Source organism: Ochotona curzoniae, unplaced genomic scaffold, assembly GCF_017591425.1.
Source record: "Ochotona curzoniae isolate NIBS_2020 unplaced genomic scaffold, NIBS_Ocur_1.0 contig_185, whole genome shotgun sequence".
Taxonomy (NCBI): domain Eukaryota; kingdom Metazoa; phylum Chordata; class Mammalia; order Lagomorpha; family Ochotonidae; genus Ochotona; species Ochotona curzoniae.
Window position 1 is genome coordinate 1 of NW_024465223.1, and position 50715 is coordinate 50715.

Below are 50715 nucleotides of genomic sequence, written 5' to 3' on the forward strand. Positions count from 1 at the left end.
CCACCAAAATTCTAACTTCACAAAGATTCTTTGTCGGTACAAACTATCTTCTGACAAAACCAACTTGTGGATGCAAAATGAAACTGCTGTGTATCCCAAGCTCACGACCCTAGGATGTACTGGGCCTTTGCCAAGGTTTTACTCCCTAGGTAGCCAAGGCTCAGAGAACCAAGAGTACTTCAATCATTTCTTTAGATGATATTAATATGTCACCAAGGAATGGAACTCTGGATGGGTAAAGAAAATATAAATGCTCCAAGGGGTTAGCTATATAAACTAGATGAAACACAATAGGCACCCTCAAGTTTTAGGGCATCAGCTGCCACTATGACTGGCAACCCCCAGTCTGCTGCTATCTCTCAGGAGCAATGAGTGAGCCACAGGATAGATTAGTCATACCTGTTTGTTACAAAGTATTTTGAAATTCAGAAAAAAAAAAAGTGTGTCATGAATACTCTGTAAATGGTTAAGTGGGGGATCTCAAGTTGAGGACATTCTAAAGAAACGAAGGCACTTATGGTAAGTAAAAAAGATGTACTAAGACTTTTGAGGCTGAATTTACTATTTTTCTTCTGTATTGGGCAGACATTTTCATCCACTCACTCCCCAACAGCCACAAGACTGAAAATAAGTCAGGAATTTCGACTGGTACCCAGCCACTGTCTGCTGCCTCCCAGCCTGGGCAGTAGCTGCACACTGCATTTGCACAGAACTGAAAGCAAGGCATTCTGATGGAGACACAGGAGTCCCAATGTCATCTTCACCAATGTCACACACACCCACACAGGGCAGTGATGCCTTCCTGTGCTGTGTCAGGTGGCCATTCACTGCTTTTCTACCACGCCTATTATTCACAGCAAACAATTCTTTTAAAGAGCTAATGCTCACTTTGTGACAGAGAGAAAAAAAAAAGAAGAAGAAAAAAAAAGAAAACTTACTGAAAAGTATCTTGGAGAAAATAGTGACTCCTGTTGTGATTTTTCAGGGCAGAGAGCAGCACTTGGCCTTGAGGCAAGAGTTCTGGACATTCAGAGACTTATTCCCTGCCTTAATGCTCTCTGCTGAACCTGACTTATTCCCTCTACAACTCATGGGGACATTGAATCCCAATTCGGAGAACTTAAGGGAATGGGTGACAACATACCAGAAGCCATCAGGATAAATCAGTAGTGCTGCCTTCACAGCTCCTTCCTCAGGTTCTTCTAGAGAAGCCCCTTTGCGTGAGTCCCCATGCACTCCCTTTGCTTGTCTACAAGGTCGCTGTGCCACCCCAGGCCTCTGCCAAGCACAGCGCCAGCACCACATGCTGCCCCTCAACCTTGCAGCAAAACTCGGAGCAAAACAAGGCTGTTTGTTCTAACTGCTGGAGTCTGTGCTGGTCTGGTGTGAGCAACAAGAAAACTGCCCCAGACCCTTAGGAGGAGCTTCACTGAGGACTGAGCTGGGGGCCTGAGACGCTGCTTCTCAACTCATCACATGCCTTTACATGAAGAAAAATCACACCCAACATGAAGGTCGAACTGTCCCTGGGCACTCCCCCTCCTCACTGCACAATGGGTTCCACTGTGAGTCCTAGTGTTCAAGGTCAGTGCTGCAGAGTGAGGACCCCAAGGTCCCCCTCCTGGCCCCCGCCCCATGGCCTCAGGAGATGCTCTCACACACTCACCCTTCCCAGCTTCTCACCAGTCGGGGGTCCTGCACAGGCTCCTGCGGGGAGGGAGCTCACAGGGCAGCACTGGCTCAGCCACCTGCGCCTCTCCACCAGCACAACCAGCAACGTGGCTATGGCGGCGCCCACAACAACCTCCTGCCTGCTGCCACAGGGCTTCCTGGGCGCGCCTGATTGGACCGCTCCCACACACCATGACTACACATGACATCACAATGCGCAGCCAATCAGAATCACAAAAGGCAGAAGGCAGGAGGTAGGATTTTGGATGGAAAGGGAATGAGGGGCGGGGCTTCACCTCAGGCAGGAAGTGGCCTCCTCTCTTGCAGCTTGAGCCTTCCAACAGCAGGGGCCGCTGTCGCCTCTCACATCAGTCCACCTCCTGGCCTCTCCTTCCCTCTCTTCTTCAGGATCCTGTTCAAGTCAGGAAACCGAAATGTAGGACAATAATCTTGAGTTACACCTCATTTAATGTTCAATAGATTCTTAGGATTTTCTTCTTTATATTTGCTTTCTGTTGTTATGTCATTTGACACCTTATAATACAGAGTAGAAAGATATTTTAAAATGTAGTATAAATTAATATTTCAGATCTCATTTCTCTTATTGATGTTATTTCCTACTCTGTATTTTTATTGTCATACTGTTCCATATCTGTTTCTTATTAGTACATAGCAGCTTGATTGTTTATATCCATCTCCTACCCAGAAATCTTGCTGATTGTCTCCCTGCCTGAGTTCGAGCGCCAGACCTGTCCACCCACCTTCACTGCCTCTAGCACTTCTGCCCTGTCCCCTGCTGCAGGGACAGACTTACTGGGAGGCCTACTAGGAGGGAGATCTCTAACCTCCTGTCTGTCTGGCCCTCTGTTCCACAGGTGGCTTGAAGGCAGACAGAATCAGCCAGCGCTCCCTGCTCACCCAGCACCTCAGGATTGTGCTCCAGGGTCAGGCCCGCATAGATGGTGCCCATGTTCTCCTAGCCCGCCTGCCCAGTGCTCCAGAGCTTCAAGGACTAGGTCAATGATCCCCGTGCCTCTAGTCCTCTCACTATGCCCGCTGCTCCAGGGTGAGACACACTCTGCTTGCAACCCACCCCACCCCACCCCAAAACAGTCACCAGCCCCACTGCTCTGCTTTCTGCAGCAGAACAGGGTAGGCTCTGCCAGCCTCCCAGTGCCCCCAGCAAGCTGCTCGCCCACCTGCCACTCCAGAACCTTGCTCTGCACAGGCAACTCAATACACCACTGTTGAAAGAACCTGCTGATTCAGCCGGCATCCCTGTGGCCCAGCCTGCCTGCTGTCCACTTCGCTCACAATGCAACTTCCAACTCCTTGTTCCCGGCTTGCCTGCAAGCCACTCCAGGGTCATGAGGACTCAGCCGACACCTCACATGCCTCTAGACCTTCATCTGCCACTGTCCCCTCAAGCTGCTATAGCTCGAGGCCTCTTTAGAGGTTGCTTCATGGGCACCAGCGCACACCCCATGCACTCTAGAGTCATGTCATCCAACCTCCCCTAGGCGAGTGCATCCTACACAGCACCCCTAGCTCACAGGCTGTGTGGCCCCAGTCCAGGGACCAGGGGTCATGACAATGAGCCAAGAACAAGAGGATCACACAGGCTGCTTTTTCAGGGCCAGGTCAGAGAAGCTGGTGTACTCTACACCCACTGTTTCCTCCAGGGTTAAGTAGTTCAGCCAGCATCACACACCCAGCACCCTTCTGCAGGCCTGGGCCCTATCAGACAGCAAGCCACGTGCCCCCATTCCTCCCACCATGCCAGCTGCTCACTTTGACCACACTCTGAGAGAGCCCATTTTGCCCAGGGGCCATGGCCAGGCGCTACCTGTCCTCAGAGTCTGTCTGCAGGAAGCTGGAGAACATCCAGGTTCTGGAGAGACCAAGCGTCAGAGTGCCACAGCAATGGAAGTGTGTGACTAAGAGAGTGAGTCCTACCTATTAGGGGCCATTGCAAGGGGCTTGTGAAGGGCATGGTAACACAACAACGCATTACCATCCCCTCTCAGGTTCCAGGGGATGATAGGTGAGAGTCACAGGTGGGTAGAAGGGAATGCCTAGGAAGTGGGGTGGGGTCTGTCGTCCAAGCTGGTGACCCTGAAACACCTGCCACAAGTCACCATTTTATTTCTGGACTGGGTGGCAGACATTATTGCCCATTGGGAAGAAGTTTCCCTCTCTCTGCCCTTGGGGTGACTCATGTGAACCCCTCCCTGAGATCATGCATAATGGACACAATTTCCACCATTTCCTCAGGTCTTTCCTCCCTTGGAGCCCCTCCTGCTGCTAGGGCAGGCCACCTTCCTTCCGCTTCTTAAATAAACCCTATTTTGCAAACTACAGTTGCATACATGAACATTTTTTCATGAGACAGGAAATAAGTTGTTGCAGTGTTTCGTGTTGATTTCCCTACCGCAATAGCCCTCTTTGCCCTGCAGCAGCGGGAAGGCTATGGCGGTGGGCAGGCAGGCTAGAAATGAGTGTTGTGGGACCAAGCCCTTCTGGTCCTAGATGAGATTCCAGTCAGGCTAGGGGCATTGGAGATGACACTGGAGGGTCAGCTGATGTGGCAGAGTGGGCATGTTGTGTGGCAGGGGACTCAAGGTGTGCAGGCTGGGGCTGCAGGGACACTGGCAGAAGGGGCCCAGCCCTGGAGCACACTGCCTACTGAGGGAGCAGGATCACTGGCTGAGCCCGACTGGCTCTCAAGCTGCAGACAGTGGACGGTGAGGCAGTGCTCCCGGGCTAGAGCCTCACTGGTGCTAGCTATCTGAGCCTGCGCCTGGATGGGCACATGGGGCAACTGAAGGCATGTTAAGAGCATGCCCTTCTTTCTCCTCTCGCCATGCAATTCAGTCTGTCCCTGAAATGGATGACTACAGTGCTCTAGGAACAGGGATAGTGGCCAGGATGACTTGGCTATGAAACAAACGGCAGCAGAAATGGGGTGTACAGTGTACCCGCTTGTCGATCTTGTCCCTGGAATAGTGGCCAGTGGGCTCCTTGGGCTCTGGCCTTACTGCCATGACCCATTGGCTCTGGAATGCACGGAGTGTGTACTGGGGGCTCATGGGGATACCAACCAAGTAGTATGTGGGGCTGAGTGGCCTGTGAGCTAGGGCTGAGGGGTGCACTGGCCTAGGCAGCTTGGGCGACGTGGCCCTGGAGCAGACGAAGTGCATGCTCAGGGCTGTGAAGTGCTGTCTGAACAGGCCTGACTCTAGATCACCAGGAATGGGTTAGAGGTGTGGAGCACCAGCTGAGCCCACCTGACCCTGGAGTCGCTTGCAGGCAAGCTAGGAATGGGGGGCAGGGTTAAGGGTAGCAGGGTTGTAAGCGGAATGGATATTATGTCAGTCTGGGAGCATGAGGGATGCCAACTATATGTGTAGCAGTGGTGCATGAGCTGCCTGACAGGGCAAGCCTATCTTTCCCTGGAGTGGCAGGTGGGCAAGCAGCCTGTTGAGGGTGCCAGGTGACTGGCAGAGGTCACCTGGTTCTACAGCAGCAAGTGGAGCAGCTGGGCAGGTGTGCTGGGGTCTTGGGAAGAGTGGGCATAGCCCTGGAATAGTGGGAGGCCTAGAGGTATAGGGGTCATCAGACTGGTCCATTTGGCTCTGGAACAGGTGGCAAGCAGGCAAAGGAGCAGGGGCACCATCCAAGCTGGCCAGGTCCTGGAGTGGCCATCCTGGGGTGTGTTAGAAGTGTCAGAGAGGTGGCAAGCACTGCATGATTCTACCTGCTCTTGAGATACCTGTGGCAAGGAGGGTCAGGTGGGCTAGAGATAAGGTGTCTCTCTCCAAGCAAGCCTGTCCCTGCAACAGGGGACAAGGCAGGAATGCTAGGGGAAGTGTAGGTGCTGGGTGAGGGGGTCTGGTGTTGGAAAGCAGGCAGAGTGTGGTGCATGAAGGCTGGGGTCCATGTACTCTGCCCCAGGAGGCCTGGCTCCATCCTGGACAACAGGTCATTGTGTCGGGTGGGGTGTGGGTGCAGGGGAGGCAGAGACCAGCCCAGGCTCCCAAGAATGGCAGCAGCTGGTGGGCAAGAGGCTGTCTGAAGAACTAGGTGGCCAAACTGGTTGGCCATAAAGCTGTGGACTGGGTGGGTGTGCTACAGGCTCACTGGGGATGAAGGCAGGGGGTGGTCGCAGCCTAACAGCCTGGGCCTGGATCCAGTGCCATCACGCAAGCAGGGTGTACCTGCTATGGGGCAGATTGCTGTGGCAAAGACAACCTAGGCCTAGAGCAGCCTGTGGGGTGACAGGGTAGGCTGAGAAGTGGCACAGGGCATACCAGCAGAGCTGTCTTTGAGCAAGTGAGGGCAGCTATGAGCACATGGGGAGCTGGCTGAGAACACCTGGCCCTGGTGCAGTGGGCTTGTGGGAAAGGGCATTCTAGAGACTCACTGTGGGCCAGCATAGCACAGCTGGGCCTGGAAAGGTTAGCATGTAGGTGAGGGTTGCTGGGGACGCCAGCAGAACCTCAAGAGCCTGGAGTGGCATGCGGGGAGGGCTGGCTACAGATGCGACTAGCAGCGGATCAGCCTTGAAGTGAACAAACTAGAAATCAAAGCACCAGGACATGACAGAGAATGAGCTCTGGGAAGCAACCTGCTCACATTTCACAGGGAGACCCACACTCAACAGCTTTGCCACATTGCCAGACTTCTGCCCCCTTTAAAATGCTATCTAGGATGCCCATGTCAGTATTCTAGCAGCAAAAATCCTCTTCTTGCATGGGCCAGGATCCCATGTAGATGCCGGTTTTCATCACGATGACCCTGCTTCTCATCCAACTACCTACTTCTGGCCTGGCAAAGCAGTGAAGGACACCTGAAAACCTTGGGAACCTGCATCCATGTCAGAGACCCAGAAGAGGATCTAGGCTCCGAGTTTTAGATCGGTGCAGCTCATGTCTTTGCAGTCACATGGCGACTGAATCAATGAACAGAAGATGTTCCTCTCTGTCTCTCTCTGTGTATCTGCTTTCCAAATAAAAATAAAATGAAATTTTAAAAAGGACACTTATCCCAGACATTGAGCACAAATAATACTTTTTATTAAATAAGTCAAATACTCAAAACTTTTTGCACCCTTTAGCCACCAGAATTAGACCACTGCAAACATTCCCTAAAATAACTTATGAAAACAGTCACAAACACACTCACAAACTGATAAGTGCTCTAGCCCACCAATATTTTACCTTCACAATGATTCATTGTTGGTGCAAATTACCCTTTGACTAAACCAACTTGTGGATGCAAAATGAAACTGGTGTGTATCCCAAGCTCATGACCCTAGGTTGTACCTGAACCTTTGGCAAGGTTTTACTCCCTAGGTAGCCAAGGCTCAGAGAACCTAGAGTACTTCAATCATTTCTTTAGATGATATTAATATGTCACCAAGGAATGGAGCTCTGAAAGGGTAAAGAAAATATTAATGCTCCAAGGGGTTAGCTATATAAACAAGATGAAACATCAAGGATGCCCTCAAGTTTTAGGGCATCAGCTGCCACTTTCAATGGTAACCCCCACCCAATCTACTGCTATCTTTCAGGGAGAATGAGTGAGAAAGAGGATAAGACAGCCACACTTGTTTGTTACAAGTGTTTTGAAACTCAGGAAAACAAAAAGTGTACCGAAGATGATGAAAATGTATGAATGGGGGAACAAATGTTGAAGAATGTCTAACAGATACTTTAGTATTGTTCTTATTTACAGGCAGACTTGTTCATCCACTCTCTCATGTCCCAAATGCCTGCAACAGTCACAACACCAAAAATAATTCAAATAATTTGCACACTAGTACCCAAGCCACTGTCTGCTGCCTCCCAGCCTGGGCAGTAGCTACAGACAGCATATCCACAGAAAGGAAACCCAGGCATTCTGATGGAGACGCAGGAGTCCCAATGTCATCTTCACCACTGTCACACACACCCACTCAGGGCAGTGATGCCTTCCTGTGCTGTGTCAGGTGGCCATTCACTGCTTTTCTACCACACCTATTATTCACAGCAAACAGTTCTTTTACAAAGCTAAGGCTTATTTTATGAAATAGAAAGAAACAAAAGGCAACACATTGAATTGTGTCTTGGAGGAAATAGTGACTCCTGTTGTGATTTTCAGGGCAGAGAGCAGCACTTGGCATTGAGGCAAGAGTTCTGGACATTCAGAGATTTATTCCCTGCCTTAATGCTCTCTGCTCAACCTGACTTATTCCCTCTACAACTCATGGGGACATTGAATCCCAATTGGGAGAACTTAAGGGAATGGGTGACAATATACCAGAAGCCATCAGGATAAATCAGTAGTGCTGCCTTCACAGCTCCTTCCTCAGGTTCTTCTAGAGAAATCCCTCTGCGTGATTCCCCTGCATTTCCTTTGCTTCTCTACAAGGTCACTGTGCCACCCCAGGCCTCTGCCAAGCACAGCGCCAGCACCACATGCTGCCCCTTAACCTTGCAGCAAAACTCTGAGCAAAACAAGGCTGTTTGTTCTAACTGCTGGAGTCTGTGCTGGTCTGGTGTGAGCAACAAGAAAACTGCCCCAGACCCTTAGGAGGACCTTCACTGAGGACTGAGCTGGGGGCTCGAGATGCTGCTTCTCAACTCAGGAAAATCAAGCCAATTAAAATTTACATTGATATAAAATAAAAAGAGAGAGCAAATCCTGCTAAATATGATGGTCGAACTGTCCCTGGGCACTCCCCCTCCTCACTGCACAATGGGTTCCACTGTGAGTCCTAGTGTTCAAGGTCAGTGCTGCAGAGTGAGGACCCCAAGGTCCCCCTCCTGGCCCCCGCCCGCCCCGCGGCCTCAGGAGATGCTCTCACACACTCACCCTTCCCAGCTTCTCACCAGTCGGGTGTCCTGCACAGGCTCCTGCGGGGAGGGAGCTCACAGGGCAGCACTGGCTCAGCCACCTGCGCCTCTCCACCAGCACAACCAGCAATGCGCCTATGGCGGCGCCCACAACAACCTCCTGCCTGCTGCCACAGGGCTTCCTGGGAGCGCCTGATTGGACCACTCCCACAGACCTGAGCACGTCACAATACGCAGCCAATCAGAATCATAAAATGCAGGAGGCAGTGAGCTAGGATTCTGGAGGGAGGGGGAGTGAGGGGCGGGGCTTCACCTCAGGCTGGAAGTGGCCTCCTCTCTTGCAGCTTGAGCCTTCCAACAGCAGGGGCCGCTGTCGCCTCTCACATCAGTCCACCTCCTGGCCTCTCCTTCCCTCTCTGCTTCAGGTTCAATCTAGAAATTCAGAAATGTAGGACAAGAGTCAGCGGATACATGTCACTGAATGTTCAACAGAATCTCGGACTTTTATTTATGCTTTTTTTTTTCCCCTATTAGTTCATTTCACTTTGTAAAATACAGATCTGACCCAGCGAGTTGGTCTAGTGGCTTAAGTCCTTGCCTTGAACACAACAGGATCCAGTATGGATTCCAGCTCTAATCCTGGCATCCCCACAGCCTGCATATCCAGCTCCCTGCCTGTGTCCTGGGAAAGCAGTGGAGGACAGCTGAAAGCCTTGGATCTGGAGGTATTTTCTGGCTCCTGGCTTTGGATTGGTGCAGCTCCAGCTGATTTGGTCACTTGGGGAGTGAATAAAAGGACATAGCATATTCTTCTCTGTCTCCCCTCCACTCTGTATATCTTATCTTGCAATAAAAATAAGTAAATTTTAAAAAATCTATAACTGAAAACTATTTGACAATTGATAAAAAAATGAATCTTGTCAGTTTCATTTTTCCATTGTTCATTTCCCTGTATTTTTGTTTTCATATTGTTGCATATCTGTTTCTTATTAATACACAGTAACTTCATGATATCTCACGATCTCCTGCTCAGAAATGTTGCTTGATCCTCTTATTACTTTAAGTTTGGTATTCCACAAAAGCGCCATTAGTGTATATTGATAATTTTATTGCTTAAAACATGACCATTCTGCTACAATTTCCGTTCTGTGGTTAATTTTCTGATTACACATTCACAACAAAGTATAACAGACAAAGCGAAGAGGGCTTTTCCTGACTCGATCAAGCAAAAGAAAACTTGCAGTGACATATGTAATTCATATTATATTTCCTATGTTATGTGATGTATTTTTGTGACTTAGTTTCCACAATTTATGGTTTTTGGTTGCTGTTTTAAAACAAATTTTTAGGGGTGTTTTAAAAAATTTTGTTGGAATGTCAGATATACCAAGAGGATGAGAGACAGGAAGATCTTCCATCCGCTGATTCACTCCCCAAGCGATCACAAAGGCCAGTGCTGTGCCAGTCTGAAGCCAGGAGCTCAGAGCCTCCTCCAGGTCTCCCATAGCGGTAGAGGAGTCCAAGGCTTTGGACTGTCCTCAACTGCTCTTCCAGTCCACAAGCAGGGAACTGCATGGGAAGTAGGGCTGCTGGGATTAGAACTGGTGCCCAAATGCAATCCCAGCACGTACAAGGCAAGGACTAAAGCCATTAGGCTTTTACCCAGGCCCCTATTTTAATACATCTTACTCCTAAGTATTTCAGAAAAACCTCTCATAATCTGGTGAATGATTACAAGTTTTATGAAGGATGATGTTTAAATCCCAGAAATTGATTATTTGTAAGGCATTTCTTTCTTAGTGATTTTACTATTTTTTTATTGTGATATTTATTTATTTATATATTTGTTGGAAAGACAGATTTACATAAAGGAGAGACAGAAAAAATCTTGCATCTGCTGGTTCCCTTCACAAGTGGATACAACAGTGAGAACCGAGTAGATCAGATGTCAAAATCCTCATCCAGGTATTGTATGTGTGCGCGGTCCCAAGGCTAGGTACCACCCTTGACTGCTTTCCCAGGCAACAGGCAGGGAGCTGGATGAGAAGTGGAGCTGCTGGGTATGAACAGGCACCAATATGGGATCCCAGCACATATACAAGCCGAGGATTTACCACTGAGCCATCATGCCAGACCCCTATTATTTGTTAATTTTGTTAATGGATTGCCACAATGGCTGGTTTTCACTAAATGTGACACAAACTTGAGACTATAAATGGATTCCCACCTACTGTGCTGGTTTATGTGACATGTTTTGTATTTCTTCCTGTCTGTCTCCTCATGCATTGAGCCCTATATGCCTGTAGCTAGGCCTGGACTTGTATATCTCTGATCTTGTTCCAGTGATTATGCAGTTTCAACACCTGAAATGAATGCGACCTATATTCATCCTCACAGTTTGTCATTATAAAAATGTATCATTTGGGCCTGGCACGGAAACCTAGTTGCTAAAACCTAGCCTTACATGAGCCGGGATTCCATTTAGGCACTGATTTCTGTCCTGGTGGCCCCACTTCCCAACCAGCTCCCTGCCTGTGGCCTGGGAAAGAAGTGGTGGATGGTACAAAACCTTGGAAATCTTACCTGTGTGGGAAACCTGGAAGAAGTTCCTGGCTTCTGAGTTAGGATCAGCTCAGCTCTGGCTTTTGCAGCCAGTTGAGTATTCCTTGTTCCTACAGCATAAGCCAACTGCCTGTACAGTGGTATTATTTACTCTGACCAATAATTAGTAATCACACTGTGCTCCACCTACTTCTCACATCTCACTCCTTCCTTCACCCTCCTCTGTCTGAAGTTCCCTAGCTAGCTTTCCTCACTGAGAATCTGAGCGGCCACAACCACTTCTCCCCCTCCTCCTCCCTCTTACTCTGCTTGAAACTGCAGTTTTTCAAAGGTTTAAGCTTTTTCCTTTCTCTTTGTATGATTCACCGACTACTACCCCTAATCCAGAGGCATGCATATATAGGACAAGCTAAGTAACATCAACTGGAAAACAAAACAAAACAAAACAAAACAAAACGTTACTTGCCAAACATGTACAGTAACTTGCTATAATAACAGAGCCCTCCAAAAGCAATGAATATTCAACCAGAGATTTCTACACCTGAAATTTTGATTTAGGGCCTGATGTGTTGGCCTAGTAGCTAAAGTTCTCGCCTTGAATGCGAGTTGAATCCAGGCAGCCCTGCTTCCCATCCAGATCCCTGCTTGTGGCCTGGGAAAGCAGTCAAGGATGGCCCAAAGCATTGTGACCCACCACCTTCCACCCTACGCCCACTGCTCCATGGTGGAACTAGTCTATCCCAGCCCTCCTGCATAGCACTCTGCCTGAGTTCCATGGCCAGAACCACCCACCGGCCTACACTGCCTCCAGCATTCCTGCCCTGTCCCTTCCTGCAGGCACAGGTCTACTTGGAAGGAGACCCCTAACATTCAGTCCAACTGGATCTCTGCTCCATAGGTGGCTTAAAGGCAGACAAAATCAACCAGCACTCTTTCCTCACCCTGCACCTCTAGCGCCCATCAGGATGGCACCCCTGGGTCAAGCCAGCATAGATGGAGCCACATCTTGCTAGCCTGCCTGCTGAGTGCTCCAGAGCCTCAAGGACTAGGTCGATGATCTCCATGCCTCTAGCCCTCCCACTATGCCTGCTGCTCCAGGGTCAGTCACACTCTGCCTGCAATCCACCCCCTCCCAACAAACACACACACGCACACCACACACACACACACACACACACACACACACACACACACAGCTGGATAATCTGCTTGATGCAACAGAACCAGGTAGTCTCTGCCAGCCATCCAGTGTCCCCAACAGGCTGCTTTCCCACCTGCCACTTCACAAGCTTGCCCTGCACAGGCAGCTCACACACCACTGCTGAAAGGACCTGCTGTGTCAGCAGGTGTCCCCCATTCCCAGCCTGCCTGCTGTCCATTTTGCTAAAAACCTATCTTCCAACCCCTTGTTCCCGCTAGCACGCAAGTCACTCCAAGTCCAAGTGAGCTCAGCTGGTGCCTCATGCCCCTCTATGCCTTCCTCCTCTACAGCCCCCTCCTGAGGTTAAAGGGCTAGGCCTCTTCAAAGGGCTACAGCACGCACGCCATCCCCTCTAGGGCCATGCCATCCAAGACACCTAGGCTAATGCATCCTGCACAGCACCCTTAGCTCGCAGGCCATACAGCCTCACACACTGTTTGCTCCAAGGTTAGGCAGGTTCAGCTAGTGTCGCACACCCCGCACCCCCACTCTGGGCCTGGACCCTATTAGACAGCATGCTAGGCATATGAGTCATCTCACTGTGCCAGCTGTTTTCTTGGTCCACAACCCGTGAGTGCCCGGATTGCCCAACATCCACTGCCTCTTCCAGGGCCATGCTACCCTGATTGTCATAGCAAAACTGGGACAAGGATGGGCGCCATCAGATGCAACCTGCCTGCCAGGCACTCCAGGTCAGGTGTGCTTGAACAGCGACTCCACCCTGCCCACTGTCCACTCCTGCACCAAGAGGCTTAGCTGGTACCCCCATGTGTGCCAGGCATGCACACTGTGGGCTCCTAGGACAGGGGTTATGACAGCAAGCCAAGGACCAAAGACGATGACCAGCAGCTTGTTCCAGGGCCAGACTAGACAAGCTGGTGCACTCTACGCCTGCTGTCCTCTCACCATCTACTTCAGAGCCAAGTCATCTTGACCAGTGTCCCTGCTCCCACAGCACTGTAATCATCTACTTCAGGGCCAAAATATGCTGGGGGAAGTTTGCACCTCCAACACACTCCCTCCATTTCACCACTTGCCCATCTAGGGCCAGGTTTGGTGAGCCAGAGCCAGTGCACCTATAGCCCAAGTGCAATGTCACACTGTCCACCATCTGCTGCTGAGAGCAAGTTGGGCTCTGCCACTTACCTCAGTGCTGGGTCCCAACTGCCGTCCACCCTTCCCCTACTCCTGCCAAACCCAGCCTGCATGCCTGAGTCTCCTGCCCCACAACATGCCCACCCTGTCACCTTACTTGTCCTTCCAGTGGCATGTTCCACATCCATAGCCCTTTTTGAGGCTCCTATGGGCCTGCCCAGAAGGGTAGCCCCTACACTCAACTCCAGCCTGTCTACCCACAAGGAATTCCCACTGCCCCAAGGCAAGGTGTAATAGAACTGCAAGGAATTTGAAGCAAAATACCACAGCAACAATCTTGTTTCTTGTCTCACATGACACAATTTTCATGCAGACAACTCTAGTTTGCAAAGCAGGATTTATTTCATAAGAGGAAGGAGAACAGTCCCTGTCCTAGTGGCAAGACAGGGCTCCAGTGGAGGAAAGGCCCAAGAAAATGGTGGAAATAGTGCCTTTTATGTACTATCTCAGAGAGGGGTTCACAGGAGTCACCCCAAAGGCAGAGAGAAAGAAACTTATTCACAGTAATGGGCAGTAATGTCAAACTTTGCCAGAAATAAATGAGTGACAATTGTGGCTTCCTTCTCCCAAAGTTGTGGGGTAGGAGCTAGTTCAGGGTCACCAGCTTAAAAGACCCACCCCCATCCACCACCTACATGGTCCCTTCTGCCCACCTATGATGCTCACCTATCATCACCTGGAACCTGAGAGGAGGAGGTATTGCATTGTTGTGTAACCATGCCCTTCACAAGGCCCCACAATGGCCCGTGATACGTAGGAATTGCTCTCTTGGTCACATTCTTCCATCGCTCTGGCACTCTGACTCTTGGTCTCCCCAGCACCTGCTTTCTGGCTTCCTGCAGACAGACTCTGAGGACAGGTAGCCCCTGTGCATGGCCCCAGTATGTCTGTATTCCTCACCTTCTGTTCAGTTTGAGCATGACAGTAAAGATGTTCATTCTAAGGTGTTTTGTATTACCAGCTTGTGTATTTTTAAGAGTTCCAGGAGAGATGAGGCCTAGCAGGAATGGAATGTGGGCAGAGAAGGCAGGGATTTGTGAATGTCTGCAGCCTTGTAAGTGTGTCCTGGCTGTTTGCTGTATGTCTCTTAGGATAACTTATATTGCTGGGGAAGCTGGGATATACGTCTTCAGATTAACACACAGACTTCAGGGTAATGACCATTTCTTCCTCTCAGGGTTTCCATTCACACTGGATTGCCACATGGACTTGGCATTTGTTCTGCTGTTGCAGAACCAGATCAACTTGGATGGCAACCCCAGGCCCCAGCACACCTGCCAGCCTCTCCAGGTACAGGTGTGCTCAGCCAGGCACGGTCCTCACCACCACCACTGCCCCAGCACTCAACACCATCTCCTGCCCCACCAGGCCCTCAAAACCCGGCACGCCCAGCATAATTAGCCAGCCTGACCTGCCTAACAGCAATTGCCCCAGGGCCAGGCACACTCGCTCAGCCACCCACATACTCAGCACATCATTGACCCACCTGCTGCTTCCCCTGTGCTAGTCTCACATCTAGCACTCCCACCATGCCAATTCCTACAAGGACAGGCTGGCTGAGGTGCCCACCCCAGGACTCTAGTCAGCACAGCCCTGTCACTGGCCACTGTTACAGGACAAAGGCAGTGTGGACAGTGACCCCTCTGCCCTTGATTGAGCACCAGCCACCCACTCCAGGGCCAGGCCAGATCACTAACACCAATAAATCCCCCATCCCTCTCCACCCCACATCCCCAGCCAGCCTGCAAGCCACTCCAGGACCAGGCTGACTTAGCTGGACACAAGCTTGCTGCTCCAGGGCCAGACCTCTTCCATGGTTATCCACCAGCCCCCAGACACACACCTTTCACTCCAAGACTGGAGCCATCGCTGTGGTCCCCTCACGTGTAGCCTGCCCACTGCCCAGCCTCATGCTGCAGGACAGGCTGATTTGGACAGTGATACAGTCTCTGCTTCACACCACCCACATGACTGCCACTCCTGAGACAGCTCTGTTCACCCTGTGCCTACCATGCACCTCTCACGTTCACCACACCTGCTACTCCAGGGCCAAGTTGGGGACTAGGCTCTTCTGCGGTAGATCCTGCTTCCACCCCCTACTCTGGGATTAGGGGCTGGAGTCTTCCAAGGCCCATGTTATTCCCTCCATCCTCTCTCCCTCCTATTCCCTATGATCTTCTAGCGGGGGGTCCAGATTCCCTATGGGTAGTTTCCTCTGCTTGTGCTCCATCGCAAATGCCTTTGTTGTCTCTAAGCGTGGCTGCATGTGGAGACTCATCACCCTTACTCTGTTGCTCCTTGCAAGTTGAATTCCTGGTGCCATTTCTGCGTGATTTCACCACAAAGCTGCATGTGATTCAGCTCAGGGTTTGACCCAGGACCAGCTGCACACTCTTCTCTGCCTATCTCAGGCCATGTTGTTGGGCACCTGCAACTTCCTGGAGGTCACAGTACAGGGAACAAGGGACCCTCCACTGAAGGCATGGCAGACTGATTGAATTGAAAGGCATGGTAACAGAGGGAGAGAGATCTTCCATCAGCTGGTTTATGAATGGTTTCAAAAACTCAGCAGTATTATAGCGAAGCATTGAGGCCATTAACATCAACAAAGAGAGTGGTTGCAAAATGTCTTAGATAAGAAAGAGATCAAGTGATATGTTAAGATTACAAGGAATCTTGGGGAATCCCAGTGCCTATAAAACATAATACAATTTTTTTTTTATTTTAAAGATTTATTTTTATTCTTTTCTCATTGGAAAGGTGGATATACAGAGAGGAGAGACAGAGAGGAAGATCTTCCGTCCGATAATTCACTCCCCAAGTGAGCGCAACGGGTCGATAGTATGCCGATCCGAAGCCAGGAGCCTCTTTCCGGGTCTCCCACGCGGGTGCAGGTTCCCAAAGCTTTGGGCCGTCCTCGACTGCTTTCCCAGGCCACAGGCAGGGAGTTGGAAGGGAAGCGGGGCTGCTGGGATTAGAACCGGAGCCCATATGGGATCCCGGGCGTGCAGGGCGAGGACCTTTAACCACTTGCGCCACCGCGCCGGGTCCCACATAATACAATGTTAATAACAACTAAACAAATAAATAAAACTTACAAAAAAAGATTACCAGGAATCTTAACGGTGAAATAAACATATCAAACTGATTGACAGTAAAGACCTTGAATCAAAGACACCAACTTGGTCCCAGCACAACAGCCTAGTGGCTAAATCCTAGCCTGGCAGGCCTGGGATCCAATATGGGTTCCGATTTGTATGTCAGCAGCTCTACATACCTTTCAGCTACCTGGTTGTGGCCTGAGAAAATGGTAGTGTTTGGGCAATAGCTTTGAAACTCTGCACGCATGCGGGTGACCTAAATGAGGCTCCTGGATCCTGGTTCCTAGCTTCTGATTGGGACACTGCACCAACAAGGGAGTAGAAGAAAAGGCTCCTGGCTTTTCTTTTTCATTGTGGTCACTTGGAGAGGGAACCAGGAGACAGAGGATCTTCTTCTCAGATATAGAGAGAGGAGGAGAAACGGAGAATAAGATCTTCTGTCTGCTGGTTCACTCCACAATTGACCACAATGGCTGGAGCAGAGCTGATCTGAACCCATGAGCCAATTTTTGCTGGCAAGTGAGATATTCAGAGAGGAAGAGAGAAAGAGAGAGAGAGAGAAGGAGAGTAAAGAATCTTCCACTGACTGGTTCACTCCTCGGGTAGCTGCAGTGACCGAAGCTGAGCTGATCCAAAGACAGCAGCCAGAAACTGTTTCCTAGTCTACATAGGGGTTCAACATCGCAAGGCTTTCTGCCATCTTTGACTGCTTCCCAAGGCCATAATTGGGGAACTGGATGTGAAATCCAGCATCCAAACCCTGCACTGACACCCATATAGAATCCTGGCACATGCAAGTCGAGTACTTTAGCCACTAAGCTACCATGCTGAGTCCTAAACAGTAATCTTGCAGGAAAATGAAAATGATTTGAGGAAGCACACAAGGAAATGGTCCACTAACAGAGTCAGAGAGTGTCCTGAATGCACTGGGGGAGAGCTCAGCTCCATCTGCCCACCCAGATAGAGACCAGAAGATTTTACTCCAGTAGTTCTCAAAATTTCCCTTACACTGAAAAAAAAAAAATCCCTACTTCTTTTCAGATTATCAAGATCTGATATGTGATTCTGACAGTTTTAGAAAGTATAAGAACAAAGGATAAAGAAAATAGCACTCATGTTCCCTCCTCTCAGAAATTATCCTGGAAATCTGCTACCCTGGCTCAAGCTGATGCCTACAACATCAACGTCCCACATCAGTGCACTGGTTTGAGTCCTGGCTGCTCCACTTCCCATTCCAGCTCTGATAATGCTCCTTGGATATGTCCCTGCACCCATGTAGAACACCTGCATGAAACACCTGGGTGCTAGCTTTAGCCTAGCCTATGACTGTCTTGGTCAACCAGGGAGTAAAACCAGCTGATGGAAGATCTCTTTCCCTCTGTTACCATGCCTTTCAAATCAATCAATCTGCCATGCCTTCAGTGGAGGGTCATTTGTTGCCTGTACTATGACCTCCAGGAAAATGCAGGTGACCCACCAGCATGACCAGAGGAGGCCCTGGGTCAAACCCTGCACTGGGTCACATCAGGAAGTCATGCAGGAACTGGCACCAGGTGGCCATTTGCAATCACCACTAGAATAAGGGTGATGAGTCACTACATCCAGCCATGGACAGAGATAGCAAAGGCAGGGGCCACACAACACAAAAAGGACACTACCCACAGGGAAGCAGGACCCACTTTTTAAGATTATAGCTCTGATGTGCATTTCTTAGGATAGAGAGGAAGGGGAGGTTAGGGAGGGAAACAGCATGGACCCTGGAATGCTCCAGACCCTGACCTAGTGTGGGTTAGGGGTAGATGGAAGCAGGATGTACTCCTGGCATTACCCTGTCCCCAAATTGGCCCTGGAACAGCGGGAGCAGTAGGGTTGTGAGAGATGCATGGTAGGTGCATGGAAAACACACCTGGCTCTGGGGCTGCAGGTAGGCGAGCAGCCTGATACAGACACCATGTCACTGGCCAAGCCTGCCTGCTCCTGGAGCAGCTGGCAAGGTACTGGGAGAACTACAGTTGCAGGGACCCTGGCTGTGCCCCCAATCCTGAAGCAGATATAGTGGGTACTGAGGGTTCGTGAAGCATGCAAGGAACAGGTCTGGCCATAGAAAAGAGGCCTGGGCACCAGCTAAGTCCACCTGGCCCTGCAGTCACTTACAGGTTAGGCGGGGTACTTGGGGTGGGGAGAGATGGGGGATTTATTTGTGTTAGTGAGCTGGCCTGGCCTGGGTGGGGAGGGATGGGGGATTTATTGGTGTTAGTGAGCTGGCCTGGCCCTGAAGTGCATGGCTGGCAGTTGAGAGCAGAAGAGGCACCGCCCAAATCAGCCTGGTTCTGGAACAGCTGCCATGTCGGTGGATCAGGAAGGCTAGAGTCCCGCAGTCAACAGTGCATCTGGCCTGTCATTGTAGCAATGGTGGGGTGGGCATGCTAGATCTACAGCTGGCACAGAGAAAGTGGCAGGTGTGCCAGAGCCCAAGCTCGCCTGACCCTGGGGCAGCGAGAAGGGAGGAAGTGCTGAATGACTAGATCTCGAGGGGTGCCGGGCTTGGGACCCTGGAGGTACATCAGATGGTGTTGTGTGCTGGGGGAAAAAGGCTGGCTGAGCACACCTGGCCCTGGAGTGCATGGTAGGCAGATGGGGCCCAGGGATGCCATCTAAATTGGCCTAGTTCAGCAGCAACGAATAGGCCAGCATGGTAGTTGTTTTGGATGTGTGGGGATTCTTGAATAGCTACCATGGTTCTGGAAAAAGTGGTGGAGGTCAGCCAGGACAGGGGTGCTGGGGAGCTGGCCTGGCCATGGAGGGGAATCATGGGGGCTTGCTAGAGGCACTGAAAGGAGTGCTGGTTGCACGGTGGGCACAAGGCAAGAAGGGATCATAGTAGAGCATGGTCCCTGGGGAATGGGGTGCTTGTACACTGGCTAAGCTGACCTGTCCTGGCACTGGAGCAGTGGGCATGGTGGCAGGGCTGACAGTTAGAAGCGCAGGATGCAAAGAAAGAAGTAGCATAGTGTTCCTGGTTCGAAAGCAGCTGGTGGATCAATGACTGTTGCAGGGAGCGGGTTGTTGGCTGAGCCATCCTGCCCCTCAAGTTGTGGATGGCGCAAACAGGACAGGCATGTGCGGGTTTCATGGAATGGTAAATAAGCCTCTCAAACCCTGGAGGGTTCGATAAGCAGGCTGAGGCACGGGAAGTTCCGCCTGGGACCATCTACCTCTCATTGGCAAAGCAGAGCAGTGAAGTAGTTGTGTTGTGGCACATGTTGCTCTGGCCAAGCTGGTCCATCCCTGGAGAGACAGGCAGAGCACCTGGAGGAGCCTGAGGCATGACAGGCAGGCTACAAGCATAGGCTTTGCCAGCTCTGAAGATCTGTGTTTGCTGCAGCAGCCAAGGCGGGAATACAAGAGGTGCTGAGGACCCAGGGAGAGTAAGCCTATTACAGGAGCAAGGTGGAGAGCAGGGATGGAAAGATCTCTGGCAGAACCAGCCTAGAGCTGGCACCTCCTGCAGTGTTATAGCCAACCCTTAGTCCACCCATTGCAAACATGGCAGCCTCCTGTGGCTATCCTACTCACCTCATTCCTGTAGCTATATAACTCACTCTTCCCACAAAAATAAATCTAACTTTCACATTGATGTTACTCTCTGAAAGACAGAAGAGCTGAGCCAGGCTGGTTGCTCTGTTTATCTGCCTCCTGCATAAACTTTGCTGTTTAGCAAACAGAGTAGGGTCACAGGGTCACGGTCAAAAGGGGCATGGCTCTGGGCTGCTCTTCTTGAAAAGAGGCTCCAGCTGCAGACATTCACATTTCCCTGGATCCTCTGCCCACATACCGTTACAGCTAGGCCTCACCTTTGCTGGAAACCCTGAAAGTAGAAATCAGAAATACAGGGTATGGGGCCCGGCGCGGTGGTGCAGTGGGTAAGGTCCTGGCCTTGCATGCCCGGGATCCCATGTGGGCGCCGGTTCTAATCCCGGCAGCCCCGCTTCCCTTCCAGCTCCCTGCCTGTGGCCCTGGAAAGCAGTCGAGGACGGCCCAAAGCTTTGGAACCCTGCATCCGCGTGGGAGACCTGGAAGAGGCTCCTGGCTTCGGATCGGCATAGCATCGACCCGTTGCGCTCACTTGGGGAGTGAATCATTGGACGGAAGATCTTCCTCTCTGTCTCTCCTCTCTGTATATCCGCCTTTCCAATAAAAAAATAATAAAAATAAATCTTTTAAAAGAAAGAAAGAAAAGAAACACAGGGTATGCTAGGATTAGCATCCTCACTGTCCCACCCAAACTGAGAACAGAGGGTGAGGAATACATACAGGGGCCATGCACAGGGGCTGCCTGTCCTCAGAGTCTGTCCGCAGGAAGCCAGAAAGCAGATACTGGGGAGACCAAGAGTCAGAGTGCCAAAGAGATGGAAGCACTTGACCAAGAGTCCTACCTATCAGGGGCCATTGTGGGGGCTTGTGAAGGGCATGGTTACACAACAATGCAATACCTCCCCCTCTTAGGATCCAGGTGATGATAGGTGAGCATCATAGCTGAAAAGAAGGGAAGGTCTATTTGGTGTTGGGGTGGTGGGCTGGGGTGAGGAGTCCAAGCTGGTGACCCTGAACTAGCTGACTACCCTACAACATTGCGAGAAAGAAGACATAAGCCTCACTGTTTTATTTCTGGTGAAGTGGTAGACATTACTGATCATTACTGTGAATAAGTTTCTTTCTGCCCTTGGGGTGACTCATGTGAACCCCTCCTTGAGTTGGTGCTGAATGGACACAATTTCCACCATTAAATCAGGTCTTTCCTCCCTTGGAGCCCCTCCTGCTGCTAGGGTAGGCTACCTTCTCTCTGCTTCTTAAATAAACTCTGCTTTGCTAACTAGAGCTGTCTACACAAATATTTTTTCATGAGACAAGAAATAGGTTGTTGCAGTGTTTCATGTTAATTTCCCTACCACACTAACCAGCTTTGCCTAATTTTCCTACCACACTAACAAGCTTTGCCCTGAAGCAGCGGCAAGGCTATGTGTGTGGGCAGGCTAGAAATAGTGTTGGGGGGCCCAAGACCTTCTGGCCCTGGATGAGCTTCCATGCAGGCCAGGGGTGTGGAAGATGACACTGGAGGGTCAGGTGAGTTGGCAGAGTGGGCATATTTTGGGGCAGGGGACTCAAGGCGTGCAGGCTGGGGCTGCAGGGACACTGGCAGAAGGGCTCTAGCCCTGGAGCGGCTGGCAAGCACACTGCATACTGACGGAGCAGGATCACTGGCTGCCCTTCTTTCCTTTCTCCTCCGTGCAATTAGGTCTGGCCCTAAAATGGAGGACTACAGTGCTTCATGAACAGGGACACCTACCAGGATGTCTTGGCTATGAAACAGATGGCAGGCAGAGAGGGGGCCCATAGTGCACCTGCCTGTCCAGCTTGTCCCTGGAATTATCTCCAGTGGGCTTCTTAGGCTCTGGCCATACGGCCATGGCCATATGTGGACCCATTTGCTCTGGAATGCATGGTGTGTGTACTGGTGGCACATGCAAACACCAACCAAGCATCATGTGGGGCTGAGCGAACTGTGAGCTAGGGCTGAGGGGTGCACTGGCCTAGGTGGCTTCCATGATGTGGCCTGGAGCAGATGGAATGCATGTTCAGGGCTGTGAAGTGCTGTCTGAACAGGCCTGGCCCTAGATCAGCAGTAGGGGGCAATGGTGAGGCAGGGTTAGATGTGTGTGGAGCACCACTTGAGCCGACCTGATCCTGGAGTGGCTTGCAGGCAAGCTAGGAAAGAGGGGTGTGGTTAAGGGGAGCAGGGTTGTAAGTGTAGTACACATATGTCAAACTGGGAACACGGGGATGCAGCTAAACGTGCAGCAGTGGTCTATGGGCTGCCTAGCAGAGCAAACCTACCTTACCATGGGCTGGCAGATGGGCAAGCAGCCTGTTGAGGTGCCAAGTGACTGGCAGAGCCCACCTGGTTCTACAGCAGCAAGTGGAGCAGCTGGGCAGGTCTTGGGCAGAGTGAGCCTGGACCTGGAGTAGTGGAAAGAATATAGATACAGGGGTCATCAAACTGGTCCTTTTGGCTCTGGAGAACGTGCCAAGCTGGCAAAGGGAGCGGGGGCACCGTTCATGCAGGGCAGGCCCTGGAATAGCCAACCTGGGTCATGTCAGAGGTGCAAAAGAGGTGGCAAGCACTGGCTGATTCTACCTGCTCTTGAGCCTGGACAGTAGCTGCACACTGCATTTGCACAGCACTGAAAACCAGGCATTCTGATGGAGACACAGGAGACCCAATGTCATGTTAACCACTGTCACACACACCCACACAGGGCAGTGATGCCTTCCTGTGCTGTGTCAGGTGGCCATTCACTGCTTTTCTCCCATGCCTATTGTTCACAGCAAACAGTTCTTCTAAAGACTTAATGCTTATTTTGTGACACAGAAAAAAAAAAAGGCAAGAAAAGATGACATAGTGAATTGTATCTTGGAGGAAATAGTGACTCCTGTTGTGATTTTTCAGGCCAGAGAGCAGCACTTGGCATTGAGGCAAGAGCTCTGGACATTCAGAGATTTATTCCCTGCCTTCATGCTCTCTGCTGAACCTGACTTATTCCCTCGACAACTCATGGGGACATTTAATCCCAATTGGGAGAACTTAAGGGAGTGGGGGACAACATACCAGAAGCCATCAGGATAAATCAATAGTGCTGCCTTCACAGCTCCTTCCTCAGGTTCTTCTAGAGAAGCCCCTTTGTGTGAGTCCCCGTGCACTGCCTTGGCTTGTCTACAAGGTCGCTGTGCCACCCCAGGCCTCTGCCAAGCACAACGCCAGCACCACATGCTGCCCCTCAACCTTGCAGCAAAACTCGGAGGAAACAAGTCTGTTTGTTCTACCTGCTGGAGCCAGGAGCCAGGAACTTCCTCCAGGTCTCCCATGCAGGTGCCAGGTCCCAAGGCTTTGGGCCATCCTCGAATGCTTTCCCAGGCCACAAGCAGGGAGCTGGATGGGAAGTGAGCTGCCAGGATTAGAACCTGTACCCATATGAGATCCTGGTGCATTCAAGCTGAGGACCCTAGCTAATAGGCCACTGCACAGAGCCCAAAATAACAACTTTTATACAATCCCTCTGAGCCTTTACTAATCCTCCAACAGCCTCACAACCACAATCTGATGCCCACCCAGCAGCGGCGAGTTCTGTGGTTTGAGGGCTATGGATGGCTGCCTATGTACCTCCATACTCACTGTGCTTCTGGGATGTGAATCAGTCCTGAAGACTCCCAGCAGAGTAAACTTTTCATTTGAAGGTAAGCAAGGGTACTGAGACCTGGTCATTTTGGGAAGAGGGACTAGATCATCTTCATAGGTCAGACTGATATACCAGCCGCCTTTGACACCTGTGTAGAACTTGTGATCACTCAACAATGCTGACCACCTTACACCAGTCCATGCAAAAGCTAAGGCTGGGAGCTTGTCTATTAAGACCAGATCCTAGTACCTGACAGATTCATGGATCAGGAGACAGGTCACATTAGGCAAGGCCATGACATGAACCAGCACATGAGAGAACCATGTCCAGGAGTATTTTGTAGAGCATGTGTAGGTCAAACCCCATGGAAATACTAGTCCCACTGGTTAGCTCAAGAATTGGGGAGATGATGTACCAAGCTAGGTGTGACAAAGGAGCCTGCCATCACTCAAGGGTAAATGAACCGACAACAGTCTGGGCTGGTAAAGCCAACAGCACCCAAATGTGCATCCCAAATAGGGTGTGCGGTGTGCTGGGCTGCAATGATCTCCAGCTCATGCAAGGCCAAATGAAAGGCCAGACTATGCCCGACACTGGCCTAACACCCAATCATATGTATGAGAACTGGGTCTGGGAGTGGGTCAAGTGGAGGAACTTGGGAAACTCTCCTGGCGGGTCATAGCTCCTGCTGCTGAACACATGGTCCAGGCATGGGGGTCGGACAAGCTGGGCAAAGTAGCTCCAATGGCTGGATAATGTGTGGGTTGGTAATGGAACAGGGTAGACTGGGCAGGGCCGAGCAAACCTTAGCTCACAAGCAAAAATAGAAATCAAGATGAAGCACAAATCATGCTGAGCTAGGCTCTTACACCTACTGATCTGCATGAGCCAGGGATGCTAGGACACCACATTAAAGGCAAAGGCCAAGACAGGTGAGAGGCTGAGCCAAGCTGAGTCAGAGCAACCACTGGCATCCACACAATTTATGGCTTGGAACTGGCCTGGTTGGGGAGCTAAGGGTCCACCCTAGCTGAATTGGGGTTAACACTGAGGAGTGCAGAGGCTGTAGTGGAAATGGATTCTGGTCTGGATACAACTGCAGTCTCCCTTGGCACAAGTGTGGACTGGGACTGGACACACCAAGCCAGGCCAGACTCCAACACCATCTGATGTTCTGGAGGACCAGGGTAGATGTGGGATGGACTAAGCTTGGTCTCAATCCCTACTGAGCCATGTGTGAGCTGTGTTTGGGTATGGATAAGCCTTGGCTGCACTGAAACATCCAACAATAAGCAGAATGTGTTGAAGGCCAGTCTGGAAAGATCACTGTTTCTGCTAGGACAGGAGGTGGACTGAGAAGAGCTGGCTCATGAACCCACCAGTATATGCAAAATCTGGCATTGGGAGAGGTTCTGATGGAGAAGCCTGGGCAACTCCTCTGTCAGGACAAAACCCTGCAGGTAAGCACTATAAGCACAAAAGGAATAACCCATACCAGGCCAGAGAAAGGTACGCATCAGCACACATTTGGCACAAGTAGGGGTGAACCAGGCTGAACCAGTTCACATCACTGCCGACGAATCTGAGCAACAGAACAGTGTGGGTTGAACCAGTTGTGGACACAACACATATCAGCACACATTACAGCTGGAATTGGGGGTGGGCTGGGCCGGGCAGGCTACAGCACCCACTAGCAAATGCCAAGGTGAGGAGGGCCATGCCAGATTGGGCTGCAGTGCTAGTAGGAACCAGGGAGGGAGGGAGGGGGTAAAGCTGGTAGGGAGAATGCAGAGGGCACCCTTGGTGGAACACCTCATCCACCACACAGCATGAGTTGATACCAGGCAGGGCTATAACATCTGTGGGCCTCATGCAAGCCAGATCAGGGAAGAGCCATGCTTGATTGACTGTCCCTACTGGGGCAAACATAAAGCAGAATGGGTGAGGGTTGATTGGGCTTTACAACAGCATCAGATAGCAGATGCTGGCACCAGTGGCTAATCTGTCAAGTTATACTACAGAACCACCTGCAGAGTACATGATCCGGGGGTGAGAGTGATTTAGGAGGGAAATAGTGGCGCTTCCCTCTTGGATTGCCACTCCCACTGGAGAGCATAAAAACCAGCACTGGGGCCAGGGTGGCTGGACAGAACAACACCCACCACCATTTGTGTGGCCTGGATAGTGGAGCTGGTTAGGTTAAACTAGGCTTTAATGCCCACCGGCATGTATGAGAGCTGAATGGGATGGGGGACGGACTGAACTAGTCTGCTGCACATACTGGCAAGCATGGGAACTAGCACAGGGGGCAGGACTGATGGGAGTTATTGTGGGGGGCTCCAACTAGACTGCTGCTCCCAGTGGTTTATGTGAGAGCGAAGTGTGTGCTGGGCAGCATCAGACTGGACTGCAACATCCATTGGTTCCAGTGGAAGACAGGGTTGGAAATAGAACAAAACTAGCAATTGCAACCACCAGCTGATTGTGGCAATGGACAGTACCTGGCCCTGTACTTGCAAGTACACACAAGAATCTTGTCCAGAATCACCTCAAAGTTTCTTTGGGGATTTCACCAAACTGCCAGACTCAGAACCCTACCCATGAAGAGAAGTGCAGGTTCCATGGTACGCCCTGGAGTGTAAGTGCCAGAGCCTAGCCTCCTCAGTGGCTCAGACGGAGCAGTGGAGAGCACAACCAGGTACACATGGAGGATATGGCAGTCTATGGGAACCTGCAGAGGATACCTTGCACCACAACAGAGGGCAAATCAAATAAATCAGCTACCCCAGCCATATGTTGGCAGTGAAAAACTGGGCAAATGGAGACGCTAAGATGGACTATGTCAATCAGTGGATTCTGCAGCGACTTCATTGTGCTTAGAATGGAGAGATTGGGGCGTGGCGCCATGGCCTAGTGGGTAAGGTCCTCGCCTTGAGCGCTCCGGGATCCCATATGGTCACCGGTTCTAATCCAGGCAGCCCCCTTCCCATCCAGCTCCCTGCTTGTGGCCTGGGAAAGCAGTCGAGGACTGCCCAAAGTATTGGGACCCTACACCCATGTGGGAGACCCAGAAGAACTCCTGGCTCCTGGCATCAGATTGGTGCAGTACCAGCCATTGCGGTCACTTAGGGAGTGAATCATTTGACAGAAGATCTTCCTCTTTGTCTCTCCTCCTCTCTGTATAACTAGCTTTCCAACAAAAAATAAATAAAATAATAAATAAATAAATAAATATTTAAAAAAGAAAAGAAAAAGAATGCCTTGATTGCCAGCAATTCATAACTGTTGAACTATCAAAACCACTTGAGCAAGACCCTTGGAGCATATTCCATGTTGGAAACCTGGGATAGGTGGGAGGCCGGGTGGGGCTTCTCCTTTTATCTTCCCCTTTACCCCAGACACACAAAAAGAGAGAATGTGGAAATAATACTCTTACCCACTTCCTGGAGCCCTTGAACCTTTATGCCCTAATTAACCATGTAAAGATTACAAAAAACAAAAAATTATGAGACGCATATACTATAAGATATTCAGTTGAAATGACGCCATTGCACAACCGAGGGGTACTCCCCTGCGGCCAGGGCCTGAGGCGCAGCCCGAGAGGCCGCCATGCGATCAGGCAGTGCGCTGATCTGCCCGGCTGCCCGGCCCCATCTGGGTCCTCCCTTTGCAGCCCGTGCGGGGCCGTCCAAGAGATCCCACGCCAATGGCTGCTCAAACTTCAGGCTGGCCCCCAAACGGACACTCTCAGATTCCCCAGCCGGGGGCCCTGCGTAGACCTGGAGCAGACACCCGTTCCCTCCCTTCATGATTCGATTGTAGCACAGAGACGATGGATGATGAGGACGGGAGATGCTTATTGGACGTGATTTGTGACCCCTAGGCCCTCCATGACTTCCTGCATGGATCCAAGAAGCTCGATAGTGATGACCTCCTGGACAATGCTGGCAAGGCCCAGGGTGCCTTCTATGAAAGCCCAGGACTGCAAGTCCAGGAAGTTTCCGGTAACCATCTGAACCCAGAGCCCAGCCAGCCAGCCCCCAGCATGGACCTGGACTTCCTGGAAGATGACATCCTGGGCTCGCCAGCCACCAGAGGCAGGGCAGCAGACAGTGGGGGCACCAACCCTGTGACATCCTCCAGCAAAGCTTGCTGGAGCCACGCTCACCATCCCTCCCACCACAGCCCAAGGCACCGCAGAACCTGACTTTCATGGCAGCTGACAAGGCTGGCCAGAACGTGGTGTTGTCAGGCTTCCCCATGCCCAGCCTGCAGGCCAGCCTTTTCAAGCAGCCACTGACCACTGCAACTGGGGCGGTGCCACCGCAGCCTCCGGGTGCCCTGAGCAAGCCCATGAGTGTGCACCTGCTGAACCAGGGCAGCTGTATCGTTATCCCTGCCCAGCACAATCTGCCTGGCCAGAACCAGTTCCTGCTGTCCGGCGTCCCCACCGTCCAGGTCCCGCAACCACTCTCCGACCTGCCAGCCAATGTGGGTGGCCAGATCCTGGCTGCCGAGGCCCCTCACACAAGCAGACAGCTCATCGCCAACCCCATCCTCACAAACCAGAACTTGGCGACCCCGATGAGCCTGGGCCCTGTGCTGGCCCCGCCCTCGGATGCACACAGCGCTGCCACACACATCCTCTCTGCTGCACCCATCCAGTGGGCCAGCCCACGCTCTTCCAGATGCCTGTGTTGCTGGTGGCGGGCAGCCTGCCTGCACAGAGCCAGCCTCCAGGCCGAGGTCCACACCGCCACAACCACAGTCCCGCAGTGCATCACCCTGCCTCCCAGCACCGTGGCCATGCTCAATGCCCCATGGGCTGGTGCAGCCAGCAGCTCTTCCCGCTGCTGCGGCGGCTGCCTTCTCCACCACTACCACCAGGGGGCCACCCCCGTGCTCACCATGCAACCCACCCCATCAGCACCCCCTGCAGCCAGCATGCCACTGCCCCTGGACCTCCAATAGGCATAGGTACATCTCCCCATTTGCCGGCAGCCTCCCAAACCTAAGTGTGACCAAGGACCCTGTATCTCAACTACAGCTGAAGAAGGCCCCACCCACCACTCACAAAGCCCCGGGCCTGCACCAACCAGGCCGCGCCTGCCACTATGCAAGAGCTATCCAGAGCATGCGGCCACCAGCATCACACCCCTGCCTGCCAAGGTGGACAAGGCCACAAGCAGCCTCATCCGCGAGCTGGTGGCCATGGAGGACAAACTGTAGCAGCGGCTAGTTAAGGGCACAGCCCACCCAGCCGCCCAACCCCGGGTGGGGATGCCGGCTGGGAGGCCCCCACAATGCCACCTGCCAAGCAGTGCAAGTCCGAGTGCCCAGACATGGACAAGGTAGGCTTCTCGAGCCACAGTCCACAGGACAATAGTCTCACAGAGCAATTGGAAAGTGCCATCGACAGCATCCTGAACCTGTAGCAGGTGCCGGGCCGGCCACATGGTGCGCTAGCACCTGCCACCTCCTCACAACACTTGCACCAGCCCTACGCCTACCCATCCTCCAGTTCCAAAGGTGGACTGGGCCACCAGGACATTGAACAGAAAACAGCAGACAGCCGGGACTGCCCATCCAATGACTGAGTTATTGCAGTCACCAGGGCCGTCTGGCGGACATGCAGGAGTGGGGTGCGCACCTGGGGAGGGGACAGAGGGTAACGGCCCCTCCTTCCCGCCCTCCCCGCAGCCCCCAGTGCCCATGCCCACCACAGCTTACACTAGCGAGGGGCCAGCAGGAGGGCACCCACAGCAGGGAGGGTCAGCCCTGACCACACAGCAGCCCTAGAGGAAACCAGAGGTTGGTGGGGATCGAGCAGGGTCCCCACTTCCCCCAACCTCCCACTGTGTCCTCTCCGCAACCCGCACAGCCGCCCCTCACCCCTCTGCTGGGATCCTAGTGCAGCCACCAGAAACTGGGGTACTCCCAGCCCCCAAAACACATGCGCACCTGCACCACCAGTCTTCCTCTGCCTTCAACCACCCACTCCACGTTTTAAAGTCCCAGAGGCAGAACTAATTGTGTAAGATATTTTTTTTGTACTGTATTTATTGTGTAACGATTTTTTGAAAGGAGAATCCTGTACATTTAGAACTCTTGTAAATTAAAAGCCGATCCTTTAAAAAAACTGAAATAAAATTAAAAAAAAAATAAAATGAGGAGATGTGGGCATCTAATAGAGTGGATGAGAAACTGCTTAGGAGACGCTCACCCTACACTGGACTGTCTGTGTTTGTGTTATCGCTCCACAACAAAGTCCATCTCGCTGCTAACGCACTCCCTGGAAGCAGGCAGGGAATTTCTCAAGTACGTGAGTCATTGCACCTGCTGTCATGGACACGGATTTAGTTCCTGGCTCCAGTTTTTGACCTGACCTTGTCACAATCTTGAACACTTTAAGGAGTTAAAGGACTTTAAGGAGTTAACCAGATGGTACATCCCTCTGTCTCAATGACTTATACAAATAAAATAAATTAATAAGAGAAAAATCGTTTTTAAAGGTTTATTTATTTTTATTGCAAAGTCAGATACATAAAGATTAGGAGAGACAGAGAGGAAGATCTTCCGTCCATTGATTCACTTCCCAAGTGACCACAATGGCCTGCATTGTTTCAAACTGAAGTCAGGAGCCAGGAACTTCCTCCAGGTCTCCCACACAGGTGCAGAGTCCCAAGACTTTGGACTGTCCTCGACTGCTTTCCCAGGCTGCAAGCAGGGAGCTGGACTGGAAGTGGTACTGCCGGGACTAGAACCTGAGAACATATGGGATCCTGGTGCATTCAAGGCAAGGACTTTAGCCACTGTGCCAGGCCCGAGAAAAGTAATTTAAAAACAAGAAGTGGCATGGCTGTTTACTGCAGCTTTTCACACACAAGTTTGAGGACCACATGATTCTTCCCAGTGATTCTAAATACAGTAGCATATTATGTGAAAGAAAATCTCATAGAACAGCAAGGGAAGGTACACACCGACTGGCAGTAATCAGGACAAGTTAATGCTACAGTATCAGTGCCCAGCCAGTGGGAACTGCTACTTAGCAATGTGATCAGAGATCTCAGTTAACACTACATGGAAACAATAAAATCTAATAAGTCCCAGAGAAACACAAAATAAATAAGTGCACATGGAACAAATCTTAGACTCAACCCTTCTACCTTAACAATACTTCACACACCATCAGAATTTATCCACAATTTCTAACCTAAGAATATTGACCCATATGGAAAACACTTGACATAAGTAGCATATGAGAAATAAAAAGCAAGAAAAATATTGTCACCAGTGTCAAAAGCTAAAGCAGGGCCCAGCCCAGTAGCCTAGCAGCTAAAGTCCTCTCCTTGAACATGCCATGGTCCCATAAGGGTGCCAGATCTCATCCTGGCAGCCCTATTTCTTTTCCAGCTCCCTTCTTGTAGCCTGGGAAAGTAGTCCAGGATGGACCAAAGCCTTGGGAACCTGCACCCACAAGGGAGACCTGGAAGAGGCTCCTGGCTCCTGCTTTGAATTGGTATGGCTCCAGCTATTACATTCACTTGGGGAGTGAATCATCAGACAGAAGATCGCCCTCTCTGTCTTTTCTCTATATATCTCTGACTTTGCAATGAAAATAAATAATTTAAAAAATGAGTGCTTCTATAAAAAACAAACAAACAAAAAACCCTAAATTGAAGGCCAGCATTGGGGTATAATGTGTAAAGCTGCCAACTGCAACACCAGCATCCCATATGGAATCAGCTGTTCCACTTCCAGCCCAGCTCTCTGTGAATCTCCTGGGAAAAGCAGTGGAAGATCATCCAAGTGCCTGGGCCCTGATCACCCACATGCAAGACCTGGAGGAAGCTGCAGGCTCCAGGACTCAGCTTGGTCCAGCACTGGTTATTTTAGCCACCTGTGTAGTGAGCCAGTGGGTAGAAGATCTTTGTGTCTTATTTTTTTAAAAGATTGATTTATTTTTATTGCAAAGTCAGAAATATATATAGAGAGAAAGTAGAACAGACAGAAACATCTGCTGTCTGCTGATTCACTCCACAAGTGGCTGCAACTGCCAGCACTGTGCTGATCCAAAATTAGGAGCCAGGGCTCTTCTGGGTCTCCCAGAGGGGTGCAGAGTCCCAAGGCCTTGGGCCCATGAGTACTTTCCAGGCCACAAGCAGAGCTGGATGGAACGGGCTGCCGATAGGCGGGCCCATATGGGATCCCAGGGCTCAAGGGGAGGACTTTAACTACTAGGCCAAAGTGCCTGGCCTTTTCTCTTACTTAAACTCTTTTTCAACATAAACAAATAAAACATAAAAAAAAGAAAAAAATAAAGACATTTTTAAGATCTATGTACCATACCATATCACTTACAAAGTTCAATTTAAGAACTCACAAGCATCAATTATCAGACAGTACTAGGATTTAGTCACCTTTGGGAATGGAAGGATCAAAGAGACCAAGACTTAAATTGACAAAGGATTTTTTCAAATAGCTTGTCTGCAAAGTCGCTGTGCCACCCCAGGCCTCTGCCAAGCACAACGCCAGCACCACATGCTGCCCCTCAACCTTGCAGCAAAACTCTGAGGAAAACAAGGCTGTTTGTTCTAACTGCTGGAGTCTGTGCTGGTCTGGTGTGAGCAACAAGAAAACTGCCCCAGACCCTTAGGAGGAGCTTCACTGAGGACTGAGCTGGGGGCTCCAGACGCTGTTGCTCAACTCAAAACATACCTTTAAAGATTTATTTTTATTATTTTTTTTTTATCGGAAAGGCGGATATACAGAGAGGAGAGACAGAGAGGAATATCTTCCATCCGATGATTCACTCCCCAAGTGAGCACAACTGAAGCCAGGATCCAGGAACCTCTTCCGGGTCTCCCACAAGGGTGCAGGGTCCCAAAGCTTTGGGACATCCTCGACTGCTTTCCCGGGCCACAGGCAGGGAGCTGGAAGGGAACCAGGGCTGCAGGGATAGAACCGGTGCCCATATGGGATCCCGGGCGTGCAAGGCGAAGACCTTAACCACTTGCGCCACTGCGCCGGGCCCAAAACATACCTTTATATAAAGAAAAAAGATATCATGGCCAACATGAAGGTCTAACTGTCCTAGGGCACTACCCCTCCTCACTGCACAATGGGTTCCACTGTGAGTCCTAGTGTTCAAGGTCAGTGCTGCAGAGTGAGGACCCCAAGGTCCCCCTCCTGGCCCCCGCCCGCCCCGCGGCCTCAGGAGATGCTCTCACACACTCACCCTTCCCAGCTTCTCACCAGTCGGGTGTCCTGCACAGGCTCCTGCGGGGAGGGAGCTCACAGGGCAGCACTGGCTCAGCCACCTGCGCCTCTCCACCAGCACAACCAGCAACGCGGCTATGGAGGCGCCCACAACAACCTCCTGCCTGCTGCCACAGGGCTTCCTGGGCGCGCCTGATTGGACCGCTCCCACACCTTGACTACCCATGAAGTCACAATGCGCAGCCAATCAGAATCACAAAGGGAGGAGGGGCAGTGAGGTAGGATTCTGGAGGGAGGGGGAGTGAGGGGCGGGGCTTCACCTCAGGCAGGAAGTGGCCTCCTCTCTTGCAGCTTGAGCCTTCCAACAGCAGGGGCCGCTGTCGCCTCTCACATCAGTCCACCTCCTGGCCTCTCCTTCCCTCTCTGCTTCAGGTTCAATCTAGAAATTCAGAAATGTAGGACAAGAGTCAGCAGATACACGTCACTGAATGTTCAACAGAATCTGGACTTTTCTTTATGTTGGTGTTTTTTTTTTTTTTTTCCCATTAGTTCATTTGACTTTGTAAAATACAGATCTGACCCAGCGAGTTGGTCTAGTGGCTAAAGTTCTTGCTTTGAACACACCAGGATCCCATATGTGTTCCAGTTCCTAACTGGCATCCCTGCTGCCTGCCCATCCAGCTCCCTGCTTGTGTCCTGGGACAGCACTGGAGGACAGCCGAAATTCTTGGATCTGGAGGAATTTTGTGGCTCCTGGCTATGGATCGGCGCAGCTCTAGCTGATGTGGTCACTTGGGAAGTGAATCAAAGGACAGAACATATTCCTCTCTGTCTCTCCTCCACACTGTATATCTTATCTTGCAATAAAAATAAGTAAATTTAAAAAAATTATAACTGAACAATATTTGAAAATTGATATAAATGAATGTATTCTGTTTCATTTCTCCATTGTTCATTTCCCTGTTAGTATTTTTTGTTTTCATATTGTTGCATATCTGTTTCTTATTATTACACAGTAACTTGATGATATATAATGATCTCCTGCCCAGAAATCTTGCTTGATTCTCTCATTATTTTAAGTTTGGTATTCCACAAAAGCGCCATTAGTGTATATTGATAATTTTATTGCTTAAAACATGACCATTCTGCTACAATTTCCTTTCTGTGTTTAATTTTCTGATTACACATTCACAACAATGTATAACAGACAAAGCGAAGAGGGCTTTTCCTGATTCGATCAAGCAAAAGAAAACCTGCAGTGACATATGTAATTCATATTATATTTCCTATGTTATGTTATGTTATGTTATGTTATGTATTTTTGTAACTTAGTTTCCACAATTTATGGTTTTTGGTTGCTGTTTTAAAACAAATTTTTACGGGTGTTTTAAAAAATTTTGTTGGAAAGTCCGATATACAAAGAGGATGAGAGACAGGAAGATCTTCCATCTGCTGATTCACTCCCCAAGCGATCACAAAGGCCAGTGCTGTGCCAGTCTGAAGCCAGGAGCTCAGAGCCTCCTCCAGGTCTCCCATAGGGGTAGAGGGGTCCAAGGCTTTGGACTGTCCTCAACTGCTCTTCCAGTCCACAAGCAGGGAACTGCATGGGAAGTAGGGCTGCTGGGATTAGAACTGGTGCCCAAATGCAATCCCGGCACGTACAAGGCAAGGACTTAGGCCATTAGGCTATTACCCAGGCCCCTATTTTAATACATCTTACTCCTAAGTATTTCAGAAAATCCTCTCATAATCTGGTGAATGATTACAAGTTTTATGAAGGATGATGTTTATATCCCAGAAATTGATTATTTGCAAGGCATTTCTTTCTTAGTGATTTTACTATTTTTTTAATTTTGATATTTACTTATTTATATATTTGTTGGAAAGACAGATTTACATAGAGAAGGAGAGACAGAAAAAAATCTTGCATCTGCTGGTTCCCTTCACAAGTGGATACATCAGCCAGAACCGAGTAGATCTGATGTCAAAATCCTCATCCAGGTATTGTATGTGTGCGCGGTCCCAAGGCTAGGTACCATCAGACTGCTTTCCCAGGCCACAGGCAGGGAGCTGGATGAGAAGTGGAGCTGCTGGGTATGAACAGGCACCAATACGGGATCCCAGCACATATACAAGCCGAGGATTTACCACTGAGCCATCGTGCCAGACCCCTATTATTTGTTAATTTTGTTAATGGATTGCCACAATGGCTGGTTTTCACTAAATGTAACACAAACTTGAGACTATAAATGGATTCCCACCTACTGTGCTGGTTTATGTGACATGTTTTGTATTTCTTCCTGTGCTTTAGAAAATTATAAGCATGTCTGCTCTCATGTCTCGAGCCCTATATGCCTGTAGCTAGGCCTGGACTTGTATGTCTCTGATCTTGTTCCAGGGATTATGCAGTTTCAACACCTCACATGAATGCGACCTGTATTCATCCTCACAGTTTGTCATTATAGAAATCTATCATTTGGGCCTGGCACGGTAGCCTAGTGGCTAAAAGTCCTTGCCTTACATGAGCCAGGATCCCATTTAGGCACTGATTTCTGTCCTGGTGGCCCCATTTCCCATCCAGCTCCCTGCTTGTGGCCTGGAAAGCAGTGGTGGATGGTACAAAGCCTTGGAAATCTTACCTGTGTGGGAAACCTGGAAGAAGTTCCTGGCTCCTGAGTTAGGATCAGCTCAGCTCTGGCTTTTGCAGCCACTTGGATATTCCTTGTGCCTACAGCATAAGCCAGCTGCCTGTACAGCGGTATTATTTACTCTGACCAAGAATTAATAATCACACTGTGCTCCACCTACTTCTCACATCTCACTCCTTCCTTCACCCTCCTCTGTCTGAAGTTCCCTAGCTAGCTTTCCTCACTGAGAATCTGAGCGGCCACAACCACTTCTCCCCCTCCTCCTCCCTCTTCCTCTGCTTGAAACTGCAGTTTTTCAAAGGTTTAAGCTTTTTCCTTTCTCTTTGTATGCTTCACCCACCCCACCCCTAATCCAGAGGCATGCATATACAGGACAAGCTAAGTAACATCTACTGGCAAACAAAACAAAACAAAACAAAACAAAACGTTACTTGCCAAACTTGTACAGTAACTTGCTATAACAGAGCCCTCCAAAAGCAATGAATATTCAACCAGAGATTTCTACACCTTAAATTTTGATTTAGGTCCTGATGTGTTGGCCTAGCAGCTAAAGTTCTCGCCTAGAATGCGCCGGGACCCTTCTTGGGCATTAGTTCAAATCCAGGCAGCCCTGCTTCCCATCCAGATCCCTGCTTGTGGCCTGGGAAAGCAGTCAAGGATGGCCCAAAGCATTGGGACCCACCACCTTCCACCCTACGCCCACTGCTCCAGGGTGGAACCAGTCTGTCCCAGCCCTCCTGCATGGCACTCTGCCTGAGTTCCAGGGCCAGACCCACCCACCGGCCTACACTGCCTCCAGCATTCCTGCCCTGTCCCTTCCTGCAGGCACAGGTCTACTTGGAAGGAGACCCCTAACATTCAGTCCACCTGGATCTCTGCTCCACAGGTGGCTTGAAGGCAGACAAAATCAACCAGCAGTCTTTCCTCACCCTGCACCTCTAGCGCCCATCAGGATGGCACCCCTGGGTCAAGCCAGCATAGATGGAGCCACATCCCGCTAGCCTGCCTGCTGAGTGCTCCAGAGCCTCAAGGACTAGGTCGATGATCTCCATGCCTCTAGCCCTCCCACTATGCCTGCTGCTCCAGGGTCAGTCACACTCTGCCTGCAATCCACCCCCTCCCACTACACACACACACACACACACACACACACACACACACAGCTGGATACTCTGCTTGCTGCAGCAGAACCAGGTAGGCTCTGCCAGCCATCCATCACCCCCAGCAGGCTGCTTTCCCACCTGCCACTCCACAAGCTTGCCCTGCACAGGCAGCTCATACACCACTGCTGTTGAAAGGACCTGCTCTTTCAGCCAGCAGCTTCCGTTCCCAGCCTGCCTGCTGTCCATTTCGCTAAAAACCCATCCTCCAACCCTCTCTTGCCGGCTTGCATTTAATTCACTCCAGGTTCAGGTGGACTCAGCTGGTGCCTCATGCCCCTCTAGGCCTTCCTCCTCCACAGCCCCCTCCTGAGGTTCTAGGGCTAGGCCTCTTCAGAGTTGCTTCATGGGCTCCAGCACGCACGCCATCCCCTCTAGGGCCATGTCATCCAAGACACCTAGGCCAATGCATCCTGCACAGCACCCTTAGCTTGCAGGCCATACAGCCTCACACACTGTTTGCTCCAGGGTTAGGCAGGTTCAGCCAGTGTCGCACACCCCGCACCCCACTCTGGGCCTGGACCCTATCAGACAGCATGCTATGCATATGAGTCATCTCACTGTGCCAGCTATTCACTCAGACCACACCCCGTGAGTGCCCAGACTGCCCAACATCCACTGCCTCTTCCAGGGCCATGCTGCCCTGATTGTCACAGCAAAACCAGGCCAAGGAAGGACGCCATCAGCTGCAACCTGCCTGCCAGGCACTCCAGGGCGATGTGTGCTTGAACAGCGACTCCACCCTGCCCACTGTCCACTCCTGCACCAAGAGGCTTAGCTGGTACCCCCATGTGTGCCAGGCATGCACACTGTGTGTTCCAGGGACAAGGGGTCATGACAGCAAGCCAAGGACCAAAGACAACCACCGGCAGCTTGTTCCAGGGCCAGGCCAGACAAGCTGGTGTACTCTACGCCTGCTGTCCTCTCACCATCTACTTCAGAGCCAAGTCATCCTGGCCAGTGTCCCTGCTCCCACAGCACTGTAATCATCTACTTCAGGGCCAAATTATGCTGGGGGAAGGGTGCACCTCCAACACGCTCCCTCCATTGCCCCACTTGCCCATCCAGGGCCAGGCTTGGTGAGCCAGAGCCAGTGCACCTCTAGCCAAAGCGCACTGTCACACTGTCCACCATCTGCTGCTGAGAGCCAGTCGGGCTCTGCCAGTTCCCTCAGCGCTGGGTCCCAACTGCCGTCCACCCTTTGCCTGCCCCTGACAACCCCAGCCTGCATGCCCTGAGTCCCCTGCCCCACAACATGCCCACCCTGTCACCTTACTTGTCCTTCCAGTGGCATGTCCCACATCCATAGCCCTTCTGCAAGCTCCTCCAGGCCAGGCCAGAAGGGTAGCCCCTACACTCAACTCTAGCCTGTCTACCCACAAGGACTTCCCACTGCCCCAAGGCAAGGTGTGATAGAGTTGCAAGGAATTTGAAGCAAAATACCACAGCAACAACCTTGTTTCTTGTCTCACATGACACAATTTTCATGCAGACAACTCTAGTTTGCAAAGCAGGATTTATTTCATAAGAGGAAGGAGAACAGTTCCTGCCCTAGTGGCAAGACAGGGCTCCAGGGGAGGAAAGGAGCAAGAAAATGGTGGAAATTGTGCCTTTTATGTACTATCTCAGAGAGGGGTTCACATGAGTCACCCCAAGGGCAGAGAGAAAGAAACTTATTCACAGTAATGGGCAGTAATGTCTACCACTTTGCCAGAAATAAAAGAGTGAGAACTTGTGTCTTCCTTCTCCCAATGTTGTGGGGTAGGAGCTAGTTCAGGGTCACCAGCTTGAAAGACACACCCCACCCCACCACCTAGATGTTCCCTTCTGCCCACCTAGGATGCTCACCTATCATCACCTGGAACCTGAGAGGGGGAGGTATTGCATTGTTGTGTAACCACTCCCCTGACAAACCCCAATGAAGCCCATGATAGGGAGGGCTCACTCTCTTGGTCACGTGCTTCCATCGCTCTGGCACTCTGACTCTTGGTCTCCCCAGTACCTGCTTGTTCTCTGGCTTCCTGCAGACAGACTCTGAGGACAGGTAGCCCCTGAGCATGGCCCCTGTATGTCTGTATTCCTCACCTTTTGTTCAGTTTGAGCATGACAGTAAAGATGTTCATTCTAAGGTGCTTTGTATTACTAACTTGTGTACTTTTAAGAGTTCCAGGAGAGATGAGGCCTAGCAGTAATGGAATGTGGGCAGAGAAGGCAGGGAAATGTGAATGTCTGCAGCCTTGTAAGTGTGTCCTGGCTGTTTGCTGAATGTCTCTTAGGATAACTTATATTGCTGGGGAAGCTGGGACATAGGTCTTCAGATTAACAGACAGACTTCAGGGTAATGACCATTTCTTCCTCTCAGGGTTTCCATTCAGACTGGATTGTCACATGGACTTGGCATTTGTTCTGCTGTTGCAGAACCAGATCAACTTGGATGGCAACCCCAGGGCCAAGCCCACCTGCCAGCCTCTCCAGGTCCAGGTGTGCTCAGCCAGCCACGGTCCTCACCACCACCACTGCCCCAGCACTCAACACCATCTGCTGCCCCACCAGAGCCTCAAAACCCTGCACCCCCAGCACAACTAGCCAGCCTGACCTGCCTCACAGCAGCTGCCCCAGGGCCAGGCACACTCGCTCAGCCACCCGCACACTCAGCAGATCATTGACCCACCTGCTGCTTCCCCTGTGCCAGTCTCACATCTAGCACTCCCACCCTGCCCATTCCTACAAGGACAGGCTGGCTGAGGTGCCCACCCCGGGACTCTAGTCAGCACAGCCCCTGGCAGTGGCCACTGTTACAGAACAAAGGCAGTGTGGACAGTGCACCCTCTGCCCTTGACCTCCAGCCACCCACTCCAGGGCCAGGCCAGATCACTAACACCAATAAAGCCCCCATCCCTCTCCACCCCACATTCCCAGCCAGCCTGCAAGCCACTCCAGGACCAGGCTGACTTAGCTGGACTCAAGCTTGCTGCTCCAGGGCCAGACCTCTTCCATGGTTCTCCACCAGCCCCCAGACACACACCATTCACTCCAAGACTGGGGGCATGGCTGTGGTCCCCTCACGTGTAGCCTGCCCACTGCCCAGCCTCATGCTCCAGGACAGGCAGAATTGTCCAGTGACACAGTCTCTGCTTCAGACCACCCACCTGACTGCCACTCCAGAGCCAGCTCTGTTCACCCTGTGCCTACCATGCAACTCCCACGTTCACCACACCTGCTACTCCAGGGCCAAGTTGGGGACTGGGTTCTTCTGCGGTAGATCCTGCTTCCACCCCCTACTCTGGGATCAGGGGCTGGAGTCTTCCAAGGCCCATGTTACTTCCCTCCATCCTCTCCCCGTCCTATTCCCCACCAACCAGCAGTCTGGGTGTATGATCTTCTAGCGGTGGGTCCAGATTCCCTATGGGTAGTTTCCTCTGCTTGTGCTCCATCGCCCATGCCTTTGCTGTCTCTAAGCGTGGCTGGATGTGGAGACTCATCACCCTTACTCTGTTGCTCCTTGCAAGTTGGACTCCTGGTGCCATTTCTGCGTGATTTCACCCCAAAGCTGCATGTGATCCAGCATAGGGTTTGACCCAGGACCAGCTGCACACTCCTCTCTGCCTGTCTCAGGCCATGCTGGTGGGCACCTGCACCTTCCTGGAGGTCACAGTACAGGGAACAAGGGACCCTCCACTGAAGGCATGGCAGACTGATTGATTTGAAAGGCATGGTAACAGAGGGAGAGAGATCTTCCATCAGCTGATTTATGAATGGTTTCAAAAACTCGGCAGTATTACAGCAATGTATTGAGGCCATTAACATCATCAACAAGGAGAGTGGTTACCAAAGTCTTAGTGAGTTAAGAAAGAGATCAAGTGATATGTTAAGATTACAAGGAATCTCAACGGTGAAATAAACATATCAAGCTGATTGACAGTAAAGACCCTAAATCAAAGACACCAGCTTGGACCCAGCACAACAGCCTAGTGGCTAAATCCTAGCCTGGCATGCCTGGGATCCAATATGGGTGCCAATTTGTGTGTCAGCAGCTCTACATACCTTTCAGCTACCTGCTTGTGGCCTGAGAAAATGGTAGTGTTTGGGCAATAGCTTTGAAACTCTGCACACATGTGGGTGACTTGGAAGAGGCTCCTGGCTCCTGGTTCCTAGCTTCTGATCGGGACACTGCACCAACAGGGGAGTAGAAGAAAAGGCTCCTGGCTTTTCTTTTTCATTGTGGTCACTTGGAGAGGGAACCAGGGGACAGAGGATCTTTTTCTCAGATATAGAGAGAGGAGGAGACAGAGAATAAGATCTTCTGTCTGCTGGTTCACTCCACAATTGACCACAATGGCTGGAGCAGAGCTGATCTGAAGCCAAGAGCCAATTTTTAGTGGCAAGTGAGATATACAGAGAGGAAGAGAGAAAGAGAGAGATAGAGAGTGTAAAGAATCTTCCACTGACTGGTTCACTCCTCTGGCAGCTGCAATGGCCGAAGCTGAGCTGATCCAAAGCCAGCAGCCAGAAACTGTTTCCTGGTCTCCATAGGGGTTCAACATTGCAAGGCTCTGTGCCATCTTTGACTGCTTCCCAAGGCCATAATTGGGGAACTGGATGTGAAATCCAGCAGCCAAAACATAAACCAACACCCATATGGAATTATGGCACATGCAAGTCAAGTACTTTAGCCACTAAGCTACCATGCTGGGTCCTAAACAGTAATCTTGAAGGAAAGTGAAAATGATTTGAGGAAGCACACAAGGAAATGGTCCACTAAGAGTTAGAGTCAGAGAGTGCCCTGAATGCACTGGGGGAGAGCTCAGCTCCATCTGCCCACCCAGATAGAGACCAGAAGATTTTACTCCAGCAGTTCTCAAAATTTCCCTTACACTGAAAAAAAAGAAAACAATAAAAACAAAACCCCACTTCTTTTCAGATTATCAAGATCTGACATGTGATTCTGACAGTTTTAGAAACTATAAAAACAAATGATAAAGAAAATAGCACTCATTTTCCCTCCTCTCAGAAATTATCCTGGAATTCTGCTACCCTGGCTCAAGCTGATGCCTACAACATCAACGTCCCACATCAGAACACTGGTTTGAGTCCTGGTTGCTCCACTTCCCATTCCAACTCACTGGTAATGCTCCTGGGAAATGTCCCTGCACCCACGTAGGAGACATGCATAAAACACCTGGGTGCTAGCTTTAGCCTAGCCTAACCATGACTGTCCTGGTCAACCAGGGAGTAAAACCAGCTGATGGAAGATCTCTTTCCCTCTGTTACCATGCCTTTCCAATCAATCAATCTGCCATGCCTTCAGTGGAGGGTCACTTGTTGCCTGTACTGTGACCTCCAGGAAAGTGCAGATCACCCACCAGCATGACCAGAGGAGGCCCTGGGTCAAACCCTGCACTGGGTCACATCAGGAAGTCATGCAGGAACTGGCACCAGGTGTCCATTTGCAAGCACCACTAGAGTAAGGGTGATGAGTCACTACATCCAGCCATGGACAGAGATAGCAAAGGCAGGGTCCACACAACAAAAATAAGGAAACTACCCACAGGGAAGCTCGACCCACTTTTTAAATTTATAGCACTGATGTCCAGGTGTTGGGGTAGAGAGGAAGGGGAGGTTAGGGAGGGAAACAGCATGAACCCTGGAATGCTCCAGACCCTGACCTCGTGTGAGTCAGTGGGTACATGGAAGTAGGATGTACTCCTGGCATTACCCAGTCCACAACTTGGCCCTGGAATAGCACGTGCGGTAGCGATGTGGACGATGCATGGTAGGTGCATGGAAAACAGACCTGGCTCTGGGGCTGCAGGCAGGCGAGCAGCCTGATGCAGACACCATGTCACTGGCCAAGCCTGCCTGCTCCTGGAGCAGCAGGCAAGGTGCTGGGAGGACTACAGTTGCAGGGACCCTGGCTGTGCCCCCAATCCTGGAGCAGATATATTTAGTTCTGGGGGTTCTTGAAGCACGCAAGGAACAGGTCTGGCCATAGAAAAGAGGCCTGGGCACCAGCTAAGTCCACCTGGCCCTGCAGTCACTTACAGGTAGGCTGGGAACTTGGGGTGAGGAGGAAAGGGGGATTTATTGGGGTTAGTGAGCTGGCCTGGCCTGGGTGGGGAGGGATGGGGGATTTATTGGTGTTAGCTGGCCTGGCCCTGAAGTGCATGGCTGGCAGTTGAGAGCAGAAGAGGCACCGCCCAAATCAGCCTGGTTCTGGAACAGCTGCCGTGCCGGTGGATCAGGAAGGCTAGAGTCCCAGGGTCAACAGTGCATCTGGCCTGTCCTTGTAGCAATGGTGGGGTGGGCATGTTAGATCTACAGCTGGCACAGAGAAAGTGGCAGGTGTGCCAGAGCCCAAGCTCGCCTGACCCTGGGGCAGTGAGAAGGGAAGAAGTGCTGAATGACTAGATCTGTAGGGGTGCCGGGCTTGGGACCCTGGAGGTACATCAGATGGTGTTGAGTGCTGGGGGAACAAGGTTGGCTGAGCACACCTGGCCCTGGAGTGGATGGTAGGCAGATGGGGCCCAGGGATGCCATCCAAGTTGGCCTAGTTCAGCAGCAATGAGTAGGCCAGCAGGGTAGTTGTGTTGGATGTGTGGGGATTCTGGAAGAGCTACCATGGTTCTGGAGCAGGTGGTGGAGCTCAGCCAGGACAGGGGTGCTGGGGAGCTGGCCTGTCCCGGGAGGGGCATCATGGGGGCTTGCTAGAGGAACTGACAGGAGTGTTGGAGGCACGGTGGGCACAAGGCAAGCAGGGCTCATACTAGAGCATGGTCCCTGGGGAATGGGGTGCTTGTACACTGGCTAAGCTGACCTGTCCTGGCACTGGAGCAGTGGGCATGGTGGCAGGGCTGGCAGTCAGAGGTGCAGGATGCAAAGAAAGAAGTAGCATAGTGTTCCTGGTTCGAAAGCAGCTGGTGGATCAATGACTGTCAGAGGGAGCGGGTTGCTGGCTGAGCCAGCCTCCCCTCGAGTTGTGGATGGGGCAGACAGGACAGGCATGTGTGGGTTTCATGGAATGGTGGCCAAGCCTCTCAAACCCTGGAGGGTTTGATAAGCAGGCTGCGGAACGGGAAGTTCTGTCTAGGACCATCTACCTGGCATTGGCAAAGCAGAGCAGTGGGGTAGTTGTGTTGTGGCACATGTTGCTCTGGCCAAGCTGGTCCATCCCTGGAGAGACAGGCAGAGCGCCTGGAGGAGCCTGAGGGAGGCGTGACAGGCAGGCTACAAGCATAGGCTTTGCCAGCTCTGAAGATCTGTGTTTGCTGCAGCAGCCAAGGCGGGAATACAAGAGGTGCTGAGGACCCAGGGAGAGTAAGCCTATTAGAGGAGCAAGATGGAGAGCAGGAATGGCAAGATCCCTGGCAGAGCCATCTAGAGCTGGCACCTCTTGCAGTGTTACAGCCCACCCATTGTAAACATGGCACTCTCCTGTGGCTGTCCAGCTCACCTGGTTCCTAGATTTATATAACTCATTCTTTCCACAAAAATACATCTAACTTTCACATCGATGTTACTCTCTGAAAGACAGAAGAGCTGAGCCAGGCTGGTTGGTTTGTTTATCTGCCTACTTCATAAATTTTGCTGTTTAGCAAACAGGCTGATACCACAGGGTCACGGTCAGAAGGGGCCTGGCTCTTGGCTGCTCTTCTTGAACAGAGGCTCTGGCTGCAGAAATCCAGCCCTCCCTTGCTTCTCTGTCCACATTCCATTACTGCTAGGCCTCACCTTTTCTGGAGCTCTTGAAAGTACAAATTAGAAATACAGGGTATGCTAGAATTAACATCTTCACGGTCCCACCCAAACTGTGAACAGTGGGTGAGGAATACACACAGGGGCCATGCACAGGGGCTGCCTGTCCTCAGAGTCTGTCTGCAGGAAGCAAAAGAGCATCCAAGTTCACGGGAGACCACGAGTCACAGTACCAAAGAATAATGGAAGCATGTGACCAAGAGAGCGAGCCCTACCTATCACAGGCTAATGTGGGGGCTTGTTAAGGGGAGTGGTTACACAGCAATGCAATACCTCCTCCTCTCAGGTTCCAGATGATGATAGGTGAGTGTCACAGTTGGGCAGAAGTGAATGTGTAGGTAGTTGGGGGTGTGTCTTCCAAGCTGCTGAGCCTGAACTAGCTGCCTACCCCACAACACTGGGAGGAGTAAGCTACAAGTCACACCATTTTAATTCTGGGCAAGGTGGTAGACATTATTGCCCGTTGGGAAGAAGTTTCTTTCTCTCTGCCCTTGGGGTGACACATGTGAACCCCTCCCTGAGATGGTGCATATGGACACTATTTCCAGCATTTTCTGTGGTCTTTCCTCCCTTAGAGTTGCTCCTCCTGCTACGGCATGCCATCTTCCTTCTGCTTCTTAAATAAACCCTGCTTTGCTCACTGGAGTTGTCCACATGAACATTATTTCACACGACAGGAAATAAGTTGTTGCAGTGTTTCGTGTTAATTTCCCTACCACACTAGCCCACTTTGCCCTGCAGCAGTGGGAAGGCTATGGGGGTGGGCAGGCTAGAAATGAGTGTTGTGGGGCCAAACACTTCTGGCCCTACATACGATTCCAGGTAGGCTAGTGGCATTGGAGAAGACACTGGAGGGTCAGGTGAGGTGGCAGAGTGGGCATGTTTTGGGGCAGGGGACTCAGGACATGCCTGCTGGGTCTTCAGGTTCACTGGCAGAAGAGGCCCAACCCTGGAGTGGCTGGCCAGTACACTGCCTGCTGAGGGAGTGGGATCACTGGCAGAGGCCGACTGGCACTTGCATGCTCAGGGCTGTGAAGTGCTGTCTGAACAGGCCTGACTCTAGATCACCAGGAATGGGTTAGAGGTGTGGAGCACCAGCTGAGCCCACCTGACCCTGGAGTCGCTTGCAGGCAAGCTAGGAATGGGGGGCAGGGTTAAGGGTAGCAGGGTTGTAAGCGGAATGGATATTATGTCAGTCTGGGAGCATGAGGGATGCCAACTATATGTGCAGCAGTGGTGCATGAGCTGCCTGACAGGGCAAGCCTATCTTTCCCTGGAGTGGCAGGTGGGCAAGCAGCCTGTTGAGGTGCCAGGTGACTGGCAGAGGTCACCTGGTTCTACAGCAGCAAGTGGAGCAGCTGGGCAGGTGTGCTGGGGTCTTGGGAAGAGTGGGCATAGCCCTGGAATAGTGGGAGGCCTAGAGGTATAGGGGTCATCAGACTGGTCCATTTGGCTCTGGAACAGGTGGCAAGCAGGCAAAGGAGCAGGGGCACCATCCAAGCTGGCCAGGTCCTGGAGTGGCCATCCTGGGGTGTGTTAGAAGTGTCAGAGAGGTGGAAAGCACTGCATGATTCTACCTGCTCTTGAGATACCTGTGGCAAGGAGGGTCAGGTGGGCTAGAGATAAGGTATCTCTCTCCAAGCAAGCCTGTCCCTGCAACAGGGGACAAGGCAGGAATGCTAGGGGAAGTGTAGGTGCTGGGTGAGGGGGTCTGGTGTTGGAAAGCAGGCAGAGTGTGGTGCATGAAGGCTGGGGTCCATGTACTCTGGCCCAGGAGGCCTGGCTCCATCCTGGACAAGAGGTCATTGTGTCGGGTGGGGTGCGGGTACAGGGGAGGCAGAGACCAGCCCAGGCTCCTAAGCATGGCAGTGGCTGGTGGGCAAGAGGCTGTCTGAAGAACCAGGTGGCCGAACTGGCTTGGCCATAAAGCTGTTGACTGGGTGGGTGTGTTACAGGCTCGTTGGGGATGAAGGTGGGGGGTGGGTGCAGCCTAACAGCCTGGGCCTGGATCCAGCACCAACACGCATGCAGGGTGTACCTGCTGTGGGGCAGATTGCTGTGGCAAAGACGACCTAGAAATAGAGCAGCCTGCGGGGTGATGGGGTAGGCTGAGAAGTGGCTCAGGGGATGCCGGCAGAGCTGTCTTTGAGCAAGCAAGGGCTGCTGTGAACAAGTAAGGCACTGACTGAGACTACTGGCCCTGGTGCAGTGGGCTTGCTGGAAGTCTAGAGACTCACTGTGGGCCAGCATAGCCCAGCTGGGCCTAAAAGGGTTGGCATGTAGGTGAGGGTTGCTGGGGTCGCCAGCAGAACCTCAAGGGCCTGGAGTGACATGCAGGACAGATTGGCTACAGATGCAACTAGCAGCGGATCAGCCATGAAGTGAACAAACTAGAAATCAAAGCACCAGGACATGACAGAGAATGAGCTCTGGGAAGCAGCTTGCCCACATGTCACAGGGAGACCCACATTCAGCAGCTTTCCCACATTGCCAGGCTTTTGCCCCCATTAAGAAGCTATCTAAGAGGCCCATGTCAGTATTCCAGTAGCTAAAATCCTCCCATTGCATGGGCCAGGATACAATCTAGGTGCTGTTTTTTTTTTTTTTTAAAGATTTATTTTTATTATTTTTTCATTGGAAAGGCGGATATACAGAGAGGAGAGAGAGAGGAAGATCTTCCGTCCGATGATTCACTCCCCAGGTGAGCGCAACGGGCCGATACTATGCCGATCCGAAGCCCGGAGCCTCTTCCGGGTGGGTGCAGGTTCCCAAAGCATTGGGCCGGTGTGGTTTTAATCACGACGACGACCCTGCTTTCCATTCAACTACCTACTTCTGGCCTGGCAAAGCAGTGAAGGACACCTGAAAACCTTGGGAACCTGCATCCATGTCGGAGACCCAGAAGAGGATCTAGGCTCCGAGCTTTAGATCGGTGCAGCTCAGGCCTTTGCAGTCACATGGCGACTGAATCAATGAACAGAAGATCTTCCTCTCTGTCTCTCCTCTCTGTGTATCTGCTTTCCAAATAAAAATAAAATGAAATTTTAAAAAGGACACTTCTCCCAGACATTGAGCACAAGTGACACTAACTTTTTATTAAACAAGTCAAATACACTCACAACTTTTTGTACCCTTTAGCCACCAGAATTAGACCACTGCAAACATTCCCTAAAATAACTTATGAAAACAGTCACAAACACACTCACAAACTGATAAGTGCTCTAGGCCACCAAAATTTTACCTTCACAAAGATTCATTGTTGGTGCAAATTAGCCTCAGAATAAACCAACTTGTGGATGCAAAATGAAACCGCTGTGTATACAAAGCTCACGACCCTAGGATGTACCTGGGCCTTTGCCAAGGTTTTACTCCCTAGGTAGCCAAGGCTGAGAGAACCTGGAGTGCATCAATCATTTCTTTAGATGATATGAATATGTCACCAAGGAATGGAGCTCTGGATGGGTAAAGAAAATATTAATGCTCCAAAGGGTTAGCTATATAAACTGGATGAAACACCAAGAATGCCCTCAGGTTTTAGGGCATCAGCTGCCACTCTGAATGGTAAATCCCACCCAATCTACTGCTATCTTTCAGGGGAATGAGTGAGAAAGAGGATAAGACAGACACACTTGTTTGTTACAAGTGTTTTGAAACTCAGACAAACAAAAAGAGTGTAGTGAGGACCATGAAAATGTATGAATGGGGGAACAAATGTTGAAGAATGTCTAACAGATAATTTAGTCTTTTTCCTATTCACAGGCAGACTTTTTCATCCACTCTCTCACTTCCCATATGCCTGCAACAGCCACAAGACCAAAAATAAGTCAAATAATTTGCACACTGGTACCCAAGCCACTGTCTGCTGCCTCCCAGCCTGGGCAGTAGCTGCACACTGCATTTGCACAGAAAGGAAACCCAGGCATTCTGATGGAGACACAGGAGTCCCAATGTCATCTGAACCACTGTCACACACACCCACACAGGGCAGTGATGCCTTCCTGTGCTGTGTCAGGTGGCCATTCACTGCTTTTCTCCCACACCTACTGTTCACAGCAAACAGTTCTTCTAAAGAGCTAATGCTTATTTTGTGACACAGAAAAAAAGAAAGAAAGAAAAAAACGGCATTGTGAATAGTATCTTGGAGGAAATAGTGACTCCTGTTGTGATTTTTCAGGGCAGAGAGCAGCACTTGGCATTGAGGCAAGAGTTCTGGACATTCAGAGATTTATTCCCTGCCTTAATGCTCTCTGCTGAACCTGACTTATTCCCTCTACAACTCATGGGGACATTTAATCCCAATTGAAAAACTTAAGGGAATGGGTGACAACATACCAGAAGCCATCAGGATAAATCAGTAGTGCTGCCTTCACAGCTCCTTCCTCAGGTTCTTCTAGAGAAGCCCCTTTGCGTGAGTCCCCGTGCACTCCCTTGGCTTGTCTACAAGGTCGCTGTGCCACCCCAGGCCTCTGCCAAGCACAACGCCAGCACCACATGCTGCCCCTCAACCTTGCAGCAAAACTCTGAGCAAAACAAGGCTGTTTGTTCTAACTGCTGGAGTCTGTGCTGGTCTGGTGTGAGCAACAAGAAAACTGCCCCAGACCCTTAGGAGGAGCTTCACTGAGGACTGAGCTGGGGGCTGGAGACGCTGTTTCTGAACTCAAAATCAGGACCAAATTAAAAACAAAATGTATTATATTAGGGGAATAAAAGGAAAAATGAAGGAAGGCAGAAAGCAAAAACGAAAAGAGAAAGACCGAGAGAGAAAGAAGAGAAAGAGAAAGAAGAAAGAAAAGAAAGAAAGAAAGAGGAAACAGAAAGAAAGAAATATAAGGAAAGGCATAGCAAAGAGAAAAGAACAAAAAAGGAAATCCTGCCCAACATGAAGGTCGAACTGTCCCTGGGCACTCCCCCTCCTCACTGCACAATGGGTTCCACTGTGAGTCCTAGTGTTCAAGGTCAGTGCTGCAGAGTGAGGACCCCAAGGTCCCCCTCCTGGCCCCCGCCCGCCCCGCGGCCTCAGGAGATGCTCTCACACACTCACCCTTCCCAGCTTCTCACCAGTCGGGTGTCCTGCACAGGCTCCTGCGGGGAGGGAGCTCACAGGGCAGCACTGGCTCAGCCACCTGCGCCTCTCCACCAGCACAACCAGCAACGCGGCTATGGCGGCGCCCACAACAACCTCCTGCCTGCTGCCACAGGGCTTCCTGGGCGCGCCTGATTGGACCTCTCCCACACACTATGAGCACATCACAATGCGCAGCCAATCAGAATCACAAAGGGCAGAGGGGCAGTCAGGTAGGATTCTGGAGGGAGGGGGAGTGAGGGGCGGGGCTTCACCTCAGGCAGGAAGTGGCCTCCTCTCTTGCAGCTTGAGCCTTCCAACAGCAGGGGCCGCTGTCGCCTCTCACATCAGTCCACCTCCTGGCCTCTCCTTCCCTCTCTGCTTCATGTTCAAGCCTGGATACTGATAAATACAAGTGCAGATACACCTCACTGAATGCTCATCACATTCTGGAACTTTCTTATTTATATAGGCATTTTTTTTTTCATTAGTTGACTTGAATTTTTCAAATTCAAAACTGATTGCCTGGCGGGACTGCATAGTGGTTAAGGTCTAAGCCTTGCATGCACGAGGCTCACATATGTGTTCTGGTTCTAGCCCCGTTGTATCTGCTTCCCACTCATCTCCCGGCTTGTGGCCTGGGAAAGCAGTCGAGGACGGCTCAAAGCCTTGGAAATCTGCACCTGTGTGAGAGACTCAGAAGAGGCTCCTGGCTTTGGATTGGCTCAGCTCCAGTTATTGCGGCCACTTATGGAGTGAATCATTGGACAGAAGATCTTCCTCTCTGTCTTTCCTCTTTGTATATCCACCTTTCCAATAAAAATGAAGAAATCTTTAAAAAAAAATGCAGAACTGAAGAATATTGGAAAATATAATGTCTTCGATCTCTTTTCTACTACTTATGTTCATTTCCTGCTTTGTATTTTTTTCTCATACTGTTTCAGGTCTTTTTTTTAGATTTATTTGTTTTTATTATAAAGTCAGATATACAGAGAGGAGGAGAGACAGAGAGAAGATCTTCTGTCTAATGATTCACTCCCCAAGTGACCACAACGGCATGAGCTGCTCCGATCCGGAACTGGGGCAGGAACCTCTTCCATGTCTCCACATGGG

General features: G+C 50.9%; 1 pseudogene; it reads left to right on the forward strand.

Moving 5' to 3' along the window:
* Positions 1 to 3502: 3502 nt before the first annotated feature.
* LOC121148890 lies at positions 3503 to 28732 on the forward strand (annotated as a pseudogene).
* Positions 28733 to 50715: the final 21983 nt, after the last annotated feature.